This window comes from Atractosteus spatula, chromosome 1, assembly GCF_055471065.1.
Source record: "Atractosteus spatula isolate fAtrSpa1 chromosome 1, fAtrSpa1.hap1, whole genome shotgun sequence".
Taxonomy (NCBI): Eukaryota; Metazoa; Chordata; class Actinopteri; order Semionotiformes; family Lepisosteidae; genus Atractosteus; species Atractosteus spatula.
Window position 1 is genome coordinate 38820164 of NC_142706.1, and position 72089 is coordinate 38892252.

Genomic DNA, 72089 nt, shown 5'->3' on the forward strand with positions numbered 1-72089 from the left:
GGACATTGGGAAATGTAGTTTTTTAACTAAGATTTTCCAGTACCTGCATCCATCCATTCAGCTATTTTCTAACCAATTGATTCAATACAGGGTCATGAGGGGAGCCAGAGTCTATCCTGGCAAATAAAAGGTGCAAGCCAGCATACAGCCTGGATAGGACACCAGTCCATCACAGGGCACACACAAATACAGACACACACTCACAGTAGGGCCAGTTTTTCCAGAAGACAATTACAACCTACCAGTATGTCCCTGGGCTGTGGGAGGAAACCGGAGCACCCAGAGAAAAGCCATGTAGCATGGAAACAACATACAGACTCCACTCAGCACCTCAGGTTCAATTGAACCCGGGGACCCAGCACTGTGAGAAAGCAATGTTAACTATTGCTCTACAATACAAAAAAGGATAATTATTTTAAATAGATCTAGGAGCTCATGTTTTACAAAAAGATAAAGAAAAAACATTCCCTATATACTGTATATCACTAAATTATATTGTAACAAAAGACATATTTTCATATCCTCATACAAAACATTCCCAATGTTTTTAGCTTTTAATTGGATTAGTTCCACATACTGTACCACATACTGTATACAATACCCACTGATGACCATTTACATGTGTGCCATTTATAAAACTAGACATTGATAAAAGATTGAAACAGTAGTGTGATTATTCCCACTTTTTATTTGTAAAATCTAAAAGTATAAATATAAACAAGTGTTTAATATTACACGGAATGTCTGTGTTGCAGAAATGTTTTCTAATGTCAATTGGTAAAATATCTTTCTATTGCAAGGATGATAAATGATATACAACATTTTATATTGGTATTGGATATTTGTTCATTCTTTTTTGTGTATCTTATCATATTGAAAATCTATATACACAAAATTAAATTGTGGCCACCATTGATGTATATTGCTTTCCCTCCCACATGTAATTAAAAATGGATTTATTTGAAGGGTATTCTCCTGCCAGACACAAATTGTAACAAAATATATGTGTAATTAATACAAGTGTATTTACTGTATAATCTCTACCTCTTGCATTCTGTTTCCAAGGTAGATGGACCTAAAGTATATACAGTACATAATATATTTACACTTGGTTTAATGGCAATAAAACAAGTATGTTAAAGGATTCTGATGCTTCATCTGCAGTGTCCCTGGAGTGGAGTGAACTCAATGTGGCAGAGATAATTTGTTTGCTTTGCAATTATTTTCCGTCAGTGGAGACAAATTGATTCATACAGCAAAACTGACTGTGACTGGGAGGCAGTTGGCGTCCTGAAGAGTAAGAGAGTCTGACAAGCTTGTGCAGTTTCTTTTACATAATGACACTTTACTAAAATGCATCTAGGTTAAAATTTGGTTTGATGGTGTGAAATGAAGAATCCAAGATAATTCAAGAATCCGCAAGATGTTTGCTCACATCACTGAAAGTCTCATTAGAAGTATAATGTCTGAAATCAGCCATTTTGTTGGGTGCATTGAAAGAGAAATCATATTTTATTGGATGAAAAGATAATTAATTTTGTAGTTTAAGGTAATTACTTTTTTTTTTCAAAAAAATCCCTAAAAAGAGGATAACTATATCCATCTATCACCAGAAAGCCACTGATCCTGGTGAGCTCTGAGGCAAAATGCAACCTTTCCTACAAGCACAGAGGAAAAATGGGAGCTGAGAAAACATCAGAGCTCTCTCCATAGATAGGATGCCAGTTCATTCCAGGGTAACTGAGAATAAAAGGGTGTTGTACAGATTGTTTTGTATGTTAATTTTAGAGGTCAGTAAAGATTATGAATAACTCGCAGGTTCTTTGGAAGTTTAGTGAAGGACAATTTACCTTACCAGATAAATTAAAATAAACTATTGAAAGGGAATTTGAATCAATAGAAAAAACAAACATTTATATTGTGAGAAATTAGTGGATCATAATAGCGAGCAAACTAGAAATGTTTGGGCATCACTAAGAGACTGAGCATGCGCTGGTCCAAACCAAAAGCTCCAGATATTATTCAGTTCAAGTACACCTGACTGGACTAATATGAAAGGTAAACTGAACACAGTGCACAGTGATCAAAGTGCAAATCTGTGGACCTGTGGCATATTCTAGGTGTGAGAGAGAAAGTTATGTGGAAAGGTCACATGTTTCAAAGTTCAGAACAATCTTGCTTTATATTGACCTGTCTGCCTCGCTGGGAGTAGTTCTCCCCAGCTACCCATCTGAGATGGGGTCCTAGGTCACCAATTACTTAGGGAGGCTGAGAAAGTTGTATAGAGCTGCTCTCAGCTGCCACGTTGAATTAGTGTCATGCTGCTTGCAGGTAGGCAATTGCTAGTAATGCTTCATTTCAGCTCACTGAGCCTGCATGGTTTATTCTTTTAACAGCAGGAATACGCAGTCTTCTGTCGTATCTCAAGCTCCGTCTACTTTGTTTAATTGTGAGCAAAAAATGGTTCTGATAGCTATACTGCTGCACGTTATTTGTTCCAGAAAAAAACACCTCCTGTAGTAATTAGAATAAAACACACACTTTTGTGGGGTGTTTGCAGAGATTGTGTTTTTATAATATATATACACTAAGATATGGTACAAATACAACATTGTATAAATATAGTTTTCTTTTTTCTTTTGGTGATATGCTTATTTTTCAGAACAGAAAATGAAAATGTGAAATTGATCATGAATCCCTAAAATTATTTTTTTTCTTGCCTTTTGTTCAGTGTTATTACATGAATGATTTTCTTTTTCCAAATTAAACTTACTTTGAGACCCAGTCACTGACTTGTCTTGCAGAGAAATGTGTAATTGAACTCAATGAAAACAAACTCAGCAAAAGCCTCAATGTGTTGATTCGTAAAAGTTTTAACTTGGGTGTTATTAGGGATAATTTCTGAAATTAAGCAGTAGAGGCTGATAAGTTTATCAGTAATTTTCTAAAAACACAAGACTAATTTATACTTTAAGCATAAAACTTAATACTGTATACAGTAACTAGTATAATAAGTGATATTTTTGTTGTTGAGACGTTGAGGAGTTTGGGAATTTCCAATGAATTAAGTTTTTTTATGAAAATCACAAGGCCGATTCATTGTGCTCAGCCAAACTAACATAATTGCAAAAATAGCACTTGATTTTCTAATAATGGTTCAGTGTCATCTTCAATTCAGTCTGCTTGTTCAGTGGCAGCAATTACTGGACTGTACATGTGCAGACAACTACTTCAGCAGGCGATAATAAGCCACTTTCATTGTTACAGACCTTGAGCAAACTTGAGCAAATCTATGAAGCAAAAATAATGTGGCAGTTCATGCATGATTCCATACAAAAGTAAAGATCACTGTTGTCAAAAACTCTTCAACTATAACAAAGCAGGTCCAACTAGGTTAAGGTAATGCCTCTCTGAATATTACTTGACTAAGCACAAAAGAAAATGAAAGGAAGAAAAAAATATAGAATCACTCGTTTGTGAAAGTCACTTCCTTTCAAAACACAAGATTACATATGCTTTAACTACAAAAGCCATCAGGAAGGCTTACAAAAATTTCAGTGATTTTCTTTTAACAATTTTATTGTTTTATTTGATTTGCTATCCAGTACCGTAACAAATAGAGGTCACACAACTGAAAAGACTACAATTTAGGCTTGACCCTGAAACTAATTTGACTTCTAAATGTTTTGAAAAGGATCATTTCAACAGCCAATGTTTGTTTGTATTTTGTTCTTTTTTCTTTTTTATTGGTTTAAATGAGCTTTTTGTCATAGCTTAGGATCAAAGTGATCTCTTAAATGAAAGTGTTCATCCAGCTATGGCCATAATGTTGTATTGAAAACTGGGAAACCGACAGGTGTACGACAATCTTCGAGTGAAGATATTTGAAACCAAACACTGCTTTGTGAACACATCAACTGTGAGAGAAAATACCTTTTCATATTATGTTACACGTTTCCCATATAAGAAAGTATACTATGTGCTTAATTTTAGCAGAAATAAAATTCCAAAAGTTTGTAAATCATTGGACGACAGCGAGAATGTGGCTGAGGCTTAGAATGCAGAGTATAACTTTTTTGCGGGCCCAAAACACAAGCATTTCTGTAAGCACCAAAAATGTGGTAAAAAGACACCTTAAATGTCTAAAAAGTAGCAAACAAGTAGTTGTAGGTTTAAACACCCTTCATTTGCTCATATTTGGTTTACACAGCATCCTTCAGGAATGCATCTGCCTTGTGGAGAATTACATGTGTTTTTTTACAACAGTCATGCCCAAATTATTCTGATTATTCAGAATTGGGTGTGAAGAAGGGAAGTAAAATCAATGTCAACACGGGGACAATCAGAATTATTATTAAATTAAGAGATAAGGAGATAGAAGGCAATTAAAAAAAATATTTGATTAACCTTCGATATTTAAAGAAATCAAGGCTGACAAAGGGATACTTCTCCACATTCCCACAAAGGGTAGACAATTTTTGATGGCATGGCTGTGTTTTAGGACAGAAATGATATGAGGAAAACAGTTATTTCGGTGTTATATAAACATTTTTTTTTCTGATATACTGTATATGCCTATATACTGTACAGGGCATTGCCCCAAAGGGAATGTTATCTAAATTGGCCTACAAGCAACAGTTGTAAAGAAACTGCTTAATCTTGTTAAACTCTTGCAATAGGCATTGTATGCACAGGCATAGTAACAGATAGGGCCAGAATTTATTAGATGTTTCTGACATGTTTCTCATTCAGGGCTCCATTCAACACAAAATTTCCAATAACAGAATACAGGGATACCCGTCAAAAATTGACTTTACCATTCTTGACACATTCTCTTTGTTTTGGCAAGGTTGCTTAGCCTTTCCAGGCTAATATTTTGATTCAATGAAGAGCATTTTCTAATCAAATGAGTGGAAGATTTTGGAAAGTCTTTGGACAAATTCCTGAACCCTAACCCTAACCTTGCGCAAACCTCTAGCTAGGGTTAGGGTTAGGATTCCCACAAAGCATAGACAATCTTTGATGGCATAGCTTTGTTTTAGGACTGAAATGATATTTAGGAAAACACTTATTTCAGTGTTTTCTAAACATTTTGTTACTGACACATATGCCTATATACTGTACAGGATACTGCCCCAAGAGGGAATGTTGTTTGAATTGGCTTACAAGCAACAGTCGGAAAGAATCTGCTTAATCTTTTCAAACTCTTGCAATAGGCATAGTAACGAATAAGGCCACAATTTATTAGGTGTTACTGACTCTTAAACCCTGAACACATACTCATTCAGGGCTCAATTCAACACAAAATTTCCAATAACAGAATACTTGTCAGAAATTCAATTAACCATTCTTGATACACTGCTTTTGTTTTGACAAGGTACTTAGCCTTTTCAGACTAATATTTTGTTTCAGTGAAATAAATGTTCCAATCAAATGAGTGGAAGATTGTGTAAAATATTTTGACAAATACTTCAACCCTGACCCTAACCTAAGGCCAAACCCGAGCTAGGGTTAGGGTTAGGATTCCCACAAAGTGTAGACAATTTATGATGGCATGGCTTTGTTTTAGGACAGAAATTATATTTAGGAAAACAGTTATTTCAGTGAACATTTTTTTTCTGACACATATGCATATATACTGTACAGGGCATTGCTCTAAAGGGAATGTTGTCTAAATTGGCCTACAAGCAACAGTCGGAAAGAAACTGCTTAATCTTGTCAAACTCTTGCAATAGGCATTGTATGCACAGGCATAGTAATGAATAAGGCCAGAATTTTTTTGATGTTTCTGACTCTTACACCATTAAACCCTGAACCCATACTCATTCAAGGCTCCATTCAACACAAAATTTCCAATAACAGAATACTTGTCAGAAATTCAATTTACCATTCTTGACACATTCTCTTTGTTTTGGCAAGGTTGCTTATCCTTTTCAGGCTAATATTTTGTTTCAGTGAAATAAATGTTCCAATCAAATGAGTGGAAGATTGTGTAAAATCTTTGGACAAATACTTGAACACTGACCCTAACCTAAGGCAAACCACAAGCTAGGGTTAGGGTTAGGATTCCCATCAAACATAGACAATTCTGGATGGCATGGTTGTGTTTTAGGACAGAAATGATATTTAGGAGAGCAGTTTTTTCAAAGTTTTCTAAACATTTTTTTCTGACTTATATGCCTATATACTGTACAGGGCATTGCCCCAAAAAGGGAATGTTGTCTAAATTGGCCTACAAGCAACAGTTGGAAAGAAACTTCTTAATCTTCTCAAACTCTTGCAATAGGCATTGTATACAGTACACAGACAGTAATGAATAAGGCCAGAATTTATTAGGAGTTTCCGACTCATACGCCATTTAATGCTGAACCCATACTCATTCAGGGCTCAATTCAACACAAACTTTCCAATAACAGAATACTTGTCAGAAATTCAATTAACCATTCTTGATATGTTCCCTTTGTTTTGACAAGGTTCTTAGACATTTTAGGCTAATATTTTGTTTCAGGGAAGTAAATTGTCCAATCAAACGAGTGGAAGATTGTGGAAAGTCTTTTGACAAATATCAGAACCCTAACCTAAGGCAAACCCCAAGCCTTAGTTTTCCCACAAAACATAGACAATTCTTGATGCTATGATTGTTTTAGGACAGAAATTAGTTTTAGGAAAACAGTTATTTTTCCTTTACACTTTCCTTTATACTATACAGGGCTTTTACAGGGAGGGTAGGAGGGTTGCCCAAGTGAGTTCTTTCAAAATAGAATGATGGCTCAGCTGCAATAGAACTTATGTGCAAAAGTGGCAGTTTATTTGGACAGTGCTCCCAACAAGCCAACAAAAAAAATATGTATAGTGCAAAAACCACAAAATACAACAAAAATATACAAACCCATCCTTCAAGAGTTATTAGACAGAAATCCCACCATGGCTGGCCTCTATCATCTAACTCAGTGGTTCTCAAACTGTGGTACGCGTACCAGTTGTGGTATGCGGAGCGCCGGCAGGTGGTATGCCATATGACCCTGGAACTTTGTTGTGTGCACTGAAAAATTAGGACCGGTTTTCATATTTTCTATTTTAATAAAATTAGTTTGTGTCGAATACGCAGCCTACTGTACGTACTACGATACAGCGCACGCTAATACCTGAGTGGACACAAGAGTTACAATGTAATTCTATACCATTCTATAGGAATGCATGCTACGAACGCATGCCTCATGCCTACGAACACCCCTCTCACTGAAATGGTGCTCTTTTTATTCTTTGTTTTTAATTGTTGTTGTTCCTGTTGTCATTATGTAAAGCTCTTTGAGAAGCCACCTTTAAAGGTGCTATATCAGATAAAGTTTATTATAATATTTATTATATGTGTATGTGAGTGTGTGCATGTACGTGCGCTCATGTTGGTCATTGAGATTTTCTGGGGTTCCTATGAGAAGATGACTTGTAGGTGGTACTTGGATGCTTTGGTTTGATTAGGGGTGGTACTTGTCAGAAATTCAATTAACCATTCTTGATACATTGCCTTTGTTTTGATGAGGTTCTTAGCCTTTTCAGACTAATATTTTGTTTCAGTGAAGTAAATGTTCCAATCAAATGAGTGGAAGATTGTGTAAAATATTTTGACAAATACTTCAACTCTGACCCTAACCTAAGGCCAAACCCATAGCCAGGGTTAGGGTTAGGATTCCCACAAAATGTAGACAATTTTTGATGGCATGGCTGTGTTTTAAGACATAAATGATATTTAGGAAAACAGTTATTTCAGTGCTTTCTAAGTTGCCCTAAATGGGTATGTTGTTTAAATTGCCCTACTAACAACAACTGGAAAGAAACTGCTTAATCTTTTCACACTCTTGTAATAGGTATTGTATGTTACAGGCATAGTAACAAATAAGGCCAAAATGTATTAGGTATTTCTGACATTTAAGCCTGAACCCATACTCATCAGGGCTCCATTTAACACAAAATTTCCAATAACAGAATACTTGTCAAAAATTCAATTTACCATTCTTGATGCATTCTCTTTGTTTTGGTGAGGTTGCTTAGTCTTTTCAGAGTAACTTTTTTGATTCACAGAAGTAAATTTTCCAATCAATTGAGTGGAAGATTGTGGAAAGTCTTTTGACAAAACCTTGAACCCTAACCTAATGTCAACCCTTAGCTAAGGTTAGGCTTAGGATTCCCACAAAATGTAGACAACTTTTGATGGCATGGCTGTGTTTTAGGACAGACGTGATATTTAAGGAAACAGTTATTTCAATGTTTTCTAAACATTTTGACTGACATACAGTATATTCTATTTGACACAAAGTGCAGCTTGTTAGATAAATTGCATTGTCAAATAATATTACAAAACTAGCTTATACTCTTCCAATGTAATGTTATAGACACGATGATTATAAGTATCATCTCCATAGAAACAGGATTCTAGGGGATAGTCAACATGGATTTAGAAAGGATATGTCCTGTTTAAGCAATGGTTATATAACTGCCAGTAAGGATACAGACCACATGATATGGTGGATTTACACTAGATGTTCAAAAGGCTTTTGATAAAGTTCATAAAAGATTAATTCTTAGATTGCAGGCAGTAGGCATTCAAAGTACTCCATGTCTTTGGCTTGAGAACTAGTTAATGGATAGAGGAAAGAGAGTACAGATACGGGATGAAAGCTCAAGTCAAAGTTTCTATATAGTGCAGTACTTTCAGACAATTTGAGTCCAGCAATTCATTTTTATTTAATGGGTGAGCGAGCTACATCTATCATGATTTTACAATAATGCATCAACTAAATCACTTTATTTCCTAATTGAGATTTATAAGATCACTTTTAACACAACATAGCAAATTCAAACCAAAAACATAGACAGGCACAAAAACTTGGAGGAATATATACTATACATATTGTTTTCAATGAGGTACAGTATACCTAATTTAATGTTTATTCTTGTAATTAACTTAAATTCAAAACTAAACACGTTTATCACTGAATATACTGTATATACTATATATTACAGATTCACTACAACATTCTTTCTCTACACTACAACTGAATGTTTACTTTTCATCAGACTAGGTACTGTACATGGTTGTAGCTATGAAGACCAATGTTGGAAAAAAAATCTAGAAACAAAGTCTAGAAAAAAGTAATATACAGCAGATGTGATGATTGGTTTAAGGGCATAGAGGCATTGCTTACATTTTAATTACATGGTTGGCAAGTCTTTCAAAGTGTGGAAATACCCACCTTGCAATTTAAGAATGAAAAATATTACAAAGTATTAAATGTTTAGTCATTTTAGTTGGGAAAACATGTTTCTAAATAATGAATGGGAAATGTAATACCACTGGAATCTGTGAGGACTGAGGGAGTGAAAATTATTTGGTTAATGATTAATTCAGTGCCAACAGGTTTAAGCCAAACACTAGACAATTAAAGAGCTGGAAGCCGAATGTGCTACAGAAGAATTTTTCATCATCTTAAAGACGTATTGTAATATGACAGGATTTTTTTTTAAATTACAGGTGTAAGAACCCTGTGGAAGAATGTGTTTTTGAGGAGCAGTTTCACAGATAGCCGACTTTCCCAGACTTTGGTTACAGCCAAGTACTGTACTTCACATAGTCTTAGAAAACCCACACTGAAAAATAGGGCATTATGTTCCATTCTTTCAAGAAGCATAAAGAAGGAACAGTCAGACAGAAGGGCTGCTAGGCCTTAGGCCATAGTGACTCCTGATCAGATTTCAGCAAAAGAAGCATCCAACATTGCAGAACTGGATTTGAAATAACATGTTTCAGTGTCTGCTATGCAAGGCACTACTGCTTCAGGCTTACCTTGGTTATTTGGACTCATTACAGGCACCAATGATAAGAAAAGATAACAAGCACAGACATCTAATGAGAACAAAGTCATGTACTTAACAAATAAGTGTTGTACTGTACCTGTCTGTAATTTTTAAAGGCTCTGCCAACTAGTGAATTTCAGTATGCACTCTATATACACATCCCTTGATGTTTGCTGATATAGGAAATGGGAAACTCAGGCAGTAATAAGATCAGTGCCAACAGCTGCTGTCATCTTGCTCAGTTCACCCATTCAAGGAAGAGTTTCCCTTCAACAAAAACAAAAGGGTTAGTCACATTTGGTTCTTAATTTTAAACTTCAATTTATTTTTTAAAATGAAGTGGTTTTAATCCATTGGTCACACTTTTTTATTTTCATTTTTAACACATTCAAAATGTGACAACAGTGTGTATAGTTTTCAAATTCTGGGTTTTTTTTCATTTTCAATACATTTTATTGTATTTCAGTACAATAAAAAAAATACTATAGAATCTTGGTGCAGGACGAAAACTCCTCTAAAACCTTAAAAACACACAAAGCACTTTATATATCTGTAAGCAAAATGTCTTCTTACAAAATGTGTGAAGTGGTGTATTTCATGCCACCAGTTATTACTTTGTCTCCATCAAGCATTATGTAATAATTGCACTTCACACTCATTTAGCACTTCAAAGCAAACAAAGCCCATGTTTTAATTCAGAAGGAACCCACAATGCTTTACACAACAGTACTTCAACAGCACATCACTTCATGTTGAGTCTCACCTAAAAATGGCCTTTTCTCAGTTCTGGCTTTTCTGATGTTCTGGAGCTCATATACCAGCAAAAGAACAGCACCAACCTGGGTGTTGCAAAACCACAGCTCAGTACACTACAATACAGTTGCGTGACCAACTGGTGTGGTAACTGAGGGCAGCAGTCGTTCCTCACAGCATTCTGTGGAAAATTGTTCAGACAAGGATCTTTATCTTCTCTGAGCATACTGCACTCTCACAGCATCAAAATGAATTCTAACGTTTACGCAACTATTTTGTCTGCCTATATGTCAGACAAAATTCTTACTATTGGTAAGAAACTTGGCCATTGCAATCAAGGAGTTTATTGGGAGAAGAAAGTAGGAATTCTTAGACTGGCCGTCCATTTCCTAATTTAAATCCAATTGAGCACGTACAGTATTTAGATTTTGAAGAAATAATTGAATCAGAACACTCCAGGAAATAAGAATTCAGAACGTTGGGCGAGTAAAATCAGTCACAGACTTCATGCATTTATTGACTCAGAGTTAAGAGTCCAAACAAAGGTTTACAATTTCAGAAAAGCAGATGAAGAAGGAATGAGACAGAGCTTAAGAGAAGTAAAAGGTAATAAGATTGATATGAAATTATTAGAAATTTAATTTAAAAAATATTCTGTTTGATGCACAAAATACTCTTTGATTTACTTTCCCAAGTGGAAGTAAATTAAGGGATAGAAAGCAGATAATGGAAAATGGCAGCACTTTTTCAAGGGTTTTAAAAAAGAACATGATCTAGTTAAGGAAATGCGATATTTTGCAAGCAATTAACTGAGTCGCATATGCATATCTTAACATTTAGCCCTTCCAAAAGCTTCTTTGTTAAATATTTAATTAGTGTTGCATATGCCTTTAAGCAATTAATGTTCACAAAGAGAAACAGAAATAAAAATGGACTCTACTGGAAGTGGCAACATCATATTTATAATGACATTTTGGAAGTCAGTGGGGATCTAGCATAACTGTTCTAATGAATACAGATGCTGAAAGTAAAAACATAATTAGATTATCTGCTTCAGTGGGACATCATTTACATGCCATCTTCTAGAAAGCAACAACACAGAGACAATGCTAAATAAGTGCATTATCTCAGGCTTGTCAGAAATGAAAAGCCAAGAATAAGGAGGTAATATTGAGGTAATATAAGAGCAAAAATAACATTTAACCTACCTACTGTAACTAGTTTTATGTTATCAATGTAGAATACTAGCAAAATAACATAATATAGTCCCACAGGTTTTGAATTTGTATCCAAATATAAATCTCTGTTTCTGATATAAATCTTTGGTTACATTTCACACTTTAAAACAGTTGACACAGCTTTGCAAAAAAAGGTTAATTGCTTATAACAAATTTGTACCTCACAAGTTATGGCTTCAAATCCTTAATGTAGACACTGCTGTTTCTCTTATGAGTGAGATACTGTACTTGACCCCATTTGCTCCGGTCCACCCACTTGTGTAAGTGGAGTCCAGCATTGTTGGGGATTAATCCATGTGATGTATCCCATCCAGAGGAGGCTCTCTAGTCTGCTTGATGGCACAGAAACCAAGACAAGCTTTGGTCTGATGAGCTGCTGTAACTCTTGAATGGACTTTGCCCTTTTCACTGTCTGTACTCAGGATTCCTAAAAAGACATAAGAAAGGATCAGGCTTGCAGGAGGGCACCATTTTATTAAAAGACTATGACATGGAAAAAAAATGCCTTTTTCTTAAGATCAGAAATTCTAAATAATAAGACTAAATGCACAATATTATAAAAACTGAGAGCAATTTTTCAAACAAATTGTTGCTACAACAGCTTGAGATCATTTAGGAGAGAATTACCATATACAGTAAGTTTGGTTTGTTTGCGATTTCTAACATTTACTTAATGGTGGCCTGATTAAGAACCATTCTGATTAGAAACCAATTAGATCAAAATGTTATTATTGTTTGCAATAATATACAGCAAATTGTTTGTTCTGTTTTGCCAAATTTCATTTTTATCCTTTCGCAAACATTACCCAGCAATTAAATCTTTTGAATTTCCTTTTCTATAAAGAAAAGGTAACCACGATGGTGTGCAAGAAACATGTTGTTCGATCTAAGGACTTGGTTTTTTCCTTCAGTAAGCACTGTTAATTCAACCAGATTGGAAACAAAATAATGGAGAGTTTCCACAAGTTTCACATGTGTGTTTTGAACACTTTGTTAAAACTGCTGGACAATAACCCTTAAGATCATGTTTTTAGTTCTGACCAAATAAGAAAACATTTCATACTGCAATATACGTTAAATAAATCACTCTTTGAAAATAAGAGCCCATATGCATATCAGAACTAATAAACTAATCGCATTAGTTATGCATAATTTGTCGCTTTAATCGAGTGCTTATTTAAATGTCTGCTTAAAATGTACTTTGTTGTCCATTTTGAAATCATAGATCTATTTATTTTTAATGAAGAAAAAACTAAAAAGAAATCATGTGCAACAGCACTGTGAATAACTTATTATTTAAATGTAAGTAATGTTAAATCTTAGAGAGCTGAGTGAGGACTTTAAAAGTCAATCAACTTTACTTATGCTTCTTTAGGTTTTTTGGCCGGCCATTTGAATGGTAGATATACCATGGCAAACAGTATTCTTGAGACTGCTTTCATATTTTACATGTCCTACCGCTGTATAAATAAAGGTGAAAAAACATGGTTATGAATTTATAACAAATACTTTTCTAATGACACATAAAGACTGTATTACCGAATAGACCAGTGAATCTAGGTAAGCTCCTCACATCACTCCCCTCATTTTTTCTTGTCTGTTAAGCTGTCATATAAGAGATACTTTCCATGCCATTAGAGTTAGCATTAACATCTGCATAAAGATATTTTATTACCTTCTATGAAATGACAGGTGCAAAATACCCATTTGATGGAAAATAGAAAATGTCATATAAGCCCTCTTTGATCAAAGATATTTTCTGCCTAAGAAAAATAAAACACTATTTGCTGTAATAGTATGCATACATTCTGTGCATTTATTTAATATTTGTTTTCCCCACACATGGGTGTGTACACAGGCTTCAAATACAATAGCGTATCTTAAATAAAGGTTGGCACAGTAATAAAGGTAATTGTATACCATTACTTTAAAGCAGATATTCATTTACAATCAAAACAACAAATGGAACTGCTTCTAGTCTAGCTTCAAACTGTAAAAAGATTTCTTTCATTTTTAAATCAACATCAGCCAACTCCTTACAAAGTATAAAATCTTTATAATGTTATTTGTTGTATGACAATTCAAAATTTACATTTGGTTACCTCATGAATCTAATAGATTTACCTATTTTTTAGTTTTCTTGGTTTTTGGAGAGGAAAGTTTGGACTTTGACCTGACCAGTGAACTTGGAGCAAAGTTGCATCATCAACTCCAGTTCAAAAGCAAGTCTCAATTTTTAGATTCTTTGATTACACCAAATAATTTCTCTGACAGTGTTCATTTTTATTCAGCATTCAGACTTCAGTTCCAGAATGTAAAAGAAATGCAAGCAGAGTTTAAATTAAAGCTATGTATTTATTTTGAATGGTAGCCACAAGAACATTAAAACCTATACTGTACATCTATCCATTTTCTAACTGCTTCTTAAATTTAAGGTTGCAGGGGAGCCAGAGCCTAATCAGGCAAGCAACAGATCCAAGGCAGGGTACATACTGAGTGGGATACCAGTCTATCACAGGGCAGACAGACACAAACACGGCAGGGCAAATTTTTCCAGAAGCCAGTTAAACTACCAGTATGTTTCTGTATTGTTTGAGGAAACCGACGGAAATAAGGGGAGAACATTCTGCACTATTAAACAACTCCACATACAGTACATATAATAATAACTTACACTCACAATATATATTTCTGGACACTCCATTCAAAACGCAGCACAGGTAAATATGGATAATTTATTTTTTGAGCCATCTCGAGGGTGTCTGAGAGGCTTAACTAGTAAAGGTTATTGCCTGACTGCAAGTGGTGCTCTTTGATCATGGGTTCAAGCCTGAGGCATGTTGCTAGCTAACTTCTGCTATGCATTTACATATTAACACCTCTGATGGCAGGGTGAGACTAGTGGGCCAAGGCTTTCAGAGACAGAGAGTCACTTCAGACTCCTGAATGTTTGCTGCTGCATGGTGCTGGCTCCCAGTGAAAATAAAGTGGCAATTCTAAATTTATTTTAAAAAATATATACAGTAATGTGTTTGGTATTTCATTATTAAGAACACTAAAAGAAACCTTGGCTGGGTAGCTTGTTCTAGACTTCCACAATCTTTTTGTGTAAAAATTACCCCTGTTCTCAGTTTCAAATGCACATCAATGTAGTTTCCATGTACTTTGTGGATATACCTGTTCTACTGTAGTTATACACTTTAACCTTTGTATGAGAACACAAACATACCTACAAACGAGAGGAGGTCATTCAGCCCATATTCTGTAGGGCATATGGTATTTAGTAATGAATTGATCCAAAGATCTCATCAGGCTGCTTTTTGAGAGATGCCGAGGCTTTGCCTCAGCATTACGGCTGTGTAGCTTGTTCCAGACTCCCACAACCCTTTCAATAAAGAAGTGTCTCAGTTTAAAATGCGCTTCTATATAGTTTTCAAATGTGCCCTTTAGTTTAGCCAGCAGCCATATCACCCTGCAACTCACAACTGGCAACCCACTGAAACTAAGCAGGTGTGAGCCTGGTCAGTACCTGGATGGGAGACCTCCTGGGAAAAACTAAGGTTACTGCTGGAAGAGGTGTTAGTGGGGCCAGCAGGGGGCGCTCACCCTGTGGTCCATGTGGGTCCTAATGCCCCAGTATAGTGACAGGGACACTATACTGTAAACAAGTGCCGTCCTTCGGATGAGACATAAAACCGTGGTCCTGACTCTCTGTGGTCATTAAAAATCCCAGGGTGTTTCTCGAAAAGAGTAGGGGTGTAACCCCGGCGTTCTGGCCAAATTTCCCATTGGCCCTTACCAATCATGGCTACCCATCTATGAATTGGCTTCATTACTCTGCTCTCCTCCCCACTGATAGCTGGTGTGTGGTGAACGTTCTGGTGCACTATGGCTGCCGTCGCATCATCCAGGTGGATGCTGCACATTGGTTGTGGTGGAGGGGAGTTCCCATTACCTGTAAAGCGCTTTGAGTGGAGTGTCCAGAAAAGCGCTATATAAGTCTAAGAAATTATTATTATTATTATTATTAGTTTGTGTATCACTGCTGATTCTGAAATCATCTGCAGGTTATTTCCCTACAGAAGTCATAGAAACTGGAGGGGTTTTCACTAAAGCTCACTGTAATTGTGTGTGACTAATAAGGAGCTTTCCTGAGCGGTCACTCATGGGTCCTTTACACATTAAATCATGCAAACATTCTAATGCTTTGTAGAAATCACCTCAACCCCATCCAACTCTTTTAGCTAGCAGAGGGATGATACACATTGTGTTCTCTGGGCTGCCAGTGCACCCACAGTACCATCTGAAGCAAAACCATGTATGTGCAATGAGGCTCTTCTAAGTGCAAAATGAATCACTGCTATTCTATATCCCACTTTCAATGGTCTGAGGACCACAGCAGCCACCTCTTAGTAATCACAGGTGTGACTGCTTGATGCTGGGCAGCTGCAGAGCCACACAACCCTCAAGCACATAATTTCTACAACACATACACTTGCAGGACACCTGTGGTGTCGATCTCCCAAATGATGGCTTTTAGGTCAGGCATCTTGTTTGGTTTCATTACACATTTTATTGTTCTCTGGCCTTGATCTGTCATACTTTTTGGCATGCCTGGTCTGGGTTGCACTCTTGGCATTTCTGTAAAAGATTCCTCACTTTGGACTATGAGAGCTGAAAAGTCTGTGATCTTACTGACACTGGACATGCAATGTGGCAACCAATTATCATTCCACACTGAAAGGCTGTCAACTTAGATCCACATACCAGCAGGAATTGTCTGACAGAACAGATCACCACTGAATCCATTGAACTAGCATGGACAAACAGCATATGACTTTTTCCATACGATCTGTGATACAGTCCATTAATAGAATATCTAGGCTTGGTAACATATTATCATTTTTACTTGTATATTATATATAATTATATAGAGGTAATACATAATATACAGTATTACCAATACATATCTTGAAATGTTTACAGAATCAGTTTTAACTTGTGGACATAAGTGAATCTTCGGATCCACCTACAATGTCTTACAGGTGTCTAAAACAGCTGAACTTCATATTTCCGAATACAAACATATTTAAAAAGGAAATATATAGACCAGGGATTTCACACTTAATTCATGTCTAAAAAATACTTAGGATAATTGTTTAACTCAGGTTGGAGCAAAAAACACTGGGACATCGTGAAACTGAGTTTTAGACACCTGATATAGATCTACATACTGTTTTCCAGGACAGAACTCTCAAAGTGGTTTTCAATTTGTTGTTTTTACTATTCTATCCTTTTAGGCTTTCCAAAATGTATTGAAGTAAATTCAATTCAATTAGATGCTAGCCTGAGGCTAATGGTGTTCCACTCTCGTCCTGATCACAGCCTTTCTCATGTTCTTATATAACGCACAAATGTAGTCCATCCATAATTTTGAATACGTGATCATAAATTTTTTAGCAACAGTAAAAGAAATGAAGCTTGAAAATGAAATATCTACTGGAAGATTTGTTTTTTTATTTATTTTTTACTTTGGCTTACGAGCATTGAAAGGCACAGTACTGTACATCCATCCTGTATCTTAGATGTCATCTACAACCGCATTTTTAAACAATGGCTTTTTCAATCAAAACTCAGATTTCTTTTTTGGCTATACATTTTTTTCAGATGCACACAAAATAAAAACAATTTATATTGAAGCTAGTTCTGCTCTAAGGGTCCAAGCCCATATAAATTTGAAAAAGTTAAAGCAAAACACCCCTCCAAAGTGGACCTAACGTTAGCATTTTATTTCTGCTAGATTTCTTTTATATTAAAAACTTTACTTATAATAACTTAAAAACAGTTACAAACAAGAGGGGGCCATTTGACTTTTTGACTAGTCTGTTTAGCCATTAGTAATTAACTCATCCAGCCTTTTATTTCTAGAAACCAGCTTTATTGGTTTCAACAACATTGCTTATTCCATTTTTCCACATTACATATATACAGTACTGTAAAACAGCTGTATGACACTAAGTAATGATTTAATTTGATTAAAAGTAGACTTAATTTCCAACAGAAAAAAACTCTCTTAAGGACAACACTGCAAGCTCATGGATGCCCAACAGCTTCCATGGATCACTAGTGCATAGACAAGGATACTGTAACGCATACGGCCGACATTGCAGGTTGTGTGAGCCGGCTTACCCGCGCGGTGACGTCACTGCCCTTCCCTGTGAATAGCAGGGACCGCAGCTGTTGGGCTGACAGGAGATTTCCCTTTAGCTCAACTGTCTGGGTCCAGTTCAAGTCCAGCGGTGGGTGGCCGACCTGAGGTGGCAGTGGCAGGGGCGCATACCTATGTGAACCCGAGAGTGCTACAATACTTTGACATCAGTCACAACAAACCTGGCCAAATGGAGAATCTCAGTCACTGCTGGTTAGAGTCATGACTTAGGCTTGAATTAGAGAAAGCTGTAGGAAAGGACATGATCTACACTCAGAATAAGTACCTTCACTGGATAAGCCACTTGGAAGTCTGAAATTGCTTTACAAGAGGAATGGCATGTATAGCTAAAAAGAGGCAAACCTGTGGCATAAAAGAAAGTGATGCATATCCGTGTAAGAATGACATCTAAGAACTATAACTTGTCTCAAAAACTAGAATATTTTAATTCAAATACATAACAGACTGTGGACAATGTCAATGCATGTCGAAGATCCTAAAGGGCTCAATCAGTTAAGCCACTTCAGAGCGCAGGCAGATCTCTATGGCTCAGACATTAGGAGTTCAAGTCTGGGTCATGTCACTAGTTGAATGTGGCTGGGATTCCCCAAGTGGCAGCACATAATTAGCAGAGTGTTGCTAGAGGTAGGGATAGAATTAGTGAGAGGGCTCTGTTGTCTCTCAACGAAACAGTAGATCCTGCATCTCTTTAGATGCCCGTGGGCCTGTAGTGAAATCAAACTGGGGCGCACCGCTTCTCCATTTGGCACAAATGCTCCTGTGAGGCACTATGGAGCTTGCAGTGTGTCAAAAGACAAATGGATGGCTAAGGGGGTGATTAGTTTGTCTTCTTATCTTAAGTTATCCAGTGTAGTGCAAGACTCATTATTGTGAACTCAGACAGCAATTGACAGTTGCAAGTCCACTAAAAATATTCTCAACTTTAAATAAATAATCTAAAGGTTTTGAAAAATTATATCTTCTACTTAGAACCACAGATGTAAGTATCATCATGCAGTATTTTAAATTAGTGAACTCAATACTACTTCTTAACTATAATTTGCAAGGACATATGAATGTCCAGTGGGACAGGAAAAGTACTACCGGCAAATTGCTTAGAATGTTATGTACTGTATCTAAATGAATTGGTGAATGCATCAACTACAACTAGATTAATAGCCACAGCCTGATGTATTACACATACAGCACGGCTGTTTTATACACTGAGTTTAATCCTGAAATGATATTGAGAAAATTCATTTCTGGAGCATAGCTTTTTTAAAGTTTCCTTTTCAAGCTTAGTCTCTTGAGCAAGTTTGTTTTTTTTAAGCATGATTTTTCTGCAAAAATGTCTTATATATGTGATCTATGTCGGTGTGTTGGTCATATGGTAAAACATGTGACATCCTGAGTAGGATCCTACAGTATGTTGAGCGATTGCTAGGTGTTAAACTCACTGAATATTACCAGGTAGGTAGGAGAACTTCAATTCTGTAAAACTACAGTGACTCTTTAGGCTCACCAGGTTACCCCACTAATGTGTTCTTAGGGTTTGTTCTTTCTACTTGATACTTTATTGTTCTGGGTTTGGAAAGCCATCATTTTTCTGCACTGTTGTCTTTCAGTCCAGTATAGGTATACTTCTAGGATCAAACTGAAGTAAGTTACAACAGACAAAAGAGGTAAGATGCCCACGGTCTTGGTGCACAAGGTGACCTTTTCAGCATTAGGCCTGGCTTTGAGCTTTGAAGCTGGGAAGAATCACAATGTTTTAGATATACAATACTTTCTGTAGAAGTATCATGATTCTATATGGTGCATCTCTTGCAGATGCTTTCATTTATATTGTGTATCTTTAAAGAGAAAAGGCTTTACCCTGATATTTTAGATGCTCCAGATTTCATGCTCTTTGTGCATGATCAAATTATGATTTCCTGAGCATACTTAAACATAGTTAGTTTAATGAACCAGTCATCCAAGCTCATATACCTACAATAAAATTACTTCTCATGATATGAAATACTGTATTTAATTCTAATAAACTATTAAAATAGTACTAGCTGTTGCTTCATGATATGTAATGCCATAGTGTGAAGTTCACAAATGGCTCCATTTGGTTGTATGTGTTTTGCCTCTGTACAATAAGAACATTTCATCGTCCCTAGACATTGAAAATATTTGGGCACATCTTCAGATGTATTCACTTACATTCAAGCCTATGAATTTCACTATTTTGCTAGAGGGGTGAGTTTATAATACCACGGAATGTGTGTGCGTTAATGAACTTGCTCTGACCTCAGCTATCATTCCCTGTCTGCTCTGATGGTTTATACCACACAGAAAAAACTAACCAGCTGGATCATACATACTCTTTATTGTTGTAATCCAATAACAGTCAAGTGAAACATATCTTAATCCTGCTTAATTAAGATACAACAGTGCAGTGTATAACAGTCAACCTGAAGGTAAAAAATATTGGATTTACTCCATTTTTGTGAAAACAAGGAGCTTGATTCTTCATTCTTATCATCTAGAGGTCTGTAGTATGTACAGTACCAATATTCATAACCCCTAAGACCTATTTTGCATTGACTTATTTTTCATTAACATTCACAATTTTCCATTTTGAATTATCTTCACATAATGAGAATACCATTTCGGTGTTTCATCATTAGATCTAAGAAATCACTTTTTTCAGGAAAAACATTGTATTATCAATTAAATTCAGTTCAAATTTATGATTAATGAATCTAAGAAGAAAATAGATCTATTAAATGAAATTAAATTAACAAATTTAAGTTTAATTTTGTTTTATTTCATAACTACTATTATTTTTATTAAGTATAGTCCTCTGCATAGCAAAAGGTTGTAAACATCAGTAACGTTTTTATTGTAAATTGCTAAATGCAAATAACTTAATATAAAAGTAAAGTAACATGCTTTAAAGTTGCTATTTAAAATATATATTTTCATTAACAACAAAACTAGTTGAAATGCCATGGTAAGACTTACATATTGTCTTTTATACAGAATCTAACTGAAAAATGTTTTGATTTATATATTTCATATAAAGCAAAAGCAAATCATATTTAACATAATTTGAATCCCTTCCGATCTCTTAATTCATTGAATTACAAATGATTTACAGTATGCACATTTTTAAAGTGATTGTTTTTAAGAAAATGTGAATGAAAACTTTTAACTTTCAACAAACTTTCAAAAACATCACAGAGGTTAATATTGTACAATGCTCAAGTGAGACTTCATTTAAAATATTGTGTACTTGGTCATCACATTACAAAGCAGATATTGCTGCTCTGGATTCAAATCAGAGAAGAGCAACTACAGTACATAAAATTTATGGTTTAAAGTTATGTCCTATGCTGAAAGCATACCTTTTAGTCTTGAACAGTGAAGACTATGAATGGTCCAGTTGCACGTTTTCAAAATCTTCAAAGGTACTGACAAAGTCAACCCAGCAACTTCTACAACAGTGAAACATGAACCACAGGAAGACTGGGAGGCAGAATGGGAGCTAAAATGAAGAAACCCTAAAAATGGAATATCTACAGTATCTGTTAGATCACAATTAATGGAGTGTTACATGTAAGTAGCAAAAAATAATATAAAATGAGAAACAGTGACCTTTTAGGAAAAAGGCTTTTACTGTATATCTTTAATACTGAAACAACATTTACATTTTCTAGAAGATGCAAGAAAGCAATTAAGAGGTTAATAGAACATTAGGATTTTGAAGTTAAAGACGAAGAAGTTAAATCAAGGGGTGATGTGTTAAAATTATACAATGCACTAGCAAGACTTCATTTAAAATATTGTGCACAATTTTGGTTCCCAAAATGATAGTTATATTTGTCCAGAGAACATAAACCAGAAAACCTCATGAACATAACGATATATGCTAAAATGACAGGACATTCAAGAACTCATTTTTTAGCTTTGAAGCTTTGAAGATTGAAGTGACTTGTTTCAAGGGCTTAGAATCATTAAATGCATTGAAAAAGCCACCATAATGTACTTCTTCAGAAACAACAGTGAAATGTAAACCCAAAAGTGCAAGTGGAAATAAGGTAATAGTACATTCAAAACTGTGAACAGCAGGAGCTTCTTTACGCAAAGAGTTGGGAGAGTACGGAACAAGCTACCAACCATGTTGTTGACACCAATATCCTCGATTCTTCAAAGGAAAAACTGGATAGGATTTTTGGCTCAATTAGTTACTAACTATCAAAAGGGATAGAGGGCCCAACTTAATAGAAATTTTAATAGTGGCATTTTCTTTTAATCTATTGATTAATCACAATCTCCCTAAATGGATGATTAACTAATTGATTAATTTACCCACTTAGTAACAGTAAATGTTCCATTCATGTACTATTTGGTCTTTGTTAAATACTGCCTTTTCACATGCTGTAGCATAATGTTCTGTATATTGCATGTCAGTTTCTGTTTTCCATGCTCCCATAAGGTTTATCAGACTAGAACTAAGTAACATTGTTTCAGATATGCTGAAGAACGTTCCAGTTTATCAAAATCCTAAATACATTTAAGGACTCTGTAAGTCCCTTTACATCCCAGGCATTATTTCACTACAATCACTGAATACTTTAGGCTGTTGTCATGTTGGAAGATGAATCCTCACTCAGTGATCTTTGTTTTCTTTAGGGAATGGCATGATGGATCAAAATCTGCCTGTGTCTGTTGGCGGTTGAAGCACCATTGATGATTTGCAAAGGTCTGAAACCTCTGGCTTAGATCCAGCCTCACAGTTGTATTGATCTACAGTAACATCTTTACTTTAGCTCTTGTAAACTGGATATACTGTAATACTTGGATTAGATTCAGTGCATCAGTAAACTACATTTTGTTCCAGGTTTGGTTATCTGACTGATTCCTATTACTTGAAACCACAGATGAACCTATCTGCTCAAAGTCAGAGCTGAAAGTCTGAATCTGTGTTTGTGGGGATTCTTTCGTGTGGGTTTTTATAGCGCAGATCTTCTTGACCACTCATTTGGTTGGTCAAAGTCGAATCTTGCACTTCTGCTTCCCTATGCATAAATGCTGCCTGTCTGAGCATGGTGCTTTCACACATCTTGTGTAACATCCCTTCCTCCACTCCAACATCATTGCTGCATCATTTTCTTTCTGACATATACAGTACCTCATAAGTGAGCTGCAATGTGACAGTGATGACCTTCAAGAAGCATTACCTGATTACCTGATCAGTCATTACGTCAGCCAGGCAAGTGAAAGTCAAAGTATTAATCACACTAACCCCTTAAATTAATTGTCTCATTTTGTCATTACTGGAATTTGACCAATAACTACCAAGAGTTCTACTGGGTTGTCATCTAACATGTAGAGAATCCTGACATACGTCACATTACTACTGGACATTATGGTTTTTTCTGCCTCAGTCAATTCTGTGGTCAACAGCACCATCATATGCCATTGTAATCTTGCATACAGTACATCTCCTTCTGAAACATTGAACAGTGCTGCAATTTGATGCATAATATAGACTTCTGTAACTGAGACTTTGGTTCTAAATGCTTGCCATGTTATTTTCATTCCAGGAGTTCTATCACATCCCATATCAAGTTATCATTCAGTATACAGTACATCCACCAGACTACTATTTTGTTACTGTATATACCTTTTACTAATTATATAGTATCCTAATTATTTAAATTGATTTATAACTGTATGGACTCTCTCTGTACTATAGAACAAAAACTCTCCGGGAAGAGCTCACAGATATGACTTTTCACCAAAACCGCTACAAAGATGGCTTTATATTGATCTTTTTATGCCAGTCTATTGTTTTTGCAATAAATTATGCAGATTCACAAAATAAGACAAACATTCAATTGTAAGTAGTTTCCAAACCCCTAAGGAGTGCTTAGGTCATTTATCATGAATGATTACATGACAAACAAATACATGTTTCAAGTATACTAAAATGAAAGTCACAAGCCATTTGTAGATATAGTGTAAATAAAAAATAATCAATAGTAAATATAATCAATGATTCATCCACATAATTCTATGATATTTACTGAAAATGCGAATGGCCCAATTCATTTTAATACAACCTGTTTTCAGCTTAGTTACTTACAGTATGTTAAGTGTTGGGGAAAATGGGTTCTACAAAATAATCAATTACAGATAAAGGATTCTTGTGTAAAGGTTAACTTTTAAAATTATAAAGAATTTGAAAGACATTGCTTTTTAAACATTAATATATTTTTTTGCATAGTAACTATATGCACTCAAACATTTAAATATATCTAAAATTATTTTCCTCTAGGTTTTGTTAATGTTAAAGGGAAAACCCTTACACAAGTAAGTTGTAACTGCAATGCATTTATTTTTTTAATTCTTAGCTTTCTCTTTTGAAAAACTGCTTGTTATTAACAGAGAGCTGAAAAAACATTTCAGATAATAAAAGGCATAGGAATATGTTTCACATCCCTTAATCATTATCAGCAATGACACCATTACGTTACTTCATATACAGTAACACTCTTTTGAGATTCTAAATTAAGGACAGAATAAACTATAAGCAGCGATTTAAATAAGTGTCTTGGTCTTAATGCAACTTATTAGGGTATATCTGAGATAAATTGCTTAAAACGTCAGCAACAAAAAATGCCTCGGGCTTTAGGCTGGAAACATCTACATTACATGCAGCTACTTTAGCTGTCATGCATCAGCATCAGGATGTTCTGCTGAAAGCTGTGATGCTTAACTTACGCTTTTTAATCACAGTGAGTTAACTGATTCTGACAAAACTACTGATTCTGGCCTGATCGTATAATAAGTGTTCTGACGTCTGCATATTTTGTGCAACAGACTGCTGAATAATCCAGTTTGCCATTTAAACAGATAGGAATAAAAATGTTCTTTGATTTCTTACCCAGCTACACGGGCAATTTAGATAATCGTTTTTTTTTTCAAAAAAGAAAAAAAAAGCAATTCACTGATCTTGTCACTTTGTGTTGGTTAATGTTACCATGAAGAAAACCAGATATCTGTGATGATTTTGCAATGTAAATTGAAAGAAAGCAATTATTTTTAAAGGGAATTAATGTACTTTGTACTTATAACTATACACAAGTACTTAAACACAATATGGTTATGGATTACTTTCTGAAAACACATCAGATAAATGTAAACTCCTTTATTTTATACTGTTATTCTTTGTTCAGGTCTTAAGAGATAATACTGAGTGTGCAAGGGGGAGAAAGCTATTTGGCCCATCTAATTCTTTTGCTTGCTATTTCTTGGAAGAAGCTTGGGAAGTCAGCAGTTGATCAGAACAGGAATTGCTTGTTCCAGTCTTCTACAATCCTTTGTGTAAAATAGTGCCTCCTGTTTTCAGTTTTAGAAGTATTTGGACAGTGTTTAAAGTAATTAAATTAAATCAAAACTACAGCAGCATGTAATTGATACAACTGAGGTAAACCAAGCACCTGATGGCAGTCGTTCATTTGCATTGTACCGTACTCCAGTGGCCACCCACCATCGAAACAGGTTTTAATTTAATCATCAAATGTTTACCAATAAATTAAATGATATCAAAGTTATAATTATTGACATAGTCGTTAAATGATTTCACAGTGACTGCCTCTTTGTTTACAGTGTCTTTATGTATATCAAGGGAAATATAGCAACATTGTTGTGTCCCACAGTGAGGACTTTTTCAACCTTGTATCTTCTATTCTGGAGTAAGTCACTGCATGTGTAATTGAGACCTGAGTCACTCAATCACTCATATCCATTTCTATGCTGTGTACTTTGCCAGCGCAAAAGAGCATTAGCTGTTTATGTTGTGTGAGAGATTTTTGAGGAGTTACTCATTTCAATCTTTATTTCATTTTAAAATATAAATAAATAGGAGACAAACTTGGATTAGTAAAGTAGCAATAAAAATTATTCTTCCATAACACATTTTGCTGAGAAATGCGTTAATTTTGCTTCTGCATGACTGGCCTAATTTCAGCTGGAGTGCCAGTTCTAAATTAAGCTTAAGTTCAGAACAGAAGAAAAAATGTTCTCCAGAGGGTGTGTACATTGTCTAAATGAATCATGCAGTCAGATTATCCTCAACCAAATGTGACACCGTGATGCTGTTAAGTAAATGGCATCATGATAATTGATATAAAAGCACTAAATACTTTAAGAAGTGAAATTGAAATGTAGCAGCTGAAGCTTGGTGGGTTTTTTATTAACAGTTTCCAGACAATGTAATCTTTCTGGTTCGCAATTGATGGCATCAATGAAGCTGTTAGCTTCTGACATTGACTGGAAACAATAGCTGCTTCACTAGTATTAGTATTTTGCAGCAATCTTACATGCAGTATGAATTCATGCTGTCTCTTTTCATTCTCACTTTACTTCCAGTGTTCTTTTTACATGCAAGGAGAACTCAGTCAGACCTCAAGTCAGCCCCTAATATGAGCAGTGAACTTTGAAGTTCTCATGAATAACAGCTAAGAAACCCACAAGACTGGTCACATTTTATATGGAGTGAAGCCAAAAGAAGTGGATAGCTAAGTCATTTTCCTGCAAACCAAAACATCTTAGATTATGTTAAATGCAATATACAGCTTCCTTATGTCTGTGGCTTTGTTTGTAGGCTGAATCAATAGTAACAGTTAGAAACAAAGAAATAAACATCTTAAAATATTGGTATACACTGTAATTGTAGTTGGTTCAGTAAGAATGTATAATCAAAGTTGTCCCAGAAGTGGGTGGGAGGTGGGACTCTTTATAAATTAACATTTTATTGCTCTATTTAAAAAGTATCTTTAAAATGTGTAATTATAAGCTATATGAGATCTGTAAGTCAAACCATTGGCAATCAATGATCAAAAATGAAAGAAGGGCAATACCCAAGAGTAAATGGAACATAATAAGTCAACTATTATGACATACCGACGTAGTGCAAGAGCCAGTCATGTCATCCTATTATGTATTAGAGCAACTTTCCAAAAAAAGATGTGTGCCTTAATAATTTTCAATGGTGTATTTTAAGCATATAATGACATCGTTTATGTCATTATAATGAGTACAAAAAAACTTTTATATTCTCTTATTTTCTTGCAGGATTTCTATGTTCAAGAAGGAAATAAGATGTAAGAGAATGGCTTGAACAAATACAGTTGAACACTGACTGGTCAAGCTACATTATAAGGAAGGTAAAACTAGTAAATTATCTTTTAACCAAGAAATTGTTAAACACAAATATGATGTACAATGTTAATGCTCAGTGCAGTCTTTCCAGGCTAACAAGTTAATTAAGCTGAAATCCTCTGCATATGACCTTTAAGCTAGTATTAGCAGTCTAAAGTGATCTGCTGTTAGGGTGCATTGAGCTAATTATGTGACAATAAATCTTATACAGTGTGAAGCAATTTTGATGCTCTTTAAAGATAGTGGAAGGTATTTATGATAACAGCTTTAAGCCTTTGAATAGCAGCCACAGCTAGGCTTAATGTGGCAGGAACTGTCAGACTGGATCAATACATGCTTCTCAGGGTTCCTTTGGTGCAGTAATCCAGGCCTCAGCAAGCAATGACCTCATGGGCTGCCTGAGCTCTTGTTTTTCTTGTTCATTTTTTTGAAAGAATAACTGCACTTATGGAAATGACAGGGCCGAGCAGAAGCTAATTAGCTAAGAAAAACAGTGGATTAGTCTATGCGTCAAACTAGTTAGCGTGTATTTGTGGCATTCAAGTCTTTTCTTTCTTTAGTCCTTTTTGTCTGACCTAGGAGTCTGGGCCACTTTTTTTAGACAAAAAGATTTTTTTCACCATTGTAAAATATTAACATAGATTAATTCATAATATATATATACTTATATTCCCTAAGGATAAATAACCATGGTTACAATTTTCCCTTATTGAAAGTAATAAAAGTAATAATAGTAATAAAAGTGCACATTAGGTCAAAAAAGCTGAAAAAGCAATTTCAAAAGTCTGGGCAACTGTAAAGCTTACTCAGATCCTGTGGCCAAAATTTCTGACCTGGATTAATGCCCTGGCTTAATGCACTACACTTGTACCTTAGGGAAATACACTCGAATTATTTCAAGATTAAAGTGACCAAAAAATCATCTTAACTGTATATGATCACAAGTGAAATGTATTTCAATGCTCAGGCAGCATTTAAAAACACGTGTCAGCCCTTCACCAGCGGCTTGAACAATTTAACTTTTAGCACTCTCATTGTAAGTACGTTTCTATCCAAAAAAGCAAAGATGACATATGGGTGTTGAGGGAAAAAAAAGCAGCTTTAAAGCTTCAGTTTAGGATTCTGTTTACCTGCATTTCAAGACACATGTGGCATACTGTATCACACTAGCAAAAGGCACAACTGTACATTTAAGTTAGTTGTCTATAGTTAGTTCAATATTTGTGTATGAAAACACACACGTTACATAACAGAGGCTGCGCAGGAGGAAGCGGCCCCCTCGTACACACATTTTCTCAGCATGTTGCAGCATGACCCCTGGCCATCTGGGAGTGGCTGACAGAGATAAATTACTTCCCAACAAGACAAACCTGGAAAGTTGTTCTGCCTCAAAACCCATAAAAGATATTTGGGTTGGGCACCTCTGTTACATTTCCTGATGCTGTGCTGATATAATAAAGTATTTCATTTATGGTACAGTATGTTCATATGGCTGGATTGTGACCAGCAAAAAAAACAATTCAATTGCTTAGGTAACTCTAAAGCAGGGATGACGTTTACAGCGGAAACCCACAATGGCGGTTTTGTCGGTTGTCAATGGTTTTATGTTCCCTGTAAAACATTTGTTTTCCATTCTTTATTTTTTATTTTGTTTACAGAAAAAAAATAAAAAGCGTGAATTTCTGGATGTTGGCATGGTCTTAATCTTCGTTTTATAGTGTCTCTTTAACTTCTCTTTGACTTCTAGTGGAAATGTGCTTTCTGCCAATGGTCCTTATCTATTTTGTAGTGTCATACAGTACTGTACATACTGACCCTTAATAGTGTACAGTACATCCTCCTAATAGTGTACACATCCAGATAAGTACATACAATACACCAATACATAAAGTGACATGACTGCCGGGCACTGATTGATGAGATCAGACATTTGTGTATGGTGTTTTATGGTACAGTACTTTAAAAGAACACTACTGCATTGTGTTGGCATTGCTTTTCTCTGATCAGCTCTCTCCTATTTGTTTTTCCTAAGATGTCAGTTTTAAGCTTTAGAATAAAGGCTTCCTTTTCCTTGGTTTCACAGAAACGTCAGTTAAAAATACATCAATGATATTTTTAAGATTCATTTTTTATCAGTATTGTCAGTATTTTCTCAGTTATAATGATTTAGATACAGAACATATCTCTTGTATTTTGCACAAGCAGCCCAATTGCTTAGAAACAGTACTATAACCTTTTAAAAAGACTTGCATGCTTTGTATCTTGATTAAGCTGGAAAAGGATGATCTTACTGAACTAGCTGAAATCATTACAACAAGAACATAGAACATCACATATCTGGCAGAAAGACTGATGTTTGGTTGCTTGAAAGATTAATTGAAAATAGCAGGTCAGTGGAGTATCCAAGGAAGAATATGCCTGAATATGTATACCTCATCAATATATGGAAAACATTATGTGAATGCATATACGTAGAAGACATTAGTTGAGAGTACTTGAAAAGAAAATGAGTTTGAAAAGATATATGATACATCTGGTGATCTTGCATGTTAATACATCTGTTGTACAACAGTACATGTGAAAATTCAACTTAAAAAGCATGGATTCCCATTTAAACATTGTTCTGCTGGGTAACTGGTTCAAATTACAATGTGCGGTTTAATAAATTGAAAAAAGCATTGAGTTCTGTGGGACAGTTTTTCGAGTAACTTTATGTGGGACACAGAACTTCCCAGATGTGGCAAGCGATATTTATAGATTTATAATACATATGTTTATAGTCACAGTATTTACAAATGTATTGCAGTATGAAATATACAAAATGGATCGTTGTAAAATTAGTGCATGGGGGATTCTGACATACAGTAGAATGATGGAATGTTGAATTTTCTTCTCCTTTCCGAAAGGCCGTGTTAATTGGGGATAAATAAATTAATTCAATATGGTGGAAGGAAATTACTCTAATACCTGAACTACAGGGTAATGACCTACAGATACAGCCTACAAGAACTCTTTTGACAAAGAGAGCTTTGGCAACATAACAGGCTCCGTGCCACTGGGTCCTGTTATAATGATTTTGAATGGAATTTTAGAAATAATTTAGATGGTCGACAAAACATGCAGTCCATTGTTTCATTTCAATGATCAAAGAGCAGGTTTGGAAGAATAACAGGCCAATCCAAGACAGGACAGAAAGACTAGTTTCACTTACAAAGAGAATGACAGATTATGTTTATGCTTGTTTTATTATTTAAGTGACGTAAAGGCAAGATAGCCAACTAAGCACAGTAAATTAGATGTTATTTTTAATTACATTAAAAATTAGGTTTCACATACCTTTAAACAAACAAAAAAACAAACAAATAAATTCAATTACCTAACAAACTATGATGGTTATACACAATGAACCACCAACTGGACAAAACCATATAAAATTTTTGTATTAGACTGAGCACTTAAAAAATTAAATACAGGCATGACATACTGTACATAGAAACCCTGTAGTAATTATTGGGGATCAAAATCCTTCTGAACTTCTACACACAGTCAGAATTATTCCTTCAGGAAATATTTTTCCAATAAAGGTTTCCACGGGGGATTCCTAAAGGAATTCTGTGGGCTGTTTGGTGGGGTTTTGAACAATTTGATTTTCACCCCTGAATCATGTTATTTTCCAGGTGTGCTAATGGGTTGTGGTGTTGGGGGAGGAGGATATATGGGTGGATTATCCAGACTAGCTTATTCACAAATTGATGAAAAATACACTCAGGTAGCTGCCAAGGGGAGGGATTTCTTTTCATTTTGGAGTGGTTAAACTACAGATCACATACACCTTTTCAAGCCCCACACCCTTTCATTAGAACATTAGATCTGTCGATACACCAACATGCTTGCAAAGTTTTTGAGTCACAAATATAGCTTCTTTGCTAGAATTCAGTGCCAGATTTAAGCACAGACCTCAAAAGGCTGGCGAACTGCAGTACAATAAAGGCATTTATAGCAAATCCTTTTACAGTACAGACAATATTTGTATGAGAAAGAAAATCTGATCCTTCCAGTTGATTTAACAAATCCCAATTAGTTGTAATCTTGAACAGCCTTACCTAAAATAATTAGATAATCTGAGAATACAGCTAATCAGGATTGGTGAAATCAGTCAAGAAAGTGCTGAGTCTTTTTACCCTACAGTATGTAACAATTACTATTACAAAACAGCTTTGGGGTGGAGAATGGAACTTTTTGTTTTCACCAACAAAATATTCATTATTCTTATTACAGAAGAGAGGAGGTTTTACAACATGTAATTCCTTTATTTTAACAAATGGATAGAATTTTGTTTGGTATTTAGTGTTGTGCATAAGAACAGGTCTTTAGCAGTGGAGTTATTAAAACAACAGTAGAAGCCCCAGCCCTACACATTCCAAGAAAACAGTTATCATATCAGACATCTGTTACATGTGTGTTGGGGGTTGACAGCAGACAGGATAAAAAGATTGTTGAGTCAAGAAAGATTTAGAACACTACAGCCGAGTCTTCCATAAGTGCTCTGCAGTCAGTTATTGTGCAGTTTACACTAAAAAGCTTCACATTAAATATGTAAAATTAGCATTTTAAGTGGAGCACATTTCTATTTTATGCTCTAAGGTCCTGAAGCTCATGCATGCATATAATATTGCATTTGGTCATCCCCATGGTAACATGGACTGGATGAAAAGGTGTACTTAGCAAAAAGGGATCAGATTGTATTTATTTTTTATTTATTGGGTTTATTTCTGTGCGTAAATCATACCAAATGCTGTAAATGTACAAGATTCCCCAATTCCAGAGAACCAGATTGGTGAAAAATATCCATAGCACAGAGTTTAGAATTTAAGTGCTTGGCATAGGTGCTAGTGATTAAGGCTATTTACAAAAAAACAAATTACTTTCTGGATTGCATTAGAAAAGGACTTTAAATGTTCTACCAACAAGGTGAAAAATCACGTTTCCTTAAGGTTTTCGGTATGTGTTTCTTCGTGGGAGGGAAAATGGCCAATTTACTAACATCTGGGCAGCATGACACAGGCTTTGCTAGAAACAGAGGTGATGTTAAATATACAAGCTTCAACTAATGGGATAAAGAAAATGCAGAGTGTGATTCAAAATACTTCTCTTTTTTTACAGGGCAAGGGTAATGGCAATAAATAAATATTATGCACACTTATTGTTTTTAAAAAATAATCAAAACACTAGTTGCTTTATTATATACTGTATACTGTATGTATTTTTTTCCAACACTTACATCTAAAGTTCAGCCTGTGCAATAAGCAAGTACATGTTCTGAGAAAATAAATTAAAAATCCAACAATGTTTTCAATTTTTAGCTTTAAACAAGGAAATATTTTTTTTCACTTGGGAGTGTTCTAATTTTAAACACCTCCATGTTTAAATAATGTTAGACTTTTTCATTTTTGTATTGTGTTAACATCACATCAAGGTATTCTTAAGTTGCACATGTGTCAGTACCATATTGCTTATGAGGCTCATACCCTAAGAAGTTCTGCTGTGGAAGGGAATTTTTTGAATACTCACTGGAATCACTGAAAATAAACTGGGATAAGTATAGCAGATCAATACAACATGATAAGTTAATTTAAAATTATATGTATAAATATTCTTGCTGTTAAATAATGGATATGTATTTGCTATATACTGTATTTAACATTTCTACACAATCTGTCTTTCCTATGTTTGCCGTGATACTATCATGATTGTAGGTATTCATTACTGTTTGTGCCTTTTGCTTTTCTGTTTTTGTTGTTGGTAATTTGGTTCTCTCACCCAAGGATCAAATAGTTTAATGTACTAAATTTAACTCAGTTAACTAAATTTAACGCAAGTCCATTAAGCATTCAAGTCCTATTCCTTTGGCTCTAAAAATATGGTTTTATTCACGATATTTGGTTAATCCCAACCTAATGCTGTATATGTTTAGCCACATGCACTACAACGTGTGCCTGTGAGCATTCTATTATTTTCAGTATGAATAAACAAACCTTTTCACTATTTGGAAGTTTTTTTTTAAGTAACCACTGTTGAGACTGAAAAATTCCAGGCAATGCAAAGATCATAATTAGACACACCTGAGTTGAATTAGATATTCCACAGAGATTATAGCTCCAGGTGAATCAAATTGAGCTTGTTTGAAAATGTGGAGTAGTGCCATGTGGCACAAATACTTCTCCAGCAACTGGACTGTTTTGTATTGTTCTAATGCAGCATTGGAAAGAGAAAATAACAAGTTCCATCGATAGCGCAGATCATCACAAAATATCAATAATGAGAAATTTGGTCTCATCACACTTTAGCAATCTTAAATACAATACTAACAGCAACTATCCAATTCCAAATCTTGAAAGTAAAGGCTTTATGTCATACATTATCTAGTTGAAAACAGTCAGCTGCATCACAAATGCCTTTTGAGGCTTTGTATGTATTGTACAGTGAAAAGAAATGTAAGGAAACAAAAAACAGGACAAATTCAGAAATTGTCCTTTATTTTCTCCTCAGCAAGTACTTTACATAGCTACTGTAGGTTAAATATAGCAAGTGAGAAATTCTGCATGTCAAGATGCTTTTACTTTTCATCACAGCCCCCCAACTTTTCGTTCAACATGAAATGTTGATCAAGGTGTTTTATATCTGGGAAAACAATGCAGGAACTTTTATTTCCATATTGAGGTTCATATTTGATTTAAAATGCTGACCACATGCTAATATTATTTTCCCCTTATTGAGATGTGAACATTACCACCTATAACAGAATGTACTGTAATGTATTTATTTATAGATCTTACTTTTTGAGGGGACTTGGGAGGGACTGCTAAGTCAAGCATCAGTTCAAAATAGTATTTGTTTTTACTGGGTTCCAAAATACTATATATGAATTAAATTCCCTCCTCCTGCACATCCACAGGTTCCAAAACAAATCTGTATTTATTCTGTAGCAATATAGCCTCTTTTAGATACCACCTACTATAATTCATTCCTTCTTACACATCAATGTGAGCACGACCAGACAGACAGAATTTGATCTTAAACTTTTCCGAACAGGTGTATTTCAAAAACATTAAATGAACTCTGATGATGTGATTTGGACTGATTTGAACTTGAGTCAAAGTGGAGCAGAACAGCAGAAGTTTTTTTTTTTTTTGGTGTTGTTTGTTTTAAATTTCAGTAGTCTGAAACCAATTATAATGAAATGGAAATGCTTTAGTTTGTTTTGAATACATTAAAATGGCCAAGTTTAGTTTCTACATGAATTCTTCATTTCCTCCCAAAGAAAACATATTCAGAAGTGTCCAAAACAGGTTCATTTCAGGGATCACAAGATCATAGAGTTGGATCCAAATGTACTCATACCAGTAGCATAAAGTAAATGGAAGTTGGTTTTGGCAAAATGTTTGTGATGGCTCTCTTAAACAAAGTTCAAATTACTAAAGCCCCACAGTCTGGTCTCCAAGATTGATCAGAACAGGGTTCTCATACCTGATAGTTTATTCTTTCTTTCATTCCTTCTCTCTTTCTCTGTTGTTTTCGATCACCTGTCTTTTCCTGTCTTTTGTATGAAGGTCTCCAGTGTGTTGATTAGGACTCTAATAATCTACCAATGAGTTAATTAACTAGAGTAATTCACCAGAAGATTCCCTTCAGCTCTGTAAACACCTTTGCTTCTATTCATTTTTTTAGGCTCAAAGAACTGCAAATATTAGATTTTACGACCAAACAAGATTTCTAAGGAGCATTTCAGTTTGATTAAACCCTAATTAAGATTTGAGCTTAATTGGCTCAAACTTGCCTGACTAACAGAGTGCCAACCTGTCTATGAGGACTAGCCTACTGAAAATCCCAAAAGAAGAGAGGGAAGCTCTATAATGCAGGTAAAATTGCAATCAATATCACAAACATAAGCTACCCAACCAAATGGTGTTATGCCTGAAATGTAGGTGTGAAACTAAAAAATGTTTGTTACGTCCCAGTGTGTGTTCTGTGTGTGTTTTTCTGTTATGTCCACACTGCGGACCCTTGATTGTTCTCCCTTCCCCATTGGCCCACCATTACACCACACTTTCAGTTGATGTCATCATCAATTAGCTCTCAGCCAATCAGAACACATCTTATTCAGTATATATATATAACATGGAGGCTTTCAGGAAGAAAAGGCCTTTCGTTTGACTTTGGTCCTGTTTGGTTTTGGTTGTCGCTTCGCTTCTGGTTAATGCTTCCACTTCGTTTGTTGGTTTGGTTTGTTTTGCTTTGTGTGTGTATTTTCGTATAGCTTCGGCTTTGTTGTTATGTTGGATTTTTTTGTTTGTTTCTTTGTATTTTCGTTTGTTTGTGTGTTCATCCTTGTTATGTCATTACCTTGCCCCAGTGTTGCATGTTCAACTTTTGTGTTCTTTTGTACCCTGCTCCTGTTTATTACTCTTGTTTTCCCTTATTTGTCTTTCTGGTTCACTTGTGTTTTTGTGTGAACTTTTGTATATAAGGTTAGTTTAGGTTGTTGGGTACACTTACACACTTAGTTGATTTTGTATTAGTACACTAGTTTAGTACGGGTGAGTGCCATTTGTCTTGTATGGTTTTGGGTAGTCAGTGCAGGTTAGCTAGGGTGTTGAAGATGCCGAAGACCGTGTGTTTTGGGTTTTCTTTTGTAGTCAGATTAGCTTTCCCTCACTGTCCTAGCCAGCTCCATTTTGTTATTTTCTTTCCTTTGGCTCCACTCTAGTTCCTTACCCTTCTTATCACGCTTCCTAGTCCCTCACCAAAACCCCCCTGCTTCCAAAAGAATTATCCTAAATGTTACACCCCTTTTCCCCTAGACACTTGGGGTCGTAACAATGTTATAAATCTTCTTCAGAGAATTTTAGAAAATGTTGAACCTTCACAAAACAATGGAGGCAAGTGCAGTGTATGAGTGAATAAAAGGATTGATAAAGAACAGCAAACCAGGCTCTGTGAGGTTAAAAAGGACATTGAATGCTGGAACCATTGAACCTTGTGACTTTTTTCCAAATTTTCTTTTTCCCATAGACAGTTGAAGTTTGTTAAATGGCAGCTAATTTTAGAAAATGATACAAAAGAAGTGGAATTAGACTATTTTAATTATGGTCAAAAGACTGTGCCGTGTAGTGATTTCTTATCCTACAGTCAAAAGATAATGAAACTGAGTTTTTTACAAGTCTAAAAGAGTTAAAAAGGACTGCAGCATTTTGTTACAAAAATAATAGTGCTGGAACATGTTCTCTAAAAATTAAGATTTGCAAGCAAATCTTTAATGCTTAAGAACATAAAGTGATATTCTTTACATTCAAAAGATGCAGCAGTCGTACTTAGCTTTACAAAGTTAAAAAAGTTCATTATCATAAAAACTTAATTTTATATAGTGCCTTTCAAATCAATTATCTCAATGCACTTTGCAATACATAAAAGGAACATTAAACAAAAAAATGTTCAGAGTAGTAGGTGCTCTCTTCCATTCGCACAAATTCATTTTTATATAATTTAGTTGTGTTGGGTTTGGCTGTGATTAACTGAAATGTAAATTCAGTGGTCATTTATCTATGGAAGATCATGTACTGTATGTGAATTTGGTTGTACAGAAAACAGCTCTTCCAGCAATCAGCACTCAGACAGACCCCTCAAGAAGGGTGTCCACTCATGCTTTTTTCCTATACTCTCTTGCTACATTGATAAAACACATCACAAAAGTATCACATCTGTGATGCGAGCTGACCCACAATGTAAGATACACGTGGGAGTCTGTGTCCATGCCAGGCATGTTTGCCCAAGCAGTTATTTTTGTTCATCTGTTATTGATAGAATGCCTGCACGAATGTTGGGTTAAATGTATTAGCAAGAAACACTGATGTTTTCATGACACATTATATTCCAAGAGATGTTTCAGAGAAACAAAACAAGGAGAGCTTTATTTCAAGAGCTGTGTTAGTTTCTGTGTCACTGCATTTGGACACCATCAGATTGCTAGCTGTTCTTTTAGGATATTTCTATCTTCTGTTTTACAGTATGATTATGTTGATACATCACCTTTAAATTGCTGCCCCTAGTACAAGGCATAAGACTTTCATTGTTAACTTTTATTTTTCCAGGAATATCTGTGTTGAACAGCATTGATGTGTTCAATGAAATTATGCGAAGGACAACTGAATAAGTATTTTTCTCTTTCAGATATTCAACTTTAATAACTCAGTATTTTTCTTTTATGTTTTCTGAAATACCAACAAAAATCTAATAGAAATTATTTCACTTGAAATTCAAGCAATACCATTTTTAGCATAACATCCTCTCAGTACCTCAGTTAGTTCACACTCAGGTAGCGACATGGGGTCACCCAAACTTATGGAGTAAAAACATTATAATGTCACTTGCTATCTGTATACTGCATCTCCCTTTAGGCAAAGAGATTCTGCTGAGCTGTTCCAGTGTTTAGAATTATTTTGTCTCCTGGTTATATCATCTCTGAAGTAAAACAAAATCCAGTGAAAAGGAAATTCTAGAACAAATTTCTCATGCAAACACAATCCATTGAAGTGTTTTTGTGTTGTGTTGTAGCATCTTCAGGCACCTAATCACTTAATTGGAAACAGGCTAGCAACAGAATCCAAATAGATAAACATTTTTCATGCTTGCACTTTGCCAGACAACATTACTCTCAGATATCTATTTTACAACATGCTTTTGCTTCAAAAACATCTTAAAGAAATATGATTATTTCAAATCTGATGTGTGTTTTGCTTTATGCTAGGAAACCCCCTGATACACCCTATACATTTCAAGAAGTTTTGTGAAAATTACAGATTATTGTTTATTAAACATGATCATTAAGGTATTTGAAGTATTTTTCCAATTTTTAATAGTTCTCTCCTGTGATATTTAAATGCCTTTGTTCAGTCAACTTTGATACAGTTTTGTTTACAGCTTTGTTGTACCAGACAGACTTGTCAGCCAATTTTCAACATTTGCATTTGGTGATTTTATATGTTTTTTTTCCTAAAAAAACGAGGAATCTAACTTAATTGAATTTGTCTCTTAAGGAATAACACATGAATTCTTTCTTTTCATGTATTTCCCTGTTGTTTGTGCAATATTTTAAAGTATGAGTTTCACCTGTTTATAATTGTGAAAATGAATCACTTTCAAAAAATCTTTTGGAGCATCTTGAGGCACACAGCTTTGCATCACTTCAGCCTCATTCTGCTTCTGGAAAGTGTACTGTTTAGAGTCAGACACAGTTCATAACATTATTAAATATACAGACTACAGTATGGTTATAGATATACTGCATGTGTTTAAGTGCATAGATATGTGCCATTAGTCAAAATAACAGTGTCACTTGGAAAATCTTCCTCAAATAGGACTACAATCTAAATAACTATCATAAACTATAACCTTGAAGAAGCTATGACACATATTATGACATTTTAAATGTGTGTTTCTTCCCATTTAGAAAAAAAAACTGTGCTTGGATTTCACAAGGTCAAACTATGTGAAAATATGTCAGTTAAAACAAAATGTAACAGATGATACTATATGTCTTTCTGTCAATTTCCCACATAGTTTTTACTCTATTTTTCAGCTTCACCTTTTAACCAAGAAGGTATAGGTGAAAGGTTTGCTTTTCGGGATGACAATGACCCAAAACAGTCCTCGATGAAACCTTTATTACTAGAATAAAAAACTTTTGATACATCATGTGCAAAAACAAAACTGAACTTCTGTGGGAAGTTGACAGAACTGGGAAGAAAGACTGCAAGAAGCATGAGCTGAGACAGAATTTTGAACAAATGGGCAATGAAAGCCAGCAGTTGGTGGTGCAGTGGTTAGCATTGCTGCTCCAATGTGTACTGTACAGTATATCGCATACAGCACAGCGCTGGGGCCCTGGGTTCAGTTCTGGATGTGGGTGCTGTCTGTGTGGAGTACAGTATGTTGTGTTTTCTCTGTGGTTGTGTGGGTGTTCTGTGAGTGCCTGGGTTTCCTCTCACATTCCAAAGATATAGTGGTAGGTTAATTGGCTTCTGGGGTGAGTGTGTGCTGCAGTGTGTGTGTCTGTGTCTGCTCTGTGATGGACTGGTGTCCTGTCCAGGGTGTACCCCGCCTTGTACACACTTCTTGCTGGGATAGCTCTGGTTCCCCCACAACCCTGATTTGAATAAGCAGCTAGAAGAGGGGTGGATGGGTTGATGGATGGAACATCTTGTCTGTAAGCCGCTGTCATTGTTAACAAAGCAGACATACCCAAGAGGAAAAAAAAACATTAAATTGGAAGCAAAATATTTAATTTTTATATTGTCTGTTGAGAAGGTCTGTGCATTCTCATATAAATTAAAGAGTTTTGCTGGTGTTTTCCTTCTTGGTTCAATTTTACTGAGATTGTCCAGAGTACTCCATAATTGTGGCAGTGTTGTGTTGTGGATCAAATTAATAAAAGTACCTAAATACCACTAAAAAATAAAATGATTATTGGTGCTGCTGCAGGACTATGGCTAAAATTAATACTTTTGACAGCTTGGCCTATTGTCCTATTAAACGATATCCTCTACTGTTTCAAAGCATGTTAATGATTTGCTTAAGTGCATTCCAAAAGAAGACTGAAGAGTGTTAGTGATATTTAGGTCTTTGAAATTTTAATATTACACCACATGTTTCTGTTTTGCTGCATAGTCATTCAGACTAAAGCTGGGAACCTACTTCTTGAGTCATTATCCACCTATTCATTATCAGAATCGTTTAACATACAATCTGCCCTTTATCCACCTATAGGGTTCAAGTAGCCATAAGCTATATTGTAACACTTCCCCCTCTTTGAACATTTAATGAAGCAGCATCTGTTTCAATACAAGTTAAATATAGCAGTTGACTTTATTTTCTTTATCTCTGTCTAAAAGGTACCAAAATTCTAAAGGATAAAATTAAACATGTTTGTGCCCAAGGAAAGTACACTTGACACAAACCTTTCTTTTCCCTCTCTTTGCTCCATCAATCATAACTGATTACAAATTCATCACCTTGAATCAATTTGTGCTTAAGAGTTCAAAAGAAAGTGTTTATAGACATCCAGTTCCTTCTAGACTAATTTATTTCATGTGGGTGTTATGGTATGATTACATGCTGGTAAGTGCAACATTTTCACTTGCAGAGGATACCTTTATATGAGCTGTATATAAGGGGGTTTTCTTTTTTTCTCTTTCCTTATAACTAAAATAAATACCATACAACTACACTTATATTATTCCTCAGTTTTAGCCTCTTATATTTATGGAATAACCCAGCACCAGGAAAATAAAGCAATATTTAAAAGATAGTGTTAAATGTATGTTTCTATTGTCATGTGATTTTTTAAAATTCAGATTTAAAGTATTAGATTTTTCTATGGGTGTATACTCCAAGATGAAAATCCAAAACAAATGTTAAGCCTTTCAGTTACAAATGGAAACTTCTAACACTTTGAAAATGTTTAATCATTGTAGTTGCTCTGTCCATGGAGACATCTGCTTAGTAAATATTAATCTATACTCAATTGCTAATGACAAGTCAAAGGAATCCTTGAATTTACTGGTGCCAGAGCCTTGGGATAAACACTGGACCTTTAAAGCTCCTACCCATTCAGCAATTAGATCTAATTGTCACTGCAGGCAATAGTCTGTGGAAAAAAAACCTCTTGCTGTTCTTGTGGAGGTTTTAGCAGTAACAGTCACGGTGGTCCTTCCCACAACCAACATCAGCGGAGAACACTCAGGAAATAATTCCTGCAAGACAATAACAGAGAAAACGAGGAGCACTTACAGGGGCGCTCAGTGGTCAATTTGGCAACTTATATTCATTTGCAAGTTGACAAGAGTTGTTCAACAAAGGCAGGATTAGGGCTCAGCCAATAGAATCCTGCAGCACTTTCATTTCTAGAATTCCAGTGCTAATATTATATGCCTGACCACGTTACAGACTTGAAAAGTTGAAGACTTATGATTTATTTAGTTGGTTAATCGAATCGCAATCCACAGTACACTCTGTGAATAGTGGAAAATAGTAAATATAGTACTATTATTATTCTAAATATACAGTCTTTCATATTATATACTAAATATACATATTTTCATATTTGAAAAATGACATAATGATTGATAAATAAGGTAGTTGTTGTGGGGAAATGCTGCTGCCTCACTTTGCTGGGGTCTTGGGTTCAGTTGTGGATTAATTTTCTGGGCAGACCCTATATGCGGAGTTTGCATTTTCTTCCCATGTTCACATGGGCTTACCTTAGGTTTTCTCCCAACCTGTGAGTCCCCTGGAGTGCACAGTGCATCTAGTATAAGATATGGGGTATTGCCACTCTTTTTTGTGGATAAGCACACTATTAATTAAACAGGTCAATAAATCTATAAATAACCAACATGGATAACATGGTGGCACAGTGGTTAGCATTGCTGCCTTGGAGCGCTGGGCCCTGGGTTCAATTCCAGACAAGGGGTGTGGGGGATATGTATATTCTCCCTATGTTAACATGTGTGTCCTCCAAGTGCTATGGTTTCTTCCCACAGTCCAAAGACATACTGATAGGTTATATGGCTTCTGGGAGTGTGTTTGTTTCTGTGTGTACCCTGTGATGGAGTGTCGTGCCTGTTGCTTGCCAAGGTAGGCTCCAGCTCTACAACAGCCCTGTGTTGGATAAAGCAGTTAGAAAATGGATGGATGAATAACAAGTACAGTATTTATTTCAGATATGCAGCTCGCTGGTAACAATAAAGTCCAAAATAATGTCACGGTATGTATTAAATGAAAATACATAGAATTGAATCACAATTACTATGCAGGATGCTTTTATATTTATTTTGGTTTTATTTATTTTTGTTGTGAACCAATGTTCTGAATTGTTTTATCCTTTATTGTTTGTTTTCCCATTTGTGACTCATACAGTATGTTCCCTTTTCAAATAATTAAGAGATGAAAAATATATTTTGCCCTTGGTCAAAACTAATAGTCACCCCGTGACTATTCTGAATACACATCAATATAAGCACAACTGGAAACATTTTATTTATAAAAAAAACATTTAATATGATTTTTACCGGCCTTCATTGTTGCTAAAACCATTGGAGATATAACGTGCATAAGTAAAACTACAGCTATGATATAATATGTATTTTTATATTCTGTTTTGTAAACTATATTTCTAGATAAAGATTTTTTTCTCTTCCAGCCATAGCCACTCTTTAACATTTTGTATCTTGAGTTTTATTAAATGTGTTCAGCTCCACATTGGGTACTTGTTAGGAAACGATTAGTCTTGGTTTTTCAGAGAATCTTTCTCTGTTTTCAGTTGTTTTCCTCTTTGTGCCTCAACAGCTCTTATTTCAGTAGTTAACATTTTTCTGCATCAAATGTTTGTTGTCTGCATTTGTTTGTATTAAACATGGACTTTTCTTGGAATTTCCCCGAAAGAATAACTTTGCTTGTGAAGGGTATTTGGTGGCCCAAGAATTGTATTATCTCTCCTTCCTGGGAACTACAATACTGTACCTTACACTCCTTTGCTGTGCTTTCACTGAAACGGGGAAAGTGGGTTATTGTTTTGTTAACCTACAATGAGACAATTCAGTTACAACAGAAAGAACATTTTGATATTTGACACAATGATATTATCCAGTTTTCATTCATGCTCTGCCCTTTGGAAGGCAGTATGTAAGTTCTATAGGATTTGGTTGTCAACATAATTGCACCTTAAATAGTTAAATTCATCTAAATCACTGTAACAAGAAAGACTGGTAACGTTTTTTGCAATTGATCTGTTAAAGCCCATAGGTCCCTCCCTGCACAGTCCAGCAGGCAAAAATATTGCCTGGGAGGTTACTGGTAATGTATGCACAAAATAAGAAAGTTACAAGAAAAGTCACAAACAACAGGGGACCATTTAATATTTGTTAGCTGGTTACAGATTAATTTATCATATTAACTTGTATAGATTAATACAGTATATTATAAAATTAACACATAGTATAATTCTGTATAAATCAGTGGTTTATACTGATACTTTCTAATTTAATGCCTTTACTTATATTTTAACAGCAGGTATCTACACTGAGAAACTGAATAACACAAGAATAGCATTAATCATGCAAACTAATAGGGTTCGCTCTTCATTTCCGTCTTGGATTGCTATCCGTGGCTAATTCTCACATTTAGGACACTTTTCCTGTCTAACCAGATCACCTAATAGTCATTTTTATACATCAATTTGTAAAATTGCCTATATATATATATACAGAATATATATATGATGCTTGGGAAAGGTGTGAATTTTTGAAGACAAGAAAATGACCCACATAACAGCTTAATATAAGGTATGGGATATGTCTATGGTTGTAAGTTTTTTCAAACATCTGCAAAACAAGCATCTTAATCCCACAGTAGAAACTTAATATTCCCAGGGCATTTGCAGCATTGTTTTCAAAAGATGAAAAATGTAGTTTCAAAGTGTTGTCATGCAAAATCTTTTAGTTGCCAGCGAGAAGGATTTGTTTCAAAGACTCTGTAGAGGTTAATGAATGTGTCAATTTAAACTAATGTGATCTGTTGTAAGGCTCTGCTGTTCCAGAAAAAGCAATGTCTTGGAAGCCATATCCCATCGCCACAGGCAGTTGGGCACCACAGTTAAAATCAGTCACAGATTGGCATGAAGAAGAGCAGAGCTAGAACAATGGCACCAGAGGAAAAGGGGTCCTAATGAATTCCATTTGCAAGTCCACACCTAGAATGTCTAGACTTCACCTCCTGTGCTTTGATCAAACATTAAAATTGTAAATGTTACCAGTGACCTACAGGCAACTGGCCCCTGGCCATTGACTCTATTTCAAAGTGTTGATCCTCATCTGAAATCTATTGCAATCAAAAGGAGTTGAATCAAAATCCGGGCTATGTGATTTAATACAAGATATTCATTATCATGTGCTTTTGTCAGCTCTTTGTAAGTATGTGGCACAAAATAACGATTATAAAAGACGCCTGTAATGAACTGTGAAGTGAAGGTAACAGATTTGCAGAAATATCTTTGTCATTCAGGGACCTTTTTATTACCGCACACTTGAGTAAATGTTTCGCATCCACACAATCAGATCAGATTTAGATTATCTTGTTTTCTAAAAAAAGATCTCCTTACACAGGCCACAAATGTAATTACATGTAGTAGAATTGACTTTGGGCTTATTTTACTGTGTTTACAAAGATAAGTCTTTCAAATATCTATGAAAATAGGTATTTGTTTTTTAATGTTGAACTACAGTAAATGGTCAGATGATTAGAAAACAGAAAGAAATGGTCTGTCAATCTATTCCCAAGTTGTTGAATATCTTATAAATCTATTATTAAGACGATTATAATAGAGTCTCAAATGCTGAGAGTTTGAACCAAGTAGTGCTTAAATCAATGACGAACCTCAGGAAATTAAATTACCAGCATATTCCTCTTGGTTCTCGGTTTTAGTTACATGATGCATCTTCCCAAATATTAGAATAATAGAATAATGCTGTGGTCATTTGAAAGGTTCTGAATCTAGTAAAGAAAATAAATTATTGCAATTTGCATCCACATTCAGTTTACTAGCCTTCTGAAGGTAGGGCAAATATGGAAATTAAAAAATTCAAACACGCGGCATCTTTGTCACATTAAGATTTGATAATACATCATGAACTATTAAGCAGCAACAGTCTTTGGTGTTATTTGGTATGTTGGGTTTAGAATTTATGTCTCTAGCATTTGGTAGTTGGAAGCTCACTATAGATTAATGTATTATGTTAATTTATATAGATAAGATAGAATTAATATAATTCTGTATAAATCAGAGATTTATACTGATTTTGTTTCTTTATGCTTTTAATCATATTTAAACTCTACAATGAGAGTCTGAATAACTAAAGAATAGCATTAATCATGCAAAATTCAGCAACAGTCTTTGGTGTTATCTGCTATGTTGGGTTTCTAACTTGTGTCTCTAGTATTCGTTCATACTTTTGTTATACATTCCTATTATTACTGTACACTCAAGCTGGTATGCCTACACAAATATATTGAAACCTGAGAAATGATTTCCTTTATATGTGTACTATTCTTGTGAAAAATATAAAATTAGTGGTAAATCCACACCAATAAATGAAGAAAATGGCAATTATAGTCATTTAAGTCTTTCTGGCAGAATGTAATTTTTGCCAATTTTAACCTTATTGTTTTGAACAGTAATTTCAACTAATTTTCAAATCTGTCTCATGTCATTATTGCTTCATTAGAGAGTTTTATATAATTTATGTTCTCAAAGAGTGCTGGTATTGAATAACAAAGATCAGGAAGAGTTGATAACACAAATATTGTCTTTATCCTTCATCACCTCGAATGAAAAATTCCAAGATAATTGTTTAAATGCCCTGCAAAGGTTTTAATGTGCTATACTAAAACCACTTGAATTACCCTCATTTTTCTGAAGCAGGGTAGTTTATACAGCGAAACATAAGATAGTTAACAGGAAAATTCAGATGTATATATTTCAAAGAAGGAATATCATTTTTATAAGCTCTGAGATAACTGTCACATTCTTGTTGAATAAAACCAAAAACGAATACATTGAACATTTAAAAGTTTCATGTGTAACAAATGCGAACCTGTGCAGTCAATCGTCCCATCAATTAAAATTAAATTATCAGTATGTTTTAAAAGAACCAGAAGACATTTTGTTTGTGGCAAACATGATACCGGATACTATTTATTCCCAAATCAAATAAATGATTACATTGTCCAAACAATCAGAAGTCCACATGATAAAAGTTGAATTGTAGACTCTTTGGTATTTTTTTTATTCAATTTTTATCATTAAACATTTTGACAGATTTAGTGATTGTCTTTAATTTTCATTCTATCCTCCATCTTTATTCTGACTAAAGGATTTAGAAACAGGATTTAGAAAGAACAGAGTTCGTTCTTGAACTTGTTTGCTTACTATTTTCCTGTCTAATGGCTGCATTAGTTTCTTTGCAATAAAATGGTGTATGTGTGTATGTACATACATATAGTATTTCAAAATTGTTTAAAACATGGCTTAAGAGGTTGTACTTGTGTTAAACGCTTTTTGTGTTGGACATTTAATCTGTGCTTTTGTGGTTAAAGACTTGTATATATGGTCTGAGAAAAGCAGCAAATGCAAACAAATACCTTTATTGTTCACCAAATTTAATTACAGGTAGATAATAATCATGAAAATATTTCTTACATATTTCTAAGATGGAATAAAATGTGCCTGCAATTGTGATCTGAAAAGGAGCTGTCTCTGTGTTTGTTGAGACGAGACTAAAGAGGTATTGTGTGGTCTTATCTAAATCTGCCCCGTCTGTCATATTATCCTGTTAAAAACTGGGATGCAATTTCAACTTGAGGCCCGTCCAACAAAACCTCACTATCCTACATATAATATTACTGTCATTTTCTAACAACTCTCTTTGCATTTAGTGAAACTGAAGTATGTATTATTAAATTGCTGGAGGGGTTCTGGGGTAATAAATGTATATGTATAAAGGCGGAATGTATCAGGTTTGTGTTCTGCACAAAAAAAACTTCTACAAACTATTCATACGTATTTGCCTTTTACATTAACAAGAAGAAATGTCAGCCCTGGTATTCATAATTTCTCCAATGTTAAATCTATGAAACAAGTACAAAACTGCATCTATCTGTGTATACAGTATGTATTCTGTTAATATAATATTAAATTGCATGTCTACTAGAAAAAAGCACATCTGTAGTTACACTTTTCATAGAAATCCAACCTGACTAAGTTATGCATTGACTTGTTTTACGCTTTCTTACACAATAGGTCCTTGATATGTGATACAATGAGACACAACTGCTAGATGTAACTCAAAGCACTCTTTTAAGGATCTTGCATGTAAAGATCTTCACAAATAACAAAAGTTGACACAGTGCTACTTGATTTATTTCCTTGCAACCAAAAATAAAGCCACTCAACAGTGAAATGATGCCTACACTTCAAAATAAAATCAGGGAGGACATCTGATGTAGCTTTTTGACCTTTGCACCTGAACTCTCTTCATTTAGCAGCACAAAAATACACCATTGGTTCAATTGTAGTGCTAAACTAAACACAGCCACTGCACACAATAGACTGGATAAAATCAAAGCATGAAGGTCCCCCATTTAAATTATTCTATCCAGAAGGATTTGGAGAATGCCTAGATATTTTACTCAATTATTTATCTGAAATGTTCCCAAAGAAATTAAACAATGATAAAGATAAATTGAAAATTATGCTTAAAATCAATACCCTGTCATTCAATCTATAAAAAATGTATTGTAATGGAGACACAGTAATCAAATCTGCTGGATATTCAATGACAATCCTGATATTAGCAGTCATCTTTGTCTACTCCCCTAGAGAGGGAACAATTGCTTTTACTGAATATCTTCTATAGAATAGAGCACCTATGGGGATTGAAGCACCTAAGAGTTTTTGAACACAGTTTATGGCCAATTGACTGTGATTAGTAACTCTATAAGCAACAGTAGTTTGATATAAGCAAAAACTATTTAATGTAATGTTTCCATCTAGATACATACTGTAAAAAAAGTTATTTTAGAGGATATCTTGTTAAAATATTGTAGGAGAAAAATGTAATGGAAATATACAGAGTACAGCAGTACATGTACAGTATGCAAGAAAGAATCTGGGTTATCTACAGTCATGGTGTAATCTTAATAAAAAACCTACTGGGTACATAGGGAGTAGCAGAATATGAAATATACACATTGGGATTTCAAGATGAAAACTGCTCATGAAGTTCTCTCCTCTGCTGTCATAAGGTGGATAATGTACTGTATTAATATTTGTTTTTCATATGAATTTTACGTTTTAAATGTTATAAATCTAAAAAGTCAAATATATTAATTGCACTTTGAGAATCTAAGTCAGAAAACTATTAAAAGTATCTGCATTGCACACAGATTAAATACAATATTTATTCAAACAAGCTGATGAATGTGCTTTACCAGTAATAAAAGAACAGATCCAGCCAAAACCCCAAAACAATATAAGAGAAAAGTAGAACAAATTGTGTCCTAAAAAAACAAAATGATTGATTCCTTCTCTATATGTTATATGTATGCTCTGTGTTCATTTGATGAAAAAGTGTGAAATAAACACATTACACAGCTCAGCCTCGAAATTAAAAGACATTTTGGCATTTGTGATCAGTTTATGAAGGATAAAATACCAATTAAGGACAGAACAAAAAATGAGGCATGATGCATATTTTATTTTGATGCACTGTTTAGATTTTGTGAACTTGTGATATCTTATGCTAAAAACAAGCACATAAATTAAGAAAAAGAGTTTAATTCTCTCAGGCCATGTCAATATAAGTGCTGTACTCAGCTCACAAACAGAACTTAAGTACTGCAGTGAATTAAACATAATGGTTAAATGTAGGTCTTCTCAACATTGGGCGCAGTCAAAAACACACAAATAATAAACTTTAGGAAAGATACTAGAATATATTTACATATTGTACATGTATAGGTATCAATAGATTATACAGCATAACACTAGTCCATCATATTACTCATCGCTGTTATTACATTACTTATGCTCATCGAAGAAACACTGTAACCTGAACATGTTCTTTGTACAAACTGATAGGATTATGTAAATTGCCATGAATACAGTTGAGGAACAGGTATCAGGTTTATCCCATGCTGAAAAGAAAGGAAACAACGTTTTGGCTGTGGAGCCTTCTTCTGAAGAAGGCTCCACAGCCGAAACGTTGTGTTTCCTTTATTTTCTTTTCAGCATGGAATAAACCTCTTACCTGTTTCTTTGCAGCCTACGCATGCTGACACAGCTACCTACTATGAATACAGTTATTTTCTTAAAAATTATTAATATTAATATTAACAATATGGTCAAAATAGATACATGATGTTCGTAAAGCCTACAACTGAAGACATTAAACCCTGCCAGGTGCCATTGTATTTTCCTAATGTAATGATTAATGTAAATTTAAGGAAAATAATGTTTTTGCTTTTTAATAGTTTGAACTAAGAAGAAAAAAATGAAGAAGCACGGTAATGACTTGTTGAGCTTGCTGAGCATGCTGCAGGAGCACAGCCACTGGGAACAGGGCAGGACAGTGGAGCACAGGTCACAGAGCTCAGTGCCTGACAGCAGACAGCTTCTCCAGTCAGTTGCTAGGTTACTTCTGAGACAAGAGCTCTTTATTTGTCTGATACCAGGAGCTCAGCATATTTCAACCCATTCTTACCCCCTTCTCTTTGACAATATTTAACACTCAATAAGCATAACATAGGATTCTGGGACTGACATTTATTTAGTGTTATACAACAGTTGATACTCTTTATACTGTACATACACGTATAAAACAATAAAACCCTAATTGTGGCCCCTTTTTCCTCTAAAACTTTATTTTCTAACTAACTAGATGAGAACATTATGAATGTTATCTCACATGGACCTGTAGTAGTTTCCAGTCCTCTTTAATTGTTTAGTACAGCCTCCTTGCAAATGGGCCCAGGGTTTCAATGGTTTAACTGACTGCATAAACAATTAATACATAATTAATATTATGCATCTCTTAAATACAATTCAGATTTTTGCTTCCAGTTAATAAAACGTATTTTATTGGAAATTTCTACTTCACTTTGTGCATATTCTTAACAGCCTGCAGTTAATTGCTCTTTACAGATTAGGCAGTCTTTGAAATAAGTTTTTAAAACTGCAGTAGCTCAGAGCACAATTTGCAAACAGCTGTCTCGTCTTTTCTTTTTCATTCTTATAACATTTGGTGTTTTAGAAATTGGATTTACTTATTGAATTTTACACAAAGAACAAAGCAGATGTCCTGTCTTTTTTTTGTTTGTTTGGTGCTTTGCTTATTTGGTATTTTACATTTCACAATTGAAACAAAACATTTCTCAGAAAAACCACAGTAGAATTTTGCTTTGGTCTTTTGAAATCTCTGACCTGCTCAAATAGCAAAATGATTATGCTTTTCAGCGGATGACTGATTGCCAAATATATATATATATTTAAAACACTTCAACCATGTTGGCATTCAAACTAAACAGCAAGTCTTCACCGGAGAGCACAAATCTAATTTACTTTCTGTTTTCCAAGATTTTCAATGAAAGGGTCTAATATCATACTGCAAGTGCCAGAAATAATGAAAAAACATAAAGCTGTCTTATTCTGGTAACTGTTCAAGTTATTCTACATACACGTACAGTAGGTAAAGGCCTGTCGATACTATTTAATATACTGTATGTTACTTGTTTTAGATTTGGTGTTTTTTTGCTAATGACGCTTGGCATTATACAAAAACTGTATTGAAATAATGTGGTACCATGCTGTTAAAGAGCTTTGTTTTCTTAATATAAATAATAATTAACTTTATTTTATATAGCGCCTTTAAAGGTGGCTTCTCAAAGTGCTTTACAGAATGACAACAACAATAAATAAAAAAGAATACACAAGATAAAACACAATTACAATACACAGAGGAGACCGTGAATGGTGGTAGTAAGTATAGTAGGAGCAGAGGGTTAAAGAATGGAACCAATTAAATAAATGCTCTTCCAAAGAAAAGGGTTTTGAGTCTGGATTTGAAGGAGTTTAGAGAAGGTGACTCTCTGATATCCTTGAGGAGAGAGTTCCAGAGTTGGGGCATAACAGGAGAAGGCCCTGTCACCCACAGAATGTAGACGGGCTTGAGTGACAGTTAGAAGACCAGAATTAGAAGAGCGAAGGTTGCGAGGTGGGGAGTTGGGAGATAATAGTTCAGACAGATACTGAGGTGCCAAGCTATGCAAAGCTTCATACAGTAGGTGAGCATGAGGATTTTAAAGTCCACACGGAATTTGACAGGAAGCCAGTGCAAGGACTCCAGGATAGGACTAATGTGATCACTTGCACTAGACCTGGTCAGGATTCTGGCTGCTAAAATTTGGACATACTGCAGTTTGTTCAATGTAGATTTAGATACCCCAACATGTAGAGCATTACAGTAGTCAATTCAAGAAAACACAAATGTGTTGGTCTGCTTTTCAGCCACAGTTAGTGAAAACATTGGGCATAGTCTAGCGATATTTCTGAGGTGAAAAAATGTTTTGACAATATGCTGCACATGTGGGTTGAATGTTAAGCCAGAATCGTATATCACTCCAAGGTTTTTCAATTTAGACAGAAGCTCAAGTACAGAACCATCTACAGATAGGGTTACAGGATTGGCTTTACAAAGTTGATGGGGGGTGCCAATAAGCATGATTTCAGTCTTGTCACAGTTAAGATGAAGGAAATTTTGAGTAATCCAAGTTTTTATGTCAGAGATGCAATTAGATAAAATAGAGACAGCCACATCAGTGTCAGGTTTGGTATGGATGTGTATTTGAGTATCATCAGCATAGAAATGATAGCTGAGGCCATATGATCTTAAAAGTTGACCAAGTGGAAGCATGTAAATGCTGAAGAACAAGGGGCCCAGTATTGAACCCTGAGGAACACCAGACTTAACAAGACCAATTTCAGACCTATACCCATTAAGAGAAACAAAGCGACATCGATCATTGAGGTAAAACATGAACCATTTGAGAGCAGTGTCAGAAACTCCAAATACACTCTCAAGACGAGAAAGTAAGATGTCATGGTCAACAGTGTCAAAAGCAACACTGAGATCAAGAAGGATGAGTATAGAAAGAGAACCAGAATCAGAAGCTATTAGTAGATCGTTAGTGACTTTGACCAGGGCAGTTTCTGTGCTTTGATGTTGACGGAAGCCAGATTGGAGGGATTCGAAAAGGTTATTTACCATTAGGTGGTTATGTAACTGAAATGTGACAGCGTGTTCTAGATGGGGCGAAAATTGTTTAGATTGTCGAGAACCATGTTAAGCTTTTTTGGCATGGGGTAATGACAGCAGTTTTGAGGACCGTTGGTACAACGCCAGTACTCAAGAATTCTTTTATAATAATGAGGATAATGGGACAATGAGAAGAGAAACAGGACTGAAATAAAGTGGTGGGAATGGGATCTAAAATAGATGTGGTGGGTTTCATGTGTGTAACTAGTTTATTGAGGGATGCAGAGTCAAGAAGAGAGAAGTTGGAGAGGAGGGAACTAGAAAAGTTGGATAAGAAGGGAGGAGGTATGGAAATGATATGCATAGTGGAGAGAATGTGATGCTGGATGTTGTCGATCTTGGTGGTAAAGTAATCTAAGAATGTATTGCAAAGTTGCGATGAGGAAGGTAATATGGTGGGGCAGTTTGGCTTTAGCAAACTGTTGATGGTGGAGAAAAGATGTCTGATGTCTGGGGTTGTTATGGTAATTTTTTTAACGATGTGAGAGAAGTAGGTGGATCTATTGCTGTATGTAGATACATTTGTAATGTAGATTATTTTGTTGTATTCAGATTACAATTAATAAATCACACTTAAAAACAAAAAACAATAAAGATGATTGGGAAATTGTTTAATTTTAATATGCCACAAACTGTCACAGCAGCCACACATCCTCTTCCCCTGTACCACATTGTTACGCCACACCCCCTGAGGACTCGTCATTCCACCTCGCATTCCAGCATGGTTCCCAATTAGCCAATTTACCCCAGCCTATTTAATGCTGCTTCACACTCTCCCTTGTGCACAGTATTAGGGTTTTTCCTGGCTATGACTTACTACTTGGTTTTTGGCTTCCTGATCCTGGTTTGTTCTCCGACTACGTCTCCTGGTTTTGGTTTTGGTGCTTTGGTTATTGTTCTGGTTTCGACCCTCAGCTTCCTCAGGGTTTACGGCTCCACTTCTGGTTTCTGTTCTTTTGCACCAGTTCATTTACCTACAGCTTTCCGACCTCGGATTGTTCTATCGACTACGCTTCTGGAGATCGCTCTGGTTTTCTGCATAGGGTCCTCACTACTATTAATTAAACTAAAATTAGTCCCTGTGGTATGTTTGAATGCTTCTGGTATACTAATCAGTTATCTGTCCATTGTCCAGGTTTCCTAAGGCATTTGAGAATTAACTTTCTTATGTGGAACTTCAACACTTTCTAGAAAGCGAATTATGTTATGACTTATTTATGGGGTATCAATTGTCCTTGTTGCTTTTGCAAAGAATTATAGAACATTAGTTAAAATAGCCTTTTGCCTTCTGCATCCATGTGAGCTATCATTTTCGTCACTTGAACAAAGTTAAGATATTGTTTTGAGATTCATCTCCGCAAACATCTTCTTGCTTTGAAGCTCCCAAGACTTGGAAATGTTGACATTTGCCAGGTGTTACTCATTGGATTCGATCGAGATCCTTATAGACACTTCAATGACTTATAGTTGTTTTCATATCAGCAAAGTGTAACGATCTGCAGACGACATTTATTTAGCATAATGTTTATTTTTGATCTGTTATTAAATCTGTGTGGCACAGTGGTTAGCAGTGGGGCATATTCCTGAGCTGCTATCTGCATGGACTCAGGATCTCTGTGAGTTTGTGTGGGTTTCCTGCAGGTCATCTGGTTTCTCCCCTCCCAGAGACATTCAGGTACAGTAGAATATTGGGTAAATTGGCCCTATTGTGTATGAGAGTGTGCATGTCTGTATTTTTGTGTGCAATCTGATGGACCAGCGTCCTGTCCATTGTGAATCCTACTATACCTTGCGCCTGTGGCTTTCCAGGATAGACTCCGGCTCCGGCTCCCCCGCAACTGTTAGGAATCCCTGGTAGGAAGATACAAGGATCCTGTGCAGACGCAGGCACGGGTAGTAGATGAGGCAGGCGAACAATCCAAAACGAGAGGCAAGGTCGTGGTCAAAAGGCGTAAGGTAAATCGTAATCCAGGGAGAACTCCGGTAGCAAACAGTCCGAGGCGAGAGGCGAGGTGCAAAGTCGAAAAGGCAGAAGGGGAGTCCAATAACCAGAATAAACGAGGTACAGGAAAAACGCCAGGTAGAGCTCTCAAGGAGTAGACTCAATACCGAGCAGCAGGAAGCAGGTGAAGATGGTATAAATAGCACTGCGCACCGCACGGTGGAGTGTGTGAAGGTTGTTTAACTCGTGCGGCGGCGTTTGTTAATAATCACCTGCTGCTGGTGCTGATTAGCTCGCTTAAGAGTTGGTCTTGACTGCCTAGTGGTCGTGACAGCAACCCTGTATTGGATGAAACGGTTAGAAGATGGATGGATGTTATTCCTTCTCAATTATCTCATAAATGATTTATTTCTGTTTTTCATTGCTTTCGCTAATCTGGTAGTGACATGAATTGCTTCTCCTGCAAAATGCTTTTCTTTTCTTGGCAGTTCTTATTTGCTTTTCCAGATATGCTTCTAGTTTTTACATTCTTTTTATGGCTATGAATTTTGGGGCCTTTTCTGAAGGCTTTAGTGTTTTCTTCTAATGATGTTTTAATTAATTTATTAATTCCCTCCATCAGACTTGGGATTTGGGGGCTTATTAAAAAAGCAATCCAAATAATGCCATATGCCACCCAAAATGGATATTGATTATAATTCAATACTGTATAAGAAGAAGTAGTTTTTTTGTGGGACATTTTAACTTCCCCAAAATCTGGGGGCTGGGAAAGACCTGCAGGGATATCAGCAGCAGAAACTGCAATGTTTGAGGTGGTTAATGACCAGGTCCTTACCCAGTTTGTTAGAACACCTACAAGAAGAAATGCTTGTATAGATCTTGTCTTTTCAAGCAATCAAAACAGAGTGAAGGCAAACAGAGATGAGCGAACTGTGATCAGAATACTGTGCACTTAGAAGTATAGTTTGGAACTGTAAGGGAATAGTACAAAGCAAAAGTTTACAATTTAAATAAATTCGATTTTGTTGGAATGAGGCACAGTTTAACAAATGTAAAATGGGATAGAATGGACATGAAATCAGTAGAAAATCGATGGCAGCAGTTCAAACAGATCCTACTTGAGTCATATGGATACAAATGTATCCACAAAGTGAGTAAATCAAAAGCTTAAAAATAGTGTGCCAAATAGTTCAATAAATCAATTTAGAAATATATAAGGTATTGCTTTATAAAATGAAACAAGATCCAATTGAAGAAAAACAGGATCCAATTGAAGATTATGTTTAATGTGCAGGGTATTGCATGCCGGTAGAAAAAAACAAAACATATAAATACAAAATGGAAAACTCTTAGCCAGAAGAACTTATGAAAAAGACTTAAGTGTCTATGATGACACATGATTTACGTTTTAGGCAATTAAAAAGACAAACAAAATTTTAGGACATAAAGTTAAGGGTAGAATTTTAATCAAAGGGAGCAATACCAAGTCTTTCATGCCATGATGATTGTTCACATTTGTTCTTTATGGTACCATGTAATCTTTCTTTTTCCTGAAAAAACAATAAACCAGTTGAACATAAAATTGTAAAATGCACTAGTAAGACCTTAATTTGAATATTGTCTGCAGTTCTGGTAGCTATCTTATTGAAAAGCTATAGCTGCACTGGAATCTACCAAGAGAAGAGAATCCAGATACATTCCAGAACTTAAGGCAATGTTGTGCATAGACAGGCTAAAGAAATTTATCCTTTTTAATCTTGAACATAGAAAACTATGAAGGGAGGTGTTAAAAGTATTCAGAATCCTCAAAGTTATTGACCAAGTCGGATTTCTTCTGAATAAACAGTGAAACTGGAACCACGGTTAACAAGTGATATTGTTGAGCCTGATTTGTTTTCCAGAAAACAGCTAGAGTAATGTATTCACTCTTTCTAAAATGCATGAAAATGTGTTCACAGAATAATGATAAAAGTAGTATTAGTTTCTCCTTTGGGATTCTAGATTTTAGGTTTAGTATATGGACAATATATATTTTTTTAAATAATCAGTAATTTTTATTTCAGATCTGCTACCTAGTCATTTATGCAAACTATATTTGGAGTACACATTGCAGGGTGAAGTTCTCACTGCATACTATGGACAAATGGTATTTTCTCTTTCAGCGTTTTATCTCTGAACTATCAGCCCAAATTGCACCTTTGTCCAATAAATCTTGCATCAGAGAGGCAGGAGTAATTAGCCCTTTTAATAAGCAATAATTCATAGTTCACTTTACAGCCTGTCACTCTGAATGATGTTATTTGCCTGAATTTTTGCTCTAGGCATAGAAGGCAGCCTCATTAAATGTGCATTAAATAAAAAACCCAGCCTTGTGTTCAGTTCCTTCAAATATAGTGCTCTTTAGTATTTAATGCATTCCCACAGACACTAATCGGCTAAAAGACTCCCTGTCCGCTTTTGAGGAAAAAAAAGAAAGCTGTATATTTAAATAATGAGTATTCCTAAGTACTCTGAAGTGAAAATCCTCAGTTCCTGAAAGCCAGTGAAGTAGGATTGTTCAATACTACAATAAAAATGTTTTTCATTCCCATTTATTGCTTACTATTAACTATGTGATGATCTGCATTTAAACATTTCTATATAGATATGATATAATATATTTTGGGGTGACATGGTGGTGCAGAAGTTAGCATTGCTGCCTCACAGCACTGGGGCCCTGGGTTCAATTCCTGGGGTGCTACAGTATCTGTGTGGAGTTCCTTACTCCCCATGTTCACATGGGTTTTCACCAGGCGGTCTGATTTCCTCCTGCAGTCCAAAAACATATCTGTACTGCTAAGATTAATTGGCTTCTGGGAACATCGGCTTCTGGTGTGAATGTGTGCATGTTTGTGTCTGGGTGTGTGCACTGCAATGAACTGGTGTCCCATCCAGAGTGTATCCTGCCTTGTGCCCATTGCTTGCCAGGATAGGCTCCAGCTCCCCCACAATCTTGTAGTGGATAAAGTGGTTACAAAACAGATGGATGAATAATATATTTATACACACATATAAACAAAGCCAAAAGACTGAACAGAATTTAGTTTCTGTTTGGGTTGTGAGTATTAAATGAAAAAAAAACCTGCCTAAGTTGTTACAGGCTAGATGACTTTTTTGATTCTAGTTTAATTTCTAGTTCCTTTTCAATATATTTTCCCATTTTCTTTGAATTATTTCAGTTTTGGGGCATATGCTTAATTGAGCAAACATTAATGGGACTTGCCAAATAGAAGTATACCTAATCAAAAGCAGAAGCAAAAAAAAAAACAATTATAATATGAAAATTGTCAAATCGATTCCCATACAGTAACTGTTAAAACACATCATTGCAAGCTGCACAGTTTAAGACTGTCAGTTTGTTTTTATTTCTTAGTGTAGGATATTTCTTGTGATGTCAAGAAGCTTTGAACAAGGAACAAGTGATGATGAAGCAGGTGTCATTAGGTTTTATGCAGAGAAGCTTAGCCAATGTAGTTGTTGTAAAGCTCTGGGGAAGGTCTTTTCTCTGGGAAGAAAAGACTCAGTACTGAAATTGGAGCTAATTGCCTGCTCCTTACCTTTTCTGGGTTTGTAAGCAGAGATGAAGATACAAAATGCAATAGAAAATGTTGGGAGAGCTGTTGCTAATTGGCTAGTTGTTACTCCACTGTCAAGAAGATGCAAGCTTGCAGTCAGTGAAGCTGAGCCTTTCATGACAAGTAAGAATTTTATTTTTTCACATGATCATTACCATTAGGCTGCACTTAGCCAAGAAAAGAAAATGAACATCAATTCAGTAGAAACAAAAAGACATTTTCTGTGAAAATGTACAAACACAATGATCAGTGCACATTAAAATGCAAAATAATCTTTGTTATAATATTCATTACGTGCTAAACGCTTATTTCAAATGACAGTATATTAGTATGATTAATTTACTGTCCTTCATGTGCTTATTCAGATATTTCAGTTCTGAAAATAGCTTTAATGAATGTACATTAATTGCAGTTCTTATGTTTGTTTTTTGAATAGCCAGAAATGCAAATATTATATGGACCAAAAATATTGTACTGTATATAATTATAATCTTAAAAATAGTTGTCACACTCACAGTACAAACTTATTACTCAAACATTCCATGATCGGATACATACTACAATATAAACATATACATATTTATGTGTTTTGTTCTTCGGATTTCATTGTAAAGTGTTTAGACTTGTGTTAGTTTATGAAAGGTGCTTTAAAGAAATAATTATTCTTTTCCTCTTCTTCCAGATGACAATATGTGGTTCAGTTATGCAACATACTTTAACTGTTATACAGTTTAGAAGCTTGAGATATCATTCTTTTGAAAAGGCTGGGTACTGTATGGACATTATTCAAATATAAACTCACAGACCCAATGCAAAACACCCACAAGTTTGCATGCCAAACATATTGGTATGATGGTGATCACGGAACTATCTCTATAACATATAAATAATTCATGCAAATAAGAAAATAAGTAGATATTGCTGTGATTAAGAAATTTACAAAGTAAAACAAGTCATCCTTAATTTTAATATATTTAATGTTTTACTTCCCACGCAAAGTAACTGATGTTACTAAAATGTAAGTTCCAAGTGTTATCATGTCATGTCATGTAGTTTTAGTGCCCCAGGGGAATAATCAGTTTGAAACCATATACTTTGAGAAAATCTGCTCAGACAATGACAGTCAATGTGACCATTATATTGTTCTAGAATATGTTTAAACATGCACGCACATTTTGAAAATAAATATCAGCCAACACTCTGGGGGAACTATGTAATGTACAATATATGGAAATGATCTGCAAAAGTATTTAATTTGAAAATGTTTATTAATCAATAGTTATGATACTGGAAATTCCAACTGCCTAAATAAGAAGCAAACAGTTAAAATGCACATCCTAAAAAGCTGCTGTCCATTTCTTAGCATTGTACTGTATGTATAAGACATTATGTAGGATACCCAACTCTAGAATATATTCAATTTCTTTACTATTTCAGTAATGCAATGCAGCAAGTAAAAGTTGCCAGTACATGCAATTAATGAAGCTTAAAATATCTATATTTCCTTCTGTTAGTGCTGTCTACATAATGTTTGTTGCAAAGTGTAGTTGTAGTATGTTATCTGGCGTAGACACTCATGCCGGCAGAGAAGTAAAACCTGCAGCCCAGAACTGTTCCAGTTAATGTGACGTGATTTGAGGAGAGCAGACAGGCGAAAGCAGTAAGCCCTAGAGTCATGTAAAATGCAAAAGAAATAGTACTTTATTAAGACCTACTGATGGCAAGGGGTAACAGACATAGCAAACCAAACCATTAATGTAATTTCCAATGATATTTTTCTGTTGTTCTACTACAACTTCTACATACATAAATGGTGAGAGCTAATTAGTATTCATTCCCATAATTCCTATTCACCGTTTGCTTTTAAAACACACTAAATCCTTGAAAGATTTCCCTATGCAAGACAATTAACAATAAAAATAATCCAATTTTCTATACATTTTTTAGGAAATTAAAGCACTGTACAATAGCACAAGTAATGCCTATAACAGAAGTGAAGAGAAGAAAATAAAAAAGAAAAATTTTGCAAGTGATCCTAACACTAGTAAAACTGACAGTAAAACAAAATCTTAGAGGAATGACAGGTCTGTAAGCAAAAATGAAATCATTGTCATCACTAATGGATCTGAGTGAGCTCCACAGATGTACTGCTTTGCATGAGAAGCCTACTGTATATCACCACTTGTGGGAAACCTAGTCATCAACAGAGTAAAAGGGTCTCAGATCTCAGATCAAAAGCTGGACTATAGTCATGCACATTCATAAGATACATGTATGTTCATAAGCTTACACCTAGACCAGTCAGTGCTTTATACATGAGCAGGAGAACCTTAAAGCTGACGTAGAATATGTTCAGTTACAAGCTGCAGAAATCTGAACACACTGCAACCTATTTAGAACCTTACAGAATACATCACTACAATAGTCTAATCATGATCAAATAAAATGAATCACAATTCATGTACCACAATATATAAATAAAACAAGGTCTTAATTAAGCAATGACAGGCAGATAAAATAAAGAGACGCTTGTGACATTCCTACCATGCTGCAAATGATAACACTGTGTAGAAAAATAACAGCAAAGCTTCAACAGTACAAGGATTTGACTAATTATTCTAGATTATTCCTTCCCCAGTGCAGGCAACTATGCCAGTTTAGAGTGTTTCACCAAGCCAAGCTGAAGATCATCCTTCAAGCAGGTGGTCTAACAAGTCTGTCTGACGTGGAACAAGAAACATAAAGATTTACTGTATTGAGGAGCTGGAGAAGAGCAATGTTTAGATATAAGTAGATAAAATGTGTGCACCCGTTGCTTTGTTGTTTTGTTTTGAGAAGTTGGATCATTTTCTTCTCAGACTATTCTTTCACAGATTATTTTATTCAGATAAACAGCAAATGAGTGAGGTGTACTGGCATTCCTAAAGAGGGTCATATTATGTTCTATATTACTGTAATTCTTCCACTACCATCATAACACATGCTATTGGTTTGCCTGTTATAAGTGCATTATTATAGGCTTGAGAGCTTTAGGTCCTAGTTTGTAGATTTGGAAACAAATGTTTTTGGGTTTTGTGTTTGACTTAACAATTTCATAGCAGAGGTGCAGGATGATATTTCTCTCAGCTAGTCAATATAATTCTTTGCTCATATTTTTTCAGATTTTATTTAAACTTGGAATGATATCGTTATGGGGCGATATATTTTTTTTACATCTTTTTCTAAATGATCATCTGTGATCATCTGTTATTTGTACTGTATATCCTTAACTGCAAAATGTGTAATTCTTGCTTATTAGTGATGTACAGTACTTTGTATTACATACAGTAATCATTCAGTGTTTTATTTTTAAAATAAAGTTATATCCCAGAACATACATGGTTTAAATTAATGTATCAGAAGATCTAAATGTTTAATAACTGACCATTTTACTATTTGAGGGTGCACTGTGTTTATCTTGGATTATTTTGATCCAGGGCCAGGCATTTGGTTAACCAAATCCTTCTTCAAACCAGCAGACTTACAAGGTTGTGGTTTACAGATGAAAGATGATTGACTAGCGCAGTCATTTCTGCCATGTCATGAGTTGGCAGGAAAGCTTGTGTTCATTTACTGTATGCACCTCTAAGCTATCCCAGGACTATGCCCAAAAACTCAGGCTCGTACAGTAACTCTGCCAAAAACTTGGGTCATTGCTTCAGTGTAATCCTGTACAAGTAAAAGTATTCCTCTTTACTAATCTCTTTGGTTAAAATAATTTTTGACCTGACCATGGTCCTGATTGTCCTCAATGTAGAAAGTCGCAGGCCTGTTTGTCATGCAAACTTTCATTGCTTCTTTGGCAATTCATAGGCTGTGGCCTCTTGTTCTAAGGTGGTAAAATATTGCTCAATACCGCCATTATCCTGCAGATGGTAGGGTCAAGCCAACAATACAATGTTGGATGAAAAGGGTCCAGGAGACCTGGAAAGCAATTTCGGACTTTGATGTTTGTTAGAGCAAGCGTAGAAAATATAGAAATGGAAATATTAATTAGCACGGGAGATTTCGTCTAGAAAGCAAAATATGTTCCTTCTAACTTCCAACTCTGCTTGGCATGTACTGTGCCTTTCAAAAGGCACAGCTTTTTCAAAAGGCTCAGCTAAAATAATTTCAGCTGAGATTTTCAGTATGAACTCTAAAATCATTTCCTATTAAATAAATGACAGAAAAGCACAACTACTAAACATTTTTTTAAATAAAGTCAGTTTTGTTGTACCTTTTTCGATGAATTATTCAAAAAAGCTGTGGAGGAGCCAAAGCATAGCAAGTAATGGGAACAAGGTAGGATACACCCCAGACACGATGCTAGTCCATCACAGGAAGATGGAAATGTATGGGGAACATTGGTTGACTGGTGTCTCTTGATCAGGTATTTGTTGTTTAGTAATTAGGAACTCATAAAAGAGCTGTAAATAGCCTATCAACCTTGTCTTGCCTTGACTTCAGTGCTTGGAGCCTGTAGTCAAACTGTAAACCAAGTTTTCTGTTAAAGAAAAAAAAATACAAAAAACAAATATGCAATCAAAACCAGAAAAGAGAAATTTTGAATACCAATATACTGTATACAATTTAAATTATAATGAAGATGAAAGAAACCATAGTTTATAATTATCAATAAACAAAAATGAGTCAACCAAGAAACTAATCTGCTGTTAAAGAGAAGAAAATTATATGGGGAGTGTCAAGGAAAACCATAAGACAACTGTCAGTAAAATCATGAACAACCTCAGGATTACAGGGGTGAATGCAGCAAAATCCACAGTTCTACAAAAATGCTACAGCAAAACATGTAAACCTATCATCAGCATGAAGAGCAAAAAAGCCAGATTAGAATTTGCTCTAGAGTTTTTCTACAAAGAATTATGGACAGAAGAGACCATGATAAGTTTTTACCACAGTGATGTGAAGGTTTAGGTATGGAGAAAGAAAAGAACTGCTGATGATACAAAGAGTTGCACTTCACCTGTGAACCATGCCAGAGATCATGGCCTAGGCATCCACAGCCTCCTCTGAAGCACTTGTCTTTATTAATGATTTAACCAATAATGGTATCACAATGGATTCTAAATGTTTCAGAAACATTGTATCTACTTATATACATTAGTTCACAAAACATCAACAAGTTGCTCTGTCTTAGTCACTGAAGGTCCTGCAGAACGTGTCCCAGCAATACCCTGTCTTTCAAAATCACTGGGGTTTCTTGTAACCAATTTGTCCATAATTATAGGCAACTAGGCCTGTCACGCCTATTCAAGACTCTAAGTTTCCTGGGATTTTTTGCTCAATTAATGAATGAGCCCACACTGCCCCTGGTGTACCCCACTTACGCAGTTGTTTCCATTTTTATCCACTTCCTTTACCAAATTCTGAACTCAAAACAAGATTAGATTGTTATAAAGGAACAAGTAATAGGTTTATTCCATGCTGAAAAAAAGAAGAAAGAGAACACAACGTTTCGGCCGTGGAGCCTTCTTCAGGTGTGAGAGAGACAGGGCAGTAGGCAAAGGTAAAGTAGCGGGAGAACAAAGGTTGGGAGGGAGGAGGAGTGAGAGGCGGGAGCAGGGGACAGAAAGAGAGGCCAATCAAGAGGTGTGAAGTCAGAATGGGTGCAGAGAGGTGTGAAATGAAACTTCCAATGAATGGAGAAAATTTAAAAGAACAGTAGTCTGTCGTTAAGGGAAGGGAGAAGGTGTGATCCTAGCTGCAGAATAATTTTAGTTTCGGTGGTCTTTCTGATGTATGAGTTTGGAAAACCGTCTTTGAGAACACAGACGGAGAGATTAGAGTGGTCGTGGCCGTCAGAGGTGAAATGAGAAACAATGGGCTTGGAGAGATCTTTAATCTTTACAGCCCTGACGTGTTCTCTGAAACGGTCTCCGAGTCTCCTTCCTGTTTCTCCAATGTAGATGGCTGGGCATTTACTGCAAGAGATACAGTAAACAAGGTTGCTGGAGGTACAAGATGCTGTCTGGGTGATCCGGAATTGTCCTGAGGGGCCTTGAATGAGTGTGGTGGTGGCTGTGTATTTGCAGGTGATACAGCGAGCTCGGTTGCAAGGGAAAGTGCCTGGTGTGGATGGTTGTTGAGGGCGGTCAAGGGAGCTGTGAACAAGGAGGTTACGCAGATTAGGTGGTCGGCGATATGAGATGATAGGGCGATCAGAAAAGAGGGCCCCAATGGAGGGATCATCCACTCATGGAACATGACCCCAATCATGGAACATCCACAGGTATCTCAATTTTACCTCCTCCCCAAAATCCACAAACCGGACACCCCTGGACGCCCCATCGTATCAGCATGTAACTGTCCAACTACTTACATCTCAGCCTTTCTCGACAGCCTCATGAGACCGCTGGTTGAAGATCTTCCCTCATACATCAAAGACACCAACCACGCGCTCCAACTTTTTAATGATTTCCAATTTCAGGGTACCGAATGCTACATTTTTACCATGGACATCACATCTCTGTACACCGTCATTCCCCATAATGACGGCCTTACAGCACTCAAGCACATGCTGGACAAACGCACAGTGCTTGATCCACCGACCCACACCCTGGTACGCCTTGCAGAATTGGTCCTCACACTGAACGCATTCTCTTTCAATAATCTTTTTTACCAACAGGTCAGTGGAGTTGCCATGGGCACCAGAATGGGACCCAGCTATGCCAACATTTTTGTCGGCTGGGTAGAAGAACGCTTCTTCGCTTCCTACACTGGCTATGTCCCTGACCTCTACAAACGATATATTGATGACTGCGTCGGTGCCGCCACATGCTCCAACGATCAGCTTGAGTTCTTCCTGCACCATTTCACCAACTTCCACCCGTCCCTCAAATATACGATTAACATATCTTCCACTACTCTTCCGTTTCTAGACATCCACTTGTCTATCAACTACCCCCGACTGTCCACTTCAGTTTATTACAAACCCACGGATTCACACAGCTACCTCCTGTACAGCTCATTTCACCCCAACCACACTAAAAACTCTCTTCCTTTTTCACAGTTCCTTAGGTTACGACGATTATGCAGCGACGACATCGACTTCGAGAACCAAGCCCTCGAAATGTACTCATTTTTCATCAACAGAGGATACCCCAGCAGTGTGATTGACAGGGCCCTTGCCCGAGCCAAAAACACCCCCCGGACCATCAACCCGATCAGGAACTCCCGCCGTAACAACCGCATTCCTCTGGTGCTTCCTTACCACCCTAACACACTTCCTATCCCCAGGACCATTAACCACAACTTTTCCATCCTACAGGATGATCCCTCCATTGGGGCCCTCTTTTCTGATCGCCCTATCATCTCATATCGCCGACCACCTAATCTGCGTAACCTCCTTGTTCACAGCTCCCTTGACCGCCCTCAACAACCATCCACACCAGGCACTTTCCCTTGCAACAGAGCTCGCTGTATCACCTGCAAATACACAGCCACCACCACACTCATTCAAGGCCCCTCAGGACAATTCCGGATCACCCAGACAGCATCTTGTACCTCCAGCAACCTTGTTTACTGTATCTCTTGCAGTAAATGCCCAGCCATCTACATTGGAGAAACAGGAAGGAGACTCGGAGACCGTTTCAGAGAACACGTCAGGGCTGTAAAGATTAAAGATCTCTCCAAGCCCATTGTTTCTCATTTCACCTCTGACGGCCACGACCACTCTAATCTCTCCGTCTGTGTTCTCAAAGACGGTTTTCCAAACTCATACATCAGAAAGACCACCGAAACTAAAATTATTCTGCAGCTAGGATCACACCTTCTCCCTTCCCTTAACGACAGACTACTGTTCTTTTAAATTTTCTCCATTCATTGGAAGTTTCATTTCACACCTCTCTGCACCCATTCTGACTTCACACCTCTTGATTGGCCTCTCTTTCTGTCCCCTGCTCCCGCCTCTCACTCCTCCTCCCTCCCAACCTTTGTTCTCCCGCTACTTTACCTTTGCCTACTGCCCTGTCTCTCTCACACCTGAAGAAGGCTCCACGGCCGAAACGTTGTGTTCTCTTTCTTCTTTTTTTCAGCATGGAATAAACCTATTACTTGTTCCTTTGCAGCCTACGCATGCTGACGCAGCTACCCACCTGAACTACTTAGATTGTTATATTTATTTATGTATAATTTATGGTGGCAGTGGAATAAGCAGATAACCAATATTAAAAAAACAGTTACTCAAATAAAATGAAACACTGCTTAAATAAATTTTAAAAATACAAACATTCACAGAAATCCACTATATAAACTACTACAAAACTAATACTTACCAACTATAGTGAGTACCAGATTTCTAAAGCATAAACAAATATTTTTTTTGTCTTAATTCTAAAATTGATTCAAGCAATGTTGGTACTTAAAAATAAACAGTGCACCACTCTCTCTAAATTTCTAGCTCCTACAATAACGAACACTAAACAGATGTACTCATATGCTCATATGTACTGCTTTTCATACCACAAAAAAACAATCTTCTTAAAGCATATTAATGCAATTAAATGAAAATCAACAGTTCCTGATGAAAATACATCAATATAGACAATATTAACTTTATTTAGTATAATTTATATTTATAATTTAGAATGTAAACCCTTTTGTAGGGGGTTAAATGTCACATCAGTGCCAGGAGTCAAGTACCTGATAATCAATGAAAAAAATCTATATTGAAATTAGGCCAGAAGCATTGTTTTTTTTAAAGAAACTCTCTCATTTTCTTTTGTTCTCTTCTTCCTCATTTTTAAATCGTACCTATGTTAAGAAATATATTGATCAGATTTTAGCTTGAATGATTTCCTTATGCTTTTGAGCTCTTAAGGAAATCTGTAAAACAACTGTCAGTGAAATGAGAAACAACCTTAAGACTGCAGTGAAAATCCACAGCTCTACGAATGCTACACCACAACATGTAAACCTATCATCGGCACCAAGAACAAAAGATTTGCTCTGAATTACTGTACATAATGACAAGGAGAGTTTTACAAATGAAACTATGATATTTTTTGTACACACTGATGGGAAGAGCCCTGTTCACAAGGGCTCTTACAGTATATGCTTCTTATAAAAATAAAACATTGAGTGCCATCGCAAGAACAGGACATTGGATACATGGCACGTGAAATGCTTCATCTAATGTCTTATATGACATGCATCATTTGGACATGTAATCATAAAGTTGGAAATGGAGGTAAATTCAGCACTGAAAGAAAGACAAAAATCATATACCGAGGAGTAGAAAATGTTTTCCTCTTTCTTTGTACCTCTCAGTGAAATTAAAATTCACTTTTTCCTTTGAAGCTCACCTGCTCTCCATTAGAAGTGCATTAAAACATAAAGCTCACCCTAAGATTAGAAAAATCCAGCACTTGTACTAATTGATGTATATGCAAATTTATAAACAACACTTGAGGATAAAGGATGAATATCTACTCTTCTCCATGCTTAGCACTTTAAAAATATCTTTCCATTTGTTTTACGTGTTTAAAGGAATTCCTACTCTTACTTTCCAGACCCTAGGCAATTGAAAGATGGTGACAATCTAAGGAACAAAAAGTTGTTGATTGAAATGCAAAATCATGTTCACTATATCGTAATTCATGTTATAAAGATTTAAAAGAAAGAGTTGACACAGCTCGGTTTAAATGATTGTAGGAAGCACAGGAAGGTTCACATTCTATGAAGAAGATATTTAAAATTGTGGTAAACAACACATGGAAAAAGCATGTTTCTGTGCCTATCTGCTCGTTAAATACTATTATGAAAGATTCTAACCACTCTGTCCACATATTTCTATAGTTTCCATGACTCCAAGTGGGGGTACACAAAATGAAAGATATGTCGGTTCTCAGTGTCACACCTGTGACAACTTGCAGGAACTTTGAACTTGTAGCCAATGTGACACATACACTTTTTAAGGGTCTTAGGTTACTTTTTCCTCATAACAAGTTCTCTGTATCCCCCAGAGCCACCAGTACGCCCACAGACCAGCACAAGTTATCCTACATACAGTAACTATAGGTTTTGACTCTCCATATAGACACACAAATGAAGAACATGAAGAACACAAATACTCACAAAAACAAACATATTACCCACAGTTTCCCCAGTAACCCAACCCAGAAGTCCCAAAATAAAGAACAAAAAGAGTCCTATAGCACCAGTCTCATGAAATACAGTAGCTCTGTCCTGTAACCTGTTGTGCCTTTGTCTGCCATACCATAGGAAAAGAATAAACTCTGTCTAGTGCTTTGACGGCATCCTCTTCAGTCCTGATCATCCCAAACAGTGTAGTCCAATATGGTCCCTCCACCCTGTTTCTGTGAGTCTAATACTTAAAAGGGAAAGATAGAAGATGCCAGAGCATTCCTCGTCTGCTCTTTGTAGTGTGCACTTCTATTCTTCCAATTCAGGGTCATAGGGGAGCAACTAGTACAGTGAAGGGTACACCCTGTGTGGGAAGTCATTCAATTGCAGGGAAGGCAATGTACTTCAGAATTCTGCTGCTCTCAAATTCTTCTGTTTTGAGTCCTCCTGACTGAGGTTTATAAAGCCCCTTTCTGGCCAGAGCTCAGACCTTGCAATGAAGGACGGGTGAGTCCTGGTAATGACGTGGGTATAGACAGAGCCAACAGCCAAACAGGCTAGACTGTATGCAGATTTCCAGGTGTAACGATGCATTGTCCATGCATGTGTCCAAAGTGTGTGGTAACTGACAGGTGCCTATGCAAACCATCAGTTGTTTTTTTGCCAGCTATCATACTGCTTGTGGCAGGAAGCAGCGAGACCTTGATGAACAGAGGAGACCAAGAAGAAAGACCCCAAACCTGACAACAACACTGGCCACTATATGAAAATTCAAACTCCATGTAATCCACTAAACCTGTTGTCCAGCACTCATTTTTTTTTCACTGTGTGACATGAGCATCACATTTCATGATGCAAAGACACATACAGTAGTATGCAAAGCTTTGGGCACCCCTGGTCAAATTGCATGTTTCACTGAATCTCTTAGTGAAAAGAAGTTAACACAGCCTCTGCAGGGTATAAACATTTCTGCACAGTTTAATGCACAGTTATTATTTGTATGGACATTATTATTTTATTCATTTAATTATTTCAGGGAAAACACAGAGTTGAATAACTGTCTTTAACAGGCACTGTCAGTGAGTGATACAAAACAAATGTACTGACAAAACAAGCAATATCTCCAACAGGATAAAACAGACTTACCCTACTGGGAGTTGAGAGAATAAGACCATCTTCCAGAGATCTACCTACAGTTTTTTTAGATAACTCATTCTTTCAGCTGTTTTTATATCCATTAAAATGTGTTTTTCACAATTCCTCTAGTTATTTACTATGTATAATAACTATGATATTATTATAATATATAATATAGTATAGAGTATAATTTAGAATATACTATACTATGTAGTAAAAGATAGAATATAATAGAATTCTTCCAGTTATTAACTGCTATTGACATATTAATAATTAGCTGCATTTAACAATACACATACTGTGCCAAAATATGTACATATATATACACAAGCAATCTTCATAATTAATATGGAGTTCTTTTGTAAATTATATGTGTGTAAACACATCCATCCATTTTCTGATCGCTTCATGCAACTCAGGGTCATCCAGGGGATCTGGAGCCTATCCTGGCAAGCAATGGGCACAAAGCGGGATTCACCCTGGATGGGACCATCGCAGGGCACAGAGAGTCTCAAATGTACACATGCACACCAGGGCAAATTTTTCCAGAAACCAATTCAATTTTCAGTATGTATTTGGACTGTGAGGAAAAAAAAAACAGAACACCCAGTGAAAACTCATGCAAACCATACAAACTCCATACAGATAGAACCCCAGGCCCAGGGGATCAGCACTGCAGAGCAGCAATACTAACCACTGTTCATCATCAATGGAACCAATACCTGACCTTGCATACTGTAGAACTAATCATTTTCAGCTATGTACATTTTTAATTCTGCTCTCTGCAGATGCACACACTTTAATCATTCAACGTGCTGAAGAATTTTAAGGCTAGGTCCTGACTACTTGGTTGCACTAGTACCTTATTAATCACACTTGTAAGGCCTCATTTAGAATATTGTTTATACTTTTTGTTACCACATTATTAAAAAGTATTTTTATGGTTTAGAGAACGGCAACCAAATATGTCCCATGGTTAATGGGAATATTCTACACTAACAGATTGAAGTAACAGAAACTCTAGTTTAGAATAGAGAAGATTAGAAGAGGACCAGACACAAGCTTTCACATTCCTCAAAGGCATTGACAAAGTGAACCCAGTGCTGTTCAGAATGAACAGTGAAACACAAACCGAAGGACACAGGTAGAAACTGCATGGAAGTGCACTTAAAGCCAAGAACAGGAGAAACCCTTTTTGCCCAAAGGGTTGTGGGAGTATGGAACAAGCTACCCAGCCATGCTGTTAAAGTTGATACCTTGGTGTCTTTCACGTAACGACTAGATGTTGTCACGGTCCACGGGAGACTTCTGGCTCCCTCTACCAGTTTATTGTATATCCTGTAGGAGGGGGTAGCTCTCAGCTGTGGACTCCTGTAGGTTTCCTGACAGCTAAATGAGGTGTTTCCACCCCCATCTGCTGTGCAGCTTATTCTACTGTACGTGTGGTACTTGCTCGGTCAACATCCAACCCCTAGAGGGCGCTCCACTTCTTTCCTGTTCCTAATTCCATGTGATTATTCATGTCCTTCCGATGTGCCTGCTTTCCGTTTCCTATTTAGTCCCTGTGTCTCCAGTATTCTTCGCTCAGCATTAGGGTACTGATGTCGCGAGGCCGTCCTAGCACCAGGTCACCCCACGTCCATGTCCTGAAGGCATTGGCCTCATCCCCAACATCGCCTGACCCTTGAGCCCAGAGGAAACCTCTGTGTTTGTCCTGTTTTTACCGCTATGCATAGGGTCTCTTCTGCTCTTCTGTTCATTCCAAGGCTGGCCTTTCCGACGTCTGTGACAGATGTGATCTTTGGATCAATTAACTACTAAAAACAAATGGGACAGATGGGCCTCCTCTCATTTCAAAATTTTCATATATTTGTATTCTTGCTTTAATTAATCAGTGAGTGCTGCACATCAGTTTGGTTTAATTTGATCTGATTCCATTTCATTCCATTTGACTCAATTCAATTCAGTTCAAACTTTATGTCCCCTTGGGGGCAATTTGTTTTACAGTAGGGTCCAACACAACAACTCAACAAAAATGAACAATTATTATTAACACAAAAGAGAGAACAACAGTGTTACAGCAGATCAGAGAGTTATTTCTCATTGTCTGATTGTTTGGGAGCAAGATTGCAGAGGGAATGAAAGATTTCCTTACTCTATCACTGTAACACCTGGGAACGCAAAGGCATCTTCCTTGGAGTAGTGTAAATTCATAGTGGAGAGGGTGTCCAACATACTCCATAATACTCTTGGCCTTCTTTAGAACCATAGAGGTGGTGCATGAACCAGATCCCTTCCTATATGTAAAGCATTGGGATCCTTTGGGTTGCAAAGCGAAGTGCAGATTCAAGCACATGTTAATTATTTTCATGAGACACTGCCCTGTTCTTCTAAAAGAGATTCACGCTTTGAAATAATTGTTTAGTTTATTGACTGAAGTATCTTTGGGCATAATTTTGTTTTTTTTAGAATGATTTGCAACAAGACTGATTCTAGAGCTCAAACAACTTTAACCACCACTGGACATCTGCTTAGATGAAAGCAAATGGAGCTCAGGAAATTGTTGTCTGTTTACCACCATCAAATAGAGTTATTTGTCTGTAAATTCAAAAGATGAACTTAAGTAATGAGGTAAAAGTAAAGATTGTATGGAACACTGCATCTTAAAGTACACCTCCGGCCACAGTCTATATTTAGTTTTTTAGCGCATTTACTGAGGAAAGAATTGTATTTCTTTTCAGCGCTAAAATGCTAACTGACCCAAAAGATCATGTTTACCAACCTAATGTTCTTTCATGCACTGTTTTTGTTCAGTGCAATATATTTTAGACTCAAAAGTTCAAAACTTCACTTATGATGCATAAAGATACGAGGTAAACAACTCAGCAACTTTATAGTTTTTTTATTTAAAATATCTTAAGTTCAAAGACAGTGATGATACAATTGGCTAAGTATGTCATATTAAAGAAAATATTCTGATACATTCTCATCTAATACATTGTAAATAATATTAATAACAGT